The sequence below is a fragment of the Coregonus lavaretus genome (genome assembly GCF_964263955.1).
Source record: "Coregonus lavaretus genome assembly, chromosome: 34".
Taxonomy (NCBI): Eukaryota; Metazoa; Chordata; class Actinopteri; order Salmoniformes; family Salmonidae; genus Coregonus; species Coregonus lavaretus.
In genome coordinates, this window is record NC_140021.1 from 35,895,144 (window position 1) to 35,967,232 (window position 72,089).

Sequence of the window (72,089 nt, forward strand, 5' to 3'; positions counted from 1 at the left end):
GCGTTGCTTGTGTTACCCGTCCTGGGGCAGCGAAGGCTGTGATTTTTGCATTTTTCACAAGAGTATCACTGGAAGAGGAGGACTTACGCTTTCTGTGGTTCTCTAGTAAGTCTGTGTACTTTGCCAGTTTGTTGGGGAGAACCCTCTGTGGATGAAAAAAAATCTGTAATTTTCATCATACACGTCAACTATGACAGACAAATTGAGAAATTTGTTTCCAGAAAATCACATTGTAGGATTTTTTATGAATTTATTTGCAAATTATGGTGGAAAATAAGTATTTGGTCACCTACAAACAAGCAAGATTTCTGGCTCTCACAGACCTGTAACTTCTTCTTTAAGAGGCTCCCCTGTCCTCCACTCGTTACCTGTATTAATGGCACCTGTTTGAACTTGTTATCAGTATAAAAGACACCTGTCCACAACCTCAAACAGTCACACTCCAAACTCCACTATGGCCAAGACCAAAGAGCTGTCAAAGGAACCAGAAACAAAATTGTAGACCTGCACCAGGCTGGGAAGACTGAATCTGCAATAGGTAAGCAGCTTGGTTTGAAGAAATCAACTGTGGGAGCAATTATTATGAAATGGAAGACATACAAGACCACTGATAATCTCCCTCGATCTGGGGCTCCACGCAAGATCTCACCCCGTGGGGTCAAACTGATCACAAGAACGGTGAGCAAAAATCCCAGAACCACACGGGGGGACCTAGTGAATGACCTGCAGAGAGCTGGGACCAAAGTAACAAAGCCTACCATCAGTAACACACTACGCCGCCGGGGACTCAAATCCTGCAGTGCCAGACGTGTCCCCCTGCTTAAGCCAGTACATGTCCAGGCCCGTCTGAAGTTTGCTAGAGTGCATTTGGATGATCCAGAAGAGGATTGGGAGAATGTCATATGGTCAGATGAAACCAAAATATAACTTTTTGGTAAAAACTCAACTTGTCGTGTTTGGAGGACAAAGAATGCTGAGTTGTATCCAAAGAACACCATACCTACTGTGAAGCACGGGGGTGGAAACATCATGCTTTGGGGCTGTTTTTCTGCAAAGGGACCAGGACGACTGATCCGTGTAAAGGAAATAATGAATGGGGCCATGTATCGTGAGATTTTGAGTGAAAACCTCCTTCCATCAGCAAGGGCATTGAAGATGAAACGTGGCTGGGTCATTCAGCATGACAATGATCCCAAACACACCGCCCGGGCAACGAAGGAGTGGCTTCGTAAGAATCATTTCAAGGTCCTGGAGTGGCCTAGCCAGTCTCCAGATCTCAACCCCATAGAAAATCTTTGGAGGGAGTTGAAAGTCCGTGTTGCCCAGCGACAGCCCCAAAATATCACTGCTCTGGAGGAGATCTGCATGGAGGAATGGGCCAAAATACCAGCAACAGTGTGTGAAAACCTTGTGAAGACTTACAGAAAATGTTTGACCTGTGTCATTGCCAACAAAGGGTATATAACAAAGTATTGAGAAACTTTTGTTATTGACCAAATACTTATTTTCCACCATCATTTGCAAATAAATTTATTAAAAATCATACAATGTGATTTTCTAGAGAAAAAAAATCTCATTTTGTCTGTCATAGTTGACGTGTATCTATGATGAAAATTACAGGCCTCTCTCATCTTTTTAAGTGGGAGAACTTGCACAATTGGTGGCTGACTAAATACTTTTTTTCCCCACTGTATATTACTTTGGTCATTTTTCCTTTAACCCATTAATGTTGTAGGTGCGCCTTTTTTCAACAGTTCCCAATAGAAATCTGTACGGCACCTGCTGCTATTTCAACCTCTAAATGGCCGCCTATGAAAAGCCAAGTGACATTTACTCCTGATGTACCGACTGACCTGTTGCAACCTCTACAACCACTGTGCTTATTATTTGACCCTGCTGGTCTTCTATGAACGTTTGAACATCTTGGAGAGAAATGTGCCCTTAATGGCCACGTACTGTTGTAATCTCCACCCGGCACAGGCAGAAGGGCACTGGGCACCCCTCAGAGCCTGGTTGTTCTCTAGGTTTGTGCCTTTCTAGGCAGTTTTTCCTAGCCACCGCGTTTCTACATCTGCATCGCTTGCCGTTTGGGGTTTTAGGCTGGGTTTCTGCATAGCACTTTGTGACATCTGTTGATGTAAAAAGGGCTTTATAGATCCACTTCATTGATTGATTGATTGATGGTAGAATTGTCAAAATACCAGTGGTAAAAGGTGTGTACCTTGATGAAACCTCAAAATGGTACGTACAACGGATTCAAAAATGGACATTTCAAACCGCAACTGTATGGGAACAAAATGGACATTACATTTTACAATGACATCCTTCATTAAAAACACCTATTTGGTATCTCTTGTATACAAAAACACAATGGAAAATACAGTGGCAGTGACCCTTTAAAACACACCTTGCAGAATAAACGTGTCTTCCTTACCCTCTAACCTCTTTAGCCTAGATGACCGCCACGGGCCCATCGGGGACGGGGTCCCAGACCGCAATGTGCTCGAGCCCCGCCTCTCGGTGACCATCCCCCGGTAGGCAGAGGTTGGTCCCAGCACAGATTCTGTGCCCCAGGCGGCTTCACCAACAACAAGCGGGCCTGTGGTAGAGGACACCGTTCCTGACCTGCTACCAGAAAAAATGAAGGGAGAGAAGAGTTCCAAAAGGCACCTCAGCGTTTAACTACGAAGGTGTTACAAACTAACCCTGACATTCAGTCTATGACAATTGTCCTCTGGCCTGTCATTCTGCTTAAGACAGTCATTTGTTCTTGAGGCCTGTCATCTTGACATTGAGCTTTGAGCAGTCCAGCTCCACAAACACTTTCTTGAATGCCTTGAACGTGTACTCCGGCTTTTGGGGGTGGCTGAGATTCAGAGCATACAGTGAGGGGAAAAAGTATTTGATCCCCTGCTGACTTTGTACGTTTGCCCACTGACAAAGACATGATCAGTCTATAATTGTAATGGTAGGTTTATTTGAACAGTGAGAGACAGAATAACAACAAAACAATCCAGAAAAACGCATGTCAAAAATGTTATAAATTCATTTGCATTTTAATGAGGGAAATAAGTATCTTGTCCCTGACATCCTTGGAGAGGTCTTTGGTCTTGGCCACGGCGGAGAGTATGGAATCTGATTGATTGATTGCTTCTGTGGACCGGTGTCTTTTATACAGGTAACACGCTGAGATTAGGAGCATTCCCTTTATGAGTGTGCTCCTAATCTCAGCTCGTTACCTGTATAAAAGACACCTGGGAGCCAGACATCTTTCTGATTGAGAGGGGGTCAAATACTTATTTCCCTCATTAAAATGCTAATCAATTTATAACATTTTGGACATGCGTTTTTTTCTGGAAGTTTTTGCTGTTATTCTGTCTTTCACTGTTCAAATAAACCTACCATTCAAATTATAGACTGATCATTTCTTTGTCAGTGGGCAAACGTACAGAATCAGCAGGGGATCAAATACTGTTTTCCCCTCACTGTATGTCATGCCAAGAAGAATGGCAGAAGCCTTTGCAAAACTCAGACCGGTGATCACTTAAGGATGACGCCTACCTCCTCTGGACCATCACTCGCCACGGCACCCTCCTCGTTGATCGCATAGATTTGCTTTACATGTTGCGCAAGGTCTTGCAGGAAATGACCCCCCTCAGCTTCCTGTAGAATAAATAACACACAAATACAGACATTCTGTCAATGTGGGGAACACATTTTATTCCACCTGGATTACGACATGCCCTTATTTGTTATCAGATTGCAGTGAACATTCTCTCCCTCTCTCACACACGTGATCGAATATCCATGGATGAAAATGCTTTATTGCCCCCACACGGTAGTCTTTAATGAGGCCACCTCCAGTAAAGCTGAACAATAATTCCTCACTGAACTCACATCATGACCCTGATATAGAATAAAATCACTGATCTCATTGGATTCAATCTGTGCATGTGAAATATATGAAATCACAGACCCAAGTATCCTATATTAGCAAAAGGTGTACAATAGCACAGTGGGGCCCGTGGCTTAAATTGCAGCACCGAACATCAGCCAGCTAAATACAAAACAGTGCATTTTTCCTGAGGATACTTTACCATCCAGCATGACCCGCAATCTGTCTGAAAGTACTCCTCCCTTGGAATGGAATAAGGACTTAGGGGTGTCCTGCATAAACCTTGCCTCAAGATGCTTTGCGGTGAGCCTGTGGAATTGTTCATTGATCTGAAAGACAAATACTGAAATATCATCAAGCAAGGCTCATAACAAAGAGGTTTGTCATAGTGAAGACATCATTTGGCATTTTCTTTTTTTGCCTGCCGACTCACCTGAGAGGCTTCTAAACAGAGCAGGCTATCTGTCTCAACACGGTTGATACGCTACTAGCTAGTTCGCGCTAATACAGACAAACCTAAATTAGCTAACGTTAGCTTAGCTTAGAAAGTAACCTAGCTAGCTACCTACTAGCTAAAGGTAGTATGACACAAATAAGGGGACGCGGAAACGTAGCGTGGGACGCCGTATTCTCGGCATATTCAACAGCGTATAAATAATGCATTACCTTCAACAATGTTATCTTGTGATCAAGCCATCAATGTTAGGTGATTTTTGGTGATGTCAAAATGTTAGCAATTAGCAAGTTTGAAATTTCAGTGAAAATACTATTTTCAGCTTTTTGATGAGCGGTTTTGAGAAAAAAAAAACTCACGTATTATCGCCATTCGGGCCCCAGTTGTTGGCCACCTTACTATTCAGTTCCATTACAAGATATATCCGTTCAATTTTGTTCAAGAGACACACGGCCCGCGTACCGGAAGTGTTTGACTAGTTGGCTAGGCTTCCGGTAAAAAATAATGAATTTCCTGTCCAGTTTTCATTGCGTGGCCCGGTGCGCCCTCTTGAGGACGATTAAAAAATGTTCCATCAGCTACAATGTCTCATCATTTGTCTTATAGATTCATCTTATGTTTTGAGAAAGTAGATAACAGTTTAAATCTAAAATATGAGTATTAATAATTTACATCAAATAAACCTTTATTTTCAGTGATGTGCATTGACATAAACAATGAAAACACTTGGAGTTTGTTGCAGAGATGCACTTGGAAAGTAAAGGAAGAACTACACAAGAGTGGTTCCATATATATATATAGCATTTTAGACTTATTTTTTTGTACAAATAAATAATTTCTTATGAACACAAACAATTAAATCTCGACCTCCATCCTTATATTGTCACAAAAATCACAATAATATTCCAGCTCCACCGCTACCTCTTGATCCCACTGCACACACCTGCAGTGGAACCAGTGCTGGCAGAAGTCACAGCACAACCATGGCACCTCGGATCTACACTCCTGAGAGGAGCTTGCAGGCGGATCACGCTCCCCGCAGCGAGCACAGCAGGTGGTCTTCTTTTATACCAAATAATAGATGGATTAATATGGTTTTACAAAATGTAGAAGTTCTTCAGCAACAATAGTAATTGATACAACTGAGAGAGAGAGAGAGAGAAAAACAGATGAAGTACCTGAGAGCGGTGCCATGGGTGGCGTGACCGACGTGACCGGTGGAGCTTTTCTCTTCCTTTTCTGTGCTGCAGTTTGAGAAAAAGTACTGTTAGACAGAGCATGTTTCATGAAAACCCTTTTCCACTTTTTTACACCAACACCTCTGGAGGAAGCCGCAGAGGTTTTGGAGGAGGTGGAGATGACTTGAGGGCTGGTGCTATGCACTGTAGATATGTAAAGAGATATTCTGTTGTTTACATTGCTGTTGTATAAAACAGATAACAAACAGTCATTTTTATGTAATTTAACACGCGTTTACCTGTGGAGGTGGCGGTATTCAAATTGCAGGGGGCCAGGGACACCAGATGAGGCCGCTACGGTGGTGTGACCAGGGGAGTCTGAGGAGGCAGTTGGTCCAGAGGAGGCCGTGTTGGTGGTGACAGACAGGGTGGGTGGTGTGCATCGCGGTGGCGGTGGACAAAACCGCCGACGATGGCTTGGAGGAGCCGGTGTTTGTAACGGTGGGGTTGAGGGGCCGACGACGGTGTGGCCGGGAGAGTAGGCACGTGGCCTTCTGCAGCTGGGGACTCCGGCGGCTCCTACAGGTGTTGCACACCGGGAGGCACTGGCAGTGGTGATACAGCTGTCAGGAGTGGTTCCGGCAGGGGGTCCCGCAGAGGCGATGGCGCCAATGGTCTCATCCACGGCAGGCCTCTCCTGTGCCCTCTGTGTTCTGAGGGCTGCCCGACGCTCTTTCTCCTCTGTCTCGGCCCTCTCCTTCTCACCCCTCTCCTGCCACCGGCGCGTGTATTCCTCCCCGGTGAGGCACGTGGCGACCACAGCGACTCTTCTGTATCGGTCCATCCGATACTTCAGGACAGTAAGGATGTGCGCCAGGTCCTTCGCTATCAGCCCACCCTCTATTAGGGGGTGCTCTTCTAGAGCTAGGCCTGGGACTGGGACTGGAGAAGGGGCTGAGGGTCCTCCTGTGGTCGCTGGGGAGGAGGCGCTGACAGATGGCACAGTGCTGCTGGTTCCAGGAGAGACGGTGGTGGGACACAGTAGGGACAGAGACAACATTAAACGGGACCCTTCAATGGCTGAAGGGTCAAAAAGGGAAGAGGCCACACTTATTAAACCCTTCCACCACATAGCGCATGTCCTTGCATCGCTGGTACGAGTAGCGGAATACTCTGGCAAATTCTGATTTGTTTACCATGTAGGAGTGGTCAAAATGGCTAAGGTCTCCAGCTACCTTGGAGAACTCAGCCTTTAAAGGGCCAAAGTATGCCACGTCCAGCGGCTGCAGGACACGGGTGCAGTGTGGTGGAAGACAAAGAAGTAGAACCCCTTCCCTTAGTGCCGCCGCGAGCACCTCCGGGTCCATGTGGCTATTGTGCCCATCGAAGAGGAGAAGGAGAGGGCGCTCCTTCACTGCATGCTTAATGAAGTGCAGAAACCACTTCCTGAACATGGTCCCCGTCAATGTAGCCACCGCTAGCCAAGGCTTGGGGGGGGGGGGGCATCCAAGTGTGTAGTGGCCACCGGGGAAACACTTGGGGTAGATGATAAAGGGGGAGGGGGGAGGATTGGGGGGGGGACATCCTCCCCAGCTGCGTTGACGCAGGCCAGCACTGTGATGTGCTCCTTGGTCCCAGGAGCCTGCTGGTACACGTGTTTTGCGGGCCGGGGAGCAAGCACTTTGTGCCTGCTCTGGTCGCTACGAAACCCAGACTCATCGCAGTTATAGATTTGTCTGGGTTTCTCCCTCAACCCACTCTCCTTCAAGTGCTTCTCATAAGAAGCGAAGAAGGTGTCCATCGTCAGACGCGTGCCACACTCAGCACTCCCCCTGTCCTGGGTGTCCGGCCTCCTCACGCGCAGGTTCTCGTGGCTCCTCCTGAACATTTCCCACCACCGCTTCCCCAGTGGTGGGATTGTTTCCCCTGGGTGCCGAAACCTACAATAGAATAGAATACATATAAGTGTCCATCCAGGATGAAAATGTTTGTTTTGGCATCACCATACACATCCACATTTACATCACACACATTGAGAACAGTCAGTCCACCAGTCTACATACATAAATACAGAGAACACCAAATACCTGCATATTTTGTCGGCGTATTTCATCAGCCTCTGTCTGGTGAAGGGGATCCCATGGCCGACGCAGTAGATACAGTACTGCACCAGAGAATTTTCATCCTCTGGTGCAAGCAACGTGGGCGGTCCATTGCGACAACCACGGGTCACCAGGCCGCTCAGCCTGTCCGCCAGGGTCTGCCGAGGTACACCACGCACCTTGGTAGATAAGAAAACCAAACTGTTACTAGCAGATAAACATCACATACACACGGTACTCTCCTAATAACAAAATAAGCCTAACCTTGGCAGCCTGGGGGATAGCCATCCCTGCCCAGCAGTCCTCCATGGCACGGAACACGTCCACTGCTTCCTCTTGACTTTCTCCACGCTGTGGTGTTAATACATGTACCTAAATAACTTGGCATACTATACACATTTTGGAAAGATATCTGAATATGTATACACATTTACATTTCACAGCCAAGGCATTGAAAGGTGATGAACGTTTACACAATAACTAAAAGTGTACCCAAGTTTTTTGTGTGATGTTATCTGTAATGACAATTAGTGTCCCAATGAGTTTAATATTGATGGATACATTGTACAATTTGACTAAATACTACCTCGATGTAGCTGTTGTAAGACGAAACATACCCAACAGTGATAGGTGTCAAACAGTTCACGGGTCAAAGTTCCAAATACATTTTTGCAGATTGTGCAAAACGCCTCCGTCTGATACGATAAAGCTTGACCACATTCCGCTGTTTTCGTGATATGTATTATCTAACGCTTTAAATGTTTTCCCTTTTTGCTGTCTTAGCACTTCTATCAACATTTAGCAACTAAGCTAGTAACATTAGAAAATCCGTTAGCTATTTTTCAGAGGTAAACAGATGGATATTACATGATGTGTGGTCTGTCGCGCAGTCGAATTTTAGAATACGCAGCGTGTTCCACTAAATGTGTACATATAACTTATTTGAAAACGCTCAAAACCTGCCTTCACTTTCTCAAATTGCACTGAAAATGGGTGGTCAGCTAGCTAGAAGGGTGTCGTTAGAAGCAAAACGTACCGTTGAATTTAAACGTTGACCTCGCAGCGATTTAGTCATCCTACCGCTAGAGAGTGTCAGAGGTTTGGGGAAAATTAGCTACAAGTTAGCTAGCTAGTCTAGGCTAGGCTACGTTAGCTAGTAACACATGACCAAACGAGAGCTCGCTAACCATCGGTCACATACGACCCAACAAATGTGCAGACAAAACATGTCATCCAAAAAACTGTCATGCAGAGGCCCAAACTTTACAGTGGAGCACGGAGGCCATCTTGTGGTTAAATGTGGGTACTGCACCTCATGGTGATTCCCTTTCAGCATTTGCTCTTTAGGCCAGCGTTTCCCAAACGCGGTCCTGGGGTCCCCAAGGGGTGCGCGTTTTGCGTTTTGCCCTAGCACTCCACAACTGATTCTAATACTCCAGCTTGATGATGATGAGTTTATTATTTGAATCAGCTGTGTAGTGCTAGGGCAAAAACTCCCAAAACGTGGCCCGAGTTTGGGAAACCCTGCTTTAGGCTAATACTAGCCTATTAGGATGACTTGGTTCGATCGCTTTAATGGCAACTGCTGAACTCTGGTTTTCACTAATTACTTGTCCCAGGTCACCATTATGAATCCAATAGCAAAACAAATGTTTCAAAATTGCTCAATAGTGAAAAAAGGCCAGGAAACGATGGGTTCTCAGCAATATTTCACCAACAACCAATCACTATTCACGCATAGACATTAGGATCATCAACAAATATTCCTAAGTCATACTACAAAAGGGTTGTAACGAAATGGATTTGTCTGTTCAATACAAGTTCAACGTCAAAGAAAAAGTGCATCACCACAACAAACGTGTCTTTAGATACACTGTAAAAAATGACTTTGTGGAATGTACTCAAGCTATTACAGTCAACAAAAGCACACGTCATATTGTTGAGTAGATCTTTTTGCTTGTTTTTATGAGTAGATAAGCTTGAGTAAGTTGAGTTGATGTGGTCCAATACATTGAGTAAAGATGATAGAGACGTAAAAATGATTATATTACGTTGATTCGACTCAAATAGACATTGTGTTATTTTACCTGAATGATTCATCCTATTATGTATTTAGACCAACTTACTTTGGATTCAGTCAATCACATCCCTTAAGAGAAAAGGTATCCGGACACCGGGAATCCATTTATTTAAACATCAACGGTTTGCAAAACATCTGTTATTATGAGTTGACAAATTACTGAATTGCTATCAACACTGCAGGTAAATCCTGATTGCTGCAGGTAGGCAACACCGTAGAAATAGGAACTACAACACTAACAACAAGTGACATTTACTCCTGATGTACTGACTGACCTGTTGCAACCTCTACAACCACTGTGCTTATTATTTGACCCTGCTGGTCATCTATGAACGTTTGAACATCTTGGAGAAAAATGTGCCCTTAATGGCCACGTATACTGTTATAATCTCCACCCGGCACAGGCAGAAGGGCACTGGCCACCCCTCAGAGCCTGGTTGTTATCTAGGTTTGTGCCTTTCTAAGGAGTTTTTCCTAGCCACCGCGTTTCTTACATCTGCATCGCTTGCCGTTTGGGGTTTTAGGCCGGGTTTCTGTATAGCACTTTGTGACATCTGTTGATGTAAAAAGGGCTTTATAGATCCACTTAATTGATTGATGGTAGAATTGTCAAAATACCAGTGGTAAAAGGTGTGTGACCTTGATGAAACCTCAAAATGATACAACGGATTCCAAAAAGGAAATTTCAAACCGCAACTGTACGGGAACAAAATGGACATTACATTTCACAATGACATCCTTCATTAAAAACACCTCTTTTGTATCTTTCGTATACAAAAACGCAATGGAAAATACAGTGGCAGTGACCCTTTAAAACACACCTTGCAGAATAAACGTGTCTTCCTTACCCTCTAACTTCTTTAGCCTAGATGACCGCCACGGGCCCATCGGGGACGGGGTCCCAGACCGCAATGTGCTCGAGTCCCGCCTCTCGGTGACCATCCCCCGGTAGGCAGAGATTGGTCCCAGCACAGATTCTGTGGGCCAGGCGGCTTCACCAACAACAAGCGGGCCTGCGGTAGAGGACACCGTTCCTGACCTGCTACCAGAGAAAATGAAGGGAGAGAAGAGTTCCAAAAGGCACCTCAGCGTTTAACTACATTTACATTTACATTTTAGTCATTTAGCAGACGCTCTTATCCAGAGCGACTTACAGTTAGTGAATATATATATATATTTTTTTATACTGGCCCCCCGTGGGAATCGAACCCGCAACCCTGGCGTTGCAAACGCCATGCTCTATCAACTGAGCTACATCCCTGCCGGCCATTCCCTCCCCTACCCTGGACGACGCTGGGCCAATTGTGCGCCGCCCATGAGTCTCCTGGTCGCGGCCGGCTGCGACAGAGCCTGGATTCGAACCAGGATCTCTAGTGACACAGTTAGCACTGCGATGCAGTGCCTTAGACCACTGCGCCACTCAGGAGTTAGAGACATGGAGACAGAGAGGTGTAGTAAAGAGACAGAGAGGTGCAGTAAAGAGACATGGAGACAGAGAGCTGCAGTAAAGAGACATGGAGACAGAGAGGTGTAGGAAAGAGACATGGAGACAGAGAGGTGTAGTAAAGACACAGAGAGGTGCAGTAAAGAGACATGGAGACAGAGAGGTGTAGGAAAGAGACATGGAGACAGAGAGGTGTAGTAAAGAGACATGGAGACAGAGGTTTAGTAAAGAGACATGGAGCCAGAGAGGTGCAGTAAAGAGACAGAGAGGTGCAGTAAAGAGACATGGAGACAGAGAGGTGCAGTAAAGAGACATGTAGACAGAGAGGTGCAGTAAAGAGACATGGAGCCAGAGAGGTGCAGTAAAGAGACATGTAGACAGAGAGGTGCAGTAAAGAGACATGGAGACAGAGAGGTGCAGTAAAGAGACATGGAGCCAGAGGTGCAGTAAAGAGACATGTAGACAGAGAGGTGCAGTAAAGAGACATGGAGCCAGAGAGGTGCAGTAAAGAGACAGAGAGGTGCAGTAAAGAGACATGGAGACAGAGAGGTGCAGTAAAGAGACATGGAGACAGAGAGGTGTAGGAAAGAGACATGGAGACAGAGAGGTGTAGTAAAGAGACATGAGACAGAGAGGTGCAGTAAAGAGACATGGAGACAGAGAGGTGCAGTAAAGAGACAGAGGTGCAGTAAAGAGACATGGAGACAGAGAGGTGTAGGGAAGAGACATGGAGACAGAGAGGTGCAGTAAAGAGACATGGAGACAGAGAGGTGCAGTAAAGAGACAGAGGTGCAGTAAAGAGACATGGAGACAGAGAGGTGTAGGGAAGAGACATGGAGACAGAGAGGTGTAGGAAAGAGACATGGAGACAGAGAGGTGTAGGAAAGAGACATGGAGACAGAGAGGTGTAGGAAAGAGACATGGAGACAGAGAGGTGTAGTAAAGAGACAGAGAGGTGCAGTAAAGAGACATGGAGACAGAGGTGCAGTAAAGAGACATGGAGACGGAGAGGTGCAGTAAAGAGACATGGAGACGGAGAGGTGCAGTAAAGAGACATGAGACGGAGAGGTGCAGTAAAGAGACATGGAGACGGAGAGGTGCAGTAAAGAGACATGGAGACAGAGAGGTGCAGTAAAGAGACATGGAGACAGAGAGGTGCAGTAAAGAGACATGGAGACAGAGAGGTGCAGTAAAGAGACATGGAGACAGAGAGGTGTAGTAAAGAGACAGAGAGGTGCAGTAAAGAGACATGGAGACAGAGGTGCAGTATGGAGACATGGAGACAGAGAGGTGCAGTAAAGACACAGAGAGGTGCAGTAAAGAGACATGGAGACAGAGAGGTGCAGTAAAGAGACAGAGAGGTGCAGTAAAGAGACATGGAGACAGAGAGGTGCAGTAAAGAGACATGGAGACAGAGAGGTGCAGTAACGAGACATGGAGACAGAGAGGTGTAGTAAAGAGACATGGAGACAGAGAGGTGCAGTAAAGAGACATGGAGACAGAGAGGTGTAGGAAAGAGACATGGAGACAGAGAGGTGCAGTAAAGAGACAGAGAGGTGCAGTAAAGAGACATGGAGACAGAGGTGCAGTATGGAGACATGGAGACAGAGAGGTGCAGTAAAGAGACATGGAGACAGAGAGGTGCAGTAAAGAGACAGAGAGGTGCAGTAAAGAGACATGGAGACAGAGAGGTGCAGTAAAGAGACATGGAGACAGAGAGGTGCAGTAAAGAGACATGGAGACAGAGAGGTGTAGTAAAGGGACAGAGAGGTGCAGTAAAGAGACATGGAGACAGAGAGGTGCAGTAAAGAGACATGGAGACAGAGAGGTGTAGTAAAGAGACATGAGACAGAGCGGTACAGTAAAGAGACATGGAGACAGAGAGGTGCAGTAAAGAGACAGAGGTGCAGTAAAGAGACATGGAGACAGAGAGGTGCAGTAAAGAGACATGGAGACAGAGAGGTGTAGGGAAGAGACATGGAGACAGAGAGGTGCAGTAAAGAGACATGGAGACAGAGAGGTGTAGGAAAGAGACATGGAGACAGAGAGGTGTAGTAAAGAGACAGAGAGGTGCAGTAAAGAGACATGGAGACAGAGAGGTGCAGTAAAGAGACATGGAGACAGAGAGGTGTAGGAAAGAGACATGGAGACAGAGAGGTGCAGGAAAGAGACATGGAGACAGAGAGGTGTAGGAAAGAGACATGGAGACAGAGAGGTGTAGGAAAGAGACATGGAGACAGAGAGATGTAGGAAAGAGACATGGAGACAGAGGTGCAGTATGGAGACAGAGAGGTGCAGTAAAGAGACATGGAGACAGAGAGGTGCAGTAAAGAGACATGGAGACGGAGAGGTGCAGTAAAGAGACATGGAGACGGAGAGGTGCAGTAAAGAGACATGGAGACGGAGAGGTGCAGTAAAGAGACATGGAGACAGAGAGGTGCAGTAACGAGACATGGAGACAGAGGTGCAGTAACGAGACATGGAGACAGAGAGGTGCAGTAAAGAGACATGGAGACAGAGAGGTGTAGTAAAGAGACAGAGAGGTGCAGTAAAGAGACATGGAGACAGAGAGGTGCAGTAAAGAGACATGGAGACAGAGAGGTGCAGTAAAGAGACCGAGAGGTGCAGTAAAGAGACATGGAGACAGAGAGGTGCAGTAACGAGACATGGAGACAGAGAGGTGTAGTAAAGAGACATGGAGACAGAGAGGTGCAGTAAAGAGACATGGAGACAGAGAGGTGTAGGAAAGAGACATGGAGACAGAGAGGTGTAGTAAAGAGACAGAGAGGTGCAGTAAAGAGACATGGAGACAGAGGTGCAGTATGGAGACATGGAGACAGAGAGGTGCAGTAAAGAGACATGGAGACAGAGAGGTGCAGTAAAGAGACATGGAGACAGAGAGGTGCAGTAAAGAGACATGGAGACAGAGAGGTGTAGTAAAGAGACAGAGAGGTGCAGTAAAGAGACATGGAGACAGAGAGGTGCAGTAAAGAGACATGGAGACAGAGAGGTGTAGGAAAGAGACATGGAGACAGAGAGGTGCAGTAAAGAGACAGAGAGGTGCAGTAAAGAGACATGGAGACAGAGAGGTGCAGTAAAGAGACAGAGAGGTGCAGTAAAGAGACATGGAGACAGAGAGGTGCAGTAACGAGACATGGAGACAGAGAGGTGCAGTAACGAGACATGGAGACAGAGAGGTGTAGTAAAGAGACATGGAGACAGAGAGGTGTAGTAAAGAGAGAGAGACAGAGGTGCAGTATGGAGACATGGAGACAGAGAGGTGCAGTAAAGAGACATGGAGGCAGAGAGGTGCAGTAAAGAGACAGAGAGGTGCAGTAAAGAGACATGGAGACAGAGAGGTGCAGTAAAGAGACATGGAGACAGAGAGGTGCAGTAAAGAGACATGGAGACAGAGAGGTGTAGTAAAGAGACATGGAGCCAGAGAGGTGTAGTAAAGAGACATGGAGACTGAGATGTGCAGTAAAGAGACATGGAGACTGAGATGTGCAGTAAAGAAACATGGAGACAGAGAGGTGCAGTAAAGAGACATGGAGACAGAGAGGTGCAGTAAAGAGACATGGAGACAGAGAGGTGTAGTAAAGAGACATGGAGACAGAGAGGTGTAGGAAAGACACATGGAGACAGAGAGGTGCAGTAAAGAGACAGAGAGGTGCAGTAAAGAGACATGGAGACAGAGAGGTGCAGTAAAGAGACATGGAGACAGAGAGGTGCAGTAAAGAGACATGGAGACAGAGAGGTGCAGTAACGAGACATGGAGACAGAGAGGTGTAGTAAAGAGACATGGAGACAGAGAGGTGCAGTAAAGAGACATGGAGACAGAGAGGTGTAGGAAAGAGACATGGAGACAGAGAGGTGCAGTAAAGAGACAGAGAGGTGCAGTAAAGAGACATGGAGACAGAGGTGCAGTATGGAGACATGGAGACAGAGAGGTGCAGTAAAGAGACATGGAGACAGAGAGGGGCAGTAAAGAGACAGAGAGGTGCAGTAAAGAGACATGGAGACAGAGAGGTGCAGTAAAGAGACATGGAGACAGAGAGGTGTAGTAAAGGGACAGAGAGGTGCAGTAAAGAGACATAGAGACAGAGAGGTGCAGTAAAGAGACATGGAGACAGAGAGGTGTAGTAAAGAGACATGAGACAGAGCGGTGCAGTAAAGAGACATGGAGACAGAGGTGCAGTAAAGAGACAGAGGTGCAGTAAAGAGACATGGAGACAGAGAGGTGTAGGGAAGAGACATGGAGACAGAGAGGTGCAGTAAAGAGACATGGAGACAGAGAGGTGTAGGAAAGAGACATGGAGACAGAGAGGTGTAGTAAAGAGACAGAGAGGTGCAGTAAAGAGACATGGAGACAGAGAGGTGCAGTAAAGAGACATGGAGACAGAGAGGTGTAGGAAAGAGACATGGAGACAGAGAGGTGCAGGAAAGAGACATGGAGACAGAGAGGTGTAGGAAAGAGACATGGAGACAGAGAGGTGTAGGAAAGAGACATGGAGACAGAGAGATGTAGGAAAGAGACATGGAGACAGAGGTGCAGTATGGAGACATGGAGACAGAGAGGTGCAGTAAAGAGACATTGAGACAGAGAGGTGCAGTAAAGAGACATGGAGACGGAGAGGTGCAGTAAAGAGACATGGAGACGGAGAGGTGCAGTAAAGAGACATGGAGACAGAGGTGCAGTAAAGAGACATGGAGACAGAGAGGTGCAGTAAAGAGACATGGAGACAGAGAGGTGTAGGAAAGAGACATGGAGACAGAGAGGTGCAGTAAAGAGACATGGAGACAGAGAGGTGCAGTAAAGAGACAGAGAGGTGCAGTAAAGAGACATGGAGACAGAGAGGTGCAGTAAAGAGACATGGAGACTGAGATGTGCAGTAAAGAGACATGGAGACTGAGATGTGCAGTAAAGAAACATGGAGACAGAGAGGTGCAGTAAAGAGACATGGAGACAGAGAGGTGCAGTAAAGAGACATGGAGACAGAGAGGTGTAGTAAAGAGACATGGAGACAGAGAGGTGTAGGAAAGACACATGGAGACAGAGAGGTGCAGTAAAGAGACAGAGAGGTGCAGTAAAGAGACATGGAGACAGAGAGGTGCAGTAAAGAGACAGAGAGGTGCAGTAAAGAGACATGGAGACAGAGAGGTGCAGTAAAGAGACATGGAGACAGAGAGGTGCAGTAACGAGACATGGAGACAGAGAGGTGTAGTAAAGAGACATGGAGACAGAGAGGTGCAGTAAAGAGACATGGAGACAGAGAGGTGTAGGAAAGAGACATGGAGACAGAGAGGTGCAGTAAAGAGACAGAGAGGTGCAGTAAAGAGACATGGAGACAGAGGTGCAGTATGGAGACATGGAGACAGAGAGGTGCAGTAAAGAGACATGGAGACAGAGAGGGGCATGAAAGAGACAGAGAGGTGCAGTAAAGAGACATGGAGACAGAGAGGTGCAGTAAAGAGACATGGAGACAGAGAGGTGTAGTAAAGGGACAGAGAGGTGCAGTAAAGAGACATGGAGACAGAGAGGTGCAGTAAAGAGACATGGAGACAGAGAGGTGTAGTAAAGAGACATGAGACAGAGCGGTGCAGTAAAGAGACATGGAGACAGAGGTGCAGTAAAGAGACAGAGGTGCAGTAAAGAGACATGGAGACAGAGAGGTGTAGGGAAGAGACATGGAGACAGAGAGGTGCAGTAAAGAGACATGGAGACAGAGAGGTGTAGGAAAGAGACATGGAGACAGAGAGGTGCAGTAAAGAGACATGGAGACAGAGAGGTGCAGTAAAGAGACATGGAGACAGAGAGGTGTAGGAAAGAGACATGGAGACAGAGAGGTGCAGGAAAGAGACATGGAGACAGAGAGGTGTAGGAAAGAGACATGGAGACAGAGAGGTGTAGGAAAGAGACATGGAGACAGAGGTGCAGTATGGAGACATGGAGACAGAGAGGTGCAGTAAAGAGACATTGAGACAGAGAGGTGCAGTAAAGAGACATGGAGACGGAGAGGTGCAGTAAAGAGACATGGAGACGGAGAGGTGCAGTAAAGAGACATGGAGACAGAGGTGCAGTAAAGAGACATGGAGACAGAGAGGTGCAGTAAAGAGACATGGAGACAGAGAGGTGTAGGAAAGAGACATGGAGACAGAGAGGTGCAGTAAAGAGACATGGAGACAGAGAGGTGCAGTAAAGAGACAGAGAGGTGCAGTAAAGAGACATGGAGACAGAGAGGTGCAGTAACGAGACATGGAGACAGAGAGGTGTAGTAAAGAGACATGGAGACAGAGAGGTGCAGTAAAGAGACATGGAGACAGAGAGGTGTAGGAAAGAGACATGGAGACAGAGAGGTGTAGTAAAGAGACAGAGAGGTGCAGTAAAGAGACATGGAGACAGAGGTGCAGTATGGAGACATGGAGACAGAGAGGTGCAGTAAAGAGACATGGAGACAGAGAGGTGCAGTAAAGAGACATGGAGACAGAGAGGTGCAGTAAAGAGACATGGAGACAGAGAGGTGTAGTAAAGAGACAGAGAGGTGCAGTAAAGAGACATGGAGACAGAGAGGTGCAGTAAAGAGACATGGAGACAGAGAGGTGCAGTAAAGAGACATGGAGACAGAGAGGTGCAGTAAAGAGACATGGAGACAGAGAGGTGTAGTAAAGAGACAGAGAGGTGCAGTAAAGAGACATGGAGACAGAGAGGTGTAGGAAAGAGACATGGAGACAGAGAGGTGCAGTAAAGAGACAGAGAGGTGCAGTAAAGAGACATGGAGACAGAGAGGTGCAGTAAAGAGACAGAGAGGTGCAGTAAAGAGACATGGAGACAGAGAGGTGCAGTAACGAGACATGGAGACAGAGAGGTGCAGTAACGAGACATGGAGACAGAGAGGTGTAGTAAAGAGACATGGAGACAGAGAGGTGCAGTAAAGAGACATGGAGACAGAGAGGTGTAGTAAAGAGACAGAGAGACAGAGGTGCAGTATGGAGACATGGAGACAGAGAGGTGCAGTAAAGAGACATGGAGGCAGAGAGGTGCAGTATAGAGACAGAGAGGTGCAGTAAAGAGACATGGAGACAGAGAGGTGCAGTAAAGAGACATGGAGACAGAGAGGTGCAGTAAAGAGACATGGAGACAGAGAGGTGTAGTAAAGAGACATGGAGCCAGAGAGGTGTAGTAAAGAGACATGGAGACTGAGATGTGCAGTAAAGAGACATGGAGACTGAGATGTGCAGTAAAGAAACATGGAGACAGAGAGGTGCAGTAAAGAGACATGGAGACAGAGAGGTGCAGTAAAGAGACATGGAGACAGAGAGGTGTAGTAAAGAGACATGGAGACAGAGAGGTGCAGTAAAGAGACATGGAGACAGAGAGGTGCAGTAAAGAGACAGAGAGGTGCAGTAAAGAGACATGGAGTCAGAGAGGTGTAGTAAAGAGACATGGAGACAGAGAGGTGCAGTAAAGAGACATGGAGACAGAGAGGTGCAGTAAAGCGACATGGAGACAGAGAGGTGCAGTAAAGCGACATGGAGACAGAGAGGTGCAGTAAAGAGACATGGAGACAGAGAGGTGTAGTAAAGAGACAGAGAGGTGCAGTAAAGAGACATGGAGACAGAGAGCTGCAGTAAAGAGACATGGAGACAGAGAGGTGTAGGAAAGTGACATGGAGACAGAGAGGTATAGTAAAGAAACATGGAGACAGAGGTGTAGTAAAGAGACAGAGAGGTGCAGTAAAGAGACATGGAGACAGAGAGCTGCAGTAAAGAGACAGAGAGGTGCAGTAAAGAGACATGGAGTCAGAGAGGTGTAGTAAAGAGACATGGAGACAGAGAGGTGCAGTAAAGAGACATGGAGACAGAGAGGTGCAGTAAAGCGACATGGAGACAGAGAGGTGCAGTAAAGCGACATGGAGACAGAGAGGTGCAGTAAAGAGACATGGAGACAGAGAGGTGTAGTAAAGAGACAGAGAGGTGCAGTAAAGAGACATGGAGACAGAGAGCTGCAGTAAAGAGACATGGAGACAGAGAGGTGTAGGAAAGTGACATGGAGACAGAGAGGTATAGTAAAGAAACATGGAGACAGAGGTGTAGTAAAGAGACAGAGAGGTGCAGTAAAGAGACATGGAGACAGAGAGCTGCAGTAAAGAGACAGAGAGGTGCAGTAAAGAGACATGGAGACAGAGAGGTGTAGGAAAGAGACATGGAGACAGAGGTGTAGTAAAGAGACATGGAGACAGAGAGGTGTAGTAAAGAGACAGAGAGGTGCAGTAAAGAGACATGGAGACAGAGAGCTGCAGTAAAGAGACATGGAGACAGAGAGGTGTAGTAAAGAGACAGAAGGTGCAGTAAAGAGACATGGAGACAGAGAGGTGTAGGAAAGAGACATGGAGACAGAGGTGTAGTAAAGAGACATGGAGACAGAGGTTTAGTAAAGAGACATGGAGACAGAGAGGTGCAGTAAAGAGACAGAGAGGTGCAGTAAAGAGACATGGAGACAGAGAGGTGCGGTAAATAGACATGGAGACAGAGAGGTGCAGTAAAGAGATATGGAGACAGAGAGGTGCAGTAAAGAGACATGGAGACAGAGAGGTGTAGTAAATAGACATGGAGACTGAGAGGTGCAGTAAAGAGATATGGAGACAGAGAGGTGCAGTAAAGAGACATGGAGACAGAGAGGTGTAGGAAAGAGACATGGAGACAGAGGTGTAGTAAAGAGACATGGAGACAGAGAGGTGTAATAAAGAGACAGAGAGGTGTAGTAAATAGACATGGAGACAGAGAGGTGCAGTAAAGGGACATGGAGACAGAGAGGTGCAGTAAAGAGACATGGAGACAGAGAGGTGCAGTAAAGAGACATGGAGACAGAGAGGTGTAGGAAAGAGACATGGAGACAGAGAGGTGTAGTAAAGAGACAGAGAGGTGCAGTAAAGAGACATGGAGACAGAGGTGCAGTATGGAGACATGGAGAAAGAGAGGTGCAGTAAAGAGACAGAGAGGTGCAGTAAAGAGACAGAGAGGTGTAGTAAAGAGACAGAGAGGTGTAGTAAAGAGACAGAGAGGTGCAGTAAAGAGACATGGAGACAGAGAGGTGCAGTAAAGAGACATGGAGCCAGAGAGGTGCAGTAAAGAGACATGGAGACAGAGAGGTGCAGTAAAGAGACATGGAGACAGAGATGTGCAGTAAAGAGACATGGAGACAGAGATGTGCAGTAAAGAGACATGGAGACAGAGATGTGCAGTAAAGAGACATGGAGACAGAGAGGTGCAGTAAAGAGACATGGAGACAGAGAGGTGTAGTAAAGAGACATGGAGACAGAGAGGTGCAGTAAAGAGACATGGAGACAGAGAGGTGCAGTAAAGAGACATGGAGCCAGAGAGGTGCAGTAAAGAGACATGGAGTCAGAGAGGTGTAGTAAAGAGACATGGAGACAGAGAGGTGCAGTAAAGAGACAGAGAGGTGCAGTAAAGAGACATGGAGACAGAGAGGTGCAGTAACGAGACATGGAGACAGAGAGGTGTAGTAAAGAGACATGGAGACAGAGAGGTGCAGTAAAGAGACATGGAGACAGAGAGGTGTAGGAAAGAGACATGGAGACAGAGAGGTGCAGTAAAGAGACATGGAGACAGAGAGGTGTAGTAAAGAGACAGAGAGGTGCAGTAAAGAGACATGGAGACAGAGAGGTGCAGTAAAGAGACATGGAGACAGAGATGTGCAGTAAAGAGACATGGAGACAGAGATGTGCAGTAAAGAGACATGGAGACAGAGATGTGCAGTAAAGAGACATGGAGACAGAGAGGTGCAGTAAAGAGACATGGAGACAGAGAGGTGTAGTAAAGAGACATGGAGACAGAGAGGTGCAGTAAAGAGACATGGAGACAGAGAGGTGCAGTAAAGAGACATGGAGCCAGAGAGGTGCAGTAAAGAGACATGGAGTCAGAGAGGTGTAGTAAAGAGACATGGAGACAGAGAGGTGCAGTAAAGAGACAGAGAGGTGCAGTAAAGAGACATGGAGACAGAGAGGTGCAGTAACGAGACATGGAGACAGAGAGGTGTAGTAAAGAGACATGGAGACAGAGAGGTGCAGTAAAGAGACATGGAGACAGAGAGGTGTAGGAAAGAGACATGGAGACAGAGAGGTGCAGTAAAGAGACATGGAGACAGAGAGGTGTAGTAAAGAGAGAGAGGTGCAGTAAAGAGACATGGAGACAGAGAGGTGCAGTAAAGAGACATGGAGACAGAGAGGTGTAGGAAAGAGACATGGAGACAGAGAGGTGCAGTAAAGAGACATGGAGACAGAGAGGTGCAGTAAAGAGACAGAGAGGTGCAGTAAAGAGACATGGAGACAGAGAGGTGCAGTAACGAGACATGGAGACAGAGAGGTGTAGTAAAGAGACATGGAGACAGAGAGGTGCAGTAAAGAGACATGGAGACAGAGGTGTAGGAAAGAGACATGGAGACAGAGAGGTGTAGTAAAGAGACAGAGAGGTGCAGTAAAGAGACATGGAGACAGAGGTGCAGTATGGAGACATGGAGACAGAGAGGTGCAGTAAAGAGACATGGAGACAGAGAGGTGCAGTAAAGAGACATGGAGACAGAGAGGTGCAGTAAAGAGACATGTAGACAGAGAGGTGTAGTAAAGAGACAGAGAGGTGCAGTAAAGAGACATGGAGACAGAGAGGTGCAGTAAAGAGACATGGAGACAGAGAGGTGTAGGAAAGAGACATGGAGACAGAGAGGTGCAGTAAAGAGACAGGGAGGTGCAGTAAAGAGACATGGAGAAAGAGAGGTGCAGTAAAGAGACAGAGAGGTGCAGTAAAGAGACATGGAGACAGAGAGGTGCAGTAACGAGACATGGAGACAGAGAGGTGCAGTAACGAGACATGGAGACAGAGAGGTGTAGTAAAGAGACATGGAGACAGAGAGGTGCAGTAAAGAGACATGGAGACAGAGAGGTGTAGTAAAGAGACAGAGAGACAGAGGTGCAGTATGGAGACATGGAGACAGAGAGGTGCAGTAAAGAGACATGGAGGCAGAGAGGTGCAGTAAAGAGACAGAGAGGTGCAGTAAAGAGACATGGAGACAGAGAGGTGCAGTAAAGAGACATGGAGACAGAGAGGTGCAGTAAAGAGATATGGAGACAGAGAGGTGTAGTAAAGAGACATGGAGCCAGAGAGGTGTAGTAAAGAGACATGGAGACTGAGATGTGCAGTAAAGAGACATGGAGACAGAGATGTGCAGTAAAGAAACATGGAGACAGAGAGGTGCAGTAAAGAGACATGGGGACAGAGAGGTGCAGTAAAGAGACATGGAGACAGAGAGGTGTAGTAAAGAGACATGGAGACAGAGAGGTGCAGTAAAGAGACATGGAGACAGAGAGGTGCAGTAAAGAGACATGGAGACAGAGAGGTGCAGTAAAGAGACATGGAGTCAGAGAGGTGTAGTAAAGAGACATGGAGACAGAGAGGTGCAGTAAAGCGACATGGAGACAGAGAGGTGCAGTAAAGCGACATGGAGACAGAGAGGTGCAGTAAAGCGACATGGAGACAGAGAGGTGCAGTAAAGAGACATGGAGACAGAGAGGTGTAGTAAAGAGACAGAGAGGTGCAGTAAAGAGACATGGAGACAGAGAGCTGCAGTAAAGAGACATGGAGACAGAGAGGTGTAGGAAAGTGACATGGAGACAGAGAGGTATAGTAAAGAAACATGGAGACAGAGGTGTAGTAAAGAGACAGAGAGGTGCAGTAAAGAGACATGGAGACAGAGAGCTGCAGTAAAGAGACAGAGAGGTGCAGTAAAGAGACATGGAGACAGAGAGGTGTAGGAAAGAGACATGGAGACAGAGGTGTAGTAAAGAGACATGGAGACAGAGAGGTGTAGTAAAGAGACAGAGAGGTGCAGTAAAGAGACATGGAGACAGAGAGGTGCAGTAAAGAGACATGGAGACAGAGAGGTGTAGTAAAGAGACAGAGAGGTGCAGTAAAGAGACATGGAGACAGAGAGCTGCAGTAAAGAGACATGGAGACAGAGGTGTAGTAAAGAGACATGGAGACAGAGGTTTAGTAAAGAGACATGGAGACAGAGAGGTGCAGTAAAGAGACAGAGAGGTGCAGTAAAGAGACATGGAGACAGAGAGGTGCGGTAAATAGACATGGAGACAGAGAGGTGCAGTAAAGAGATATGGAGACAGAGAGGTGCAGTAAAGAGACATGGAGACAGAGAGGTGTAGTAAATAGACATGGAGACTGAGAGGTGCAGTAAAGAGATATGGAGACAGAGAGGTGCAGTAAAGAGACATGGAGACAGAGAGGTGCAGGAAAGAGACATGGAGACAGAGAGGTGTAGGAAAGAGACATGGAGACAGAGAGGTGTAGTAAAGAGACATGGAGACAGAGAGGTGTAATAAAGAGACAGAGAGGTGTAGTAAATAGACATGGAGACAGAGAGGTGCAGTAAAGAGACATGGAGACAGAGAGGTGTAGGAAAGACACATGGAGACAGAGAGGTGTAGTAAAGAGACAGAGAGGTGCAGTAAAGAGACATGGAGACAGAGGTGCAGTATGGAGACATGGAGAAAGAGAGGTGCAGTAAAGAGACATGGAGAAAGAGAGGTGCAGTAAAGAGACAGAGAGGTGCAGTAAAGAGACAGAGAGGTGTAGTAAAGAGACAGAGAGGTGCAGTAAAGAGACATGGAGCCAGAGAGGTGCAGTAAAGAGACATGGAGCCAGAGAGGTGCAGTAAAGCGACATGGAGCCAGAGAGGTGCAGTAAAGCGACATGGAGACAGAGATGTGCAGTAAAGAGACATGGAGACAGAGATGTGCAGTAAAGAGACATGGAGACAGAGATGTGCAGTAAAGAGACATGGAGACAGAGAGGTGCAGTAAAGAGACATAGAGACAGAGAGGTGTAGTAAAGAGACATGGAGACAGAGAGGTGCAGTAAAGAGACATGGAGACAGAGAGGTGCAGTAAAGAGACATGGAGCCAGAGAGGTGCAGTAAAGAGACATGGAGTCAGAGAGGTGTAGTAAAGAGACATGGAGACAGAGAGGTGCAGTAAAGCGACATGGAGACAGAGAGGTGTAGGAAAGAGACATGGAGACAGAGAGGTGCAGTAAAGAGACATGGAGACAGAGAGGTGCAGTAAAGAGACAGAGAGGTGTAGTAAAGAGACATGGAGACAGAGAGGTGCAGTAAAGAGACATGGAGACAGAGAGGTGTAGGAAAGAGACATGGAGACAGAGAGGTGCAGTAAAGAGACATGGAGACAGAGAGGTGCAGTAAAGAGACAGAGAGGTGCAGTAAAGAGACATGGAGACAGAGAGGTGCAGTAAAGAGACATGGAGACAGAGAGGTGCAGTATGGAGACATGGAGACAGAGAGGTGCAGTAAAGAGACAGAGAGGTGCAGTAAAGAGACATGGAGACAGAGAGGTGCAGTAAAGAGACATGGAGACAGAGAGGTGTAGGAAAGAGACATGGAGACAGAGAGGTGCAGTAAAGAGACATGGAGACAGAGAGGTGCAGTAAAGAGACAGAGAGGTGCAGTAAAGAGACATGGAGACAGAGAGGTGCAGTAAAGAGACAGAGAGGTGCAGTAAAGAGACATGGAGACAGAGAGGTGCAGTAAAGAGACATGGAGACAGAGAGGTGCAGTAACGAGACATGGAGACAGAGAGGTGTAGTAAAGAGACATGGAGACAGAGAGGTGCAGTAAAGAGACATGGAGACAGAGAGGTGTAGTAAAGAGACAGAGAGGTGCAGTAAAGAGACATGGAGACAGAGGTGCAGTATGGAGACATGGAGACAGAGAGGTGCAGTAAAGAGACATGGAGACAGAGAGGTGCAGTAAAGCGACATGGAGACAGAGAGGTGCAGTAAAGCGACATGGAGACAGAGAGGTGCAGTAAAGAGACATGGAGACAGAGAGGTGTAGCAAAGAGACAGAGAGGTGCAGTAAAGAGACATGGAGACAGAGAGCTGCAGTAAAGAGACATGGAGACAGAGAGGTGTAGGAAAGTGACATGGAGACAGAGAGGTATAGTAAAGAGACATGGAGACAGAGGTGTAGTAAAGAGACATGAGACAGAGGTTTAGTAAAGAGACATGGAGACAGAGAGGTGCAGTAAAGAGACAGAGAGGTGCAGTAAAGAGACATGGAGACAGAGAGGTGTAGGAAAGAGACAGAGAGGTGCAGTAAAGAGACATGGAGACAGAGAGGTGCAGTAAAGAGACATGGAGACAGAGAGGTGTAGGAAAGAGACATGGAGACAGAGAGGTGCAGTAAAGAGACATGGAGACAGAGAGGTGCAGTAAAGAGACAGAGAGGTGCAGTAAAGAGACATGGAGACAGAGAGGTGCAGTAACGAGACATGGAGACAGAGAGGTGTAGTAAAGAGACATGGAGACAGAGAGGTGCAGTAAAGAGACATGGAGACAGAGAGGTGTAGGAAAGAGACATGGAGACAGAGAGGTGTAGTAAAGAGACAGAGAGGTGCAGTAAAGAGACATGGAGACAGAGGTGCAGTATGGAGACATGGAGACAGAGAGGTGCAGTAAAGAGACATGAAGACAGAGAGGTGCAGTAAAGAGACATGGAGACAGAGAGGTGCAGTAAAGAGACATGGAGACAGAGAGGTGCAGTAAAGAGACATGGAGACAGAGAGGTGTAGGAAATAGACATGGAGACAGAGAGGTGCAGTAAAGAGACAGGGAGGTGCAGTAAAGAGACATGGAGACAGAGAGGTCAGTAAAGAGACAGAGAGGTGCAGTAAAGAGACATGGAGACAGAGAGGTGCAGTAACGAGACTTGGAGACAGAGAGGTGCAGTAACGAGACATGGAGACAGAGAGGTGTAGTAAAGAGACATGGAGACAGAGAGGTGCAGTAAAGAGACATGGAGACAGAGAGGTGTAGTAAAGAGACAGAGAGACAGAGGTGCAGTATGGAGACATGGAGACAGAGAGGTGCAGTAAAGAGACATGGAGTCAGAGAGGTGTAGTAAAGAGACATGGAGACAGAGAGGTGCAGTAAAGAGACAGAGAGGTGCAGTAAAGAGACATGGAGACAGAGAGGTGCAGTAAAGAGACATGGAGCCAGAGAGGTGTAGTAAAGAGACATGGAGACTGAGATGTGCAGTAAAGAGACATGGAGACAGAGATGTGCAGTAAAGAAACATGGAGACAGAGAGGTGCAGTAAAGAGACATGGAGACAGAGAGGTGCAGTAAAGAGACATGGAGACAGAGAGGTGTAGTAAAGACACATGGAGACAGAGAGGTGCAGTAAAGAGACATGGAGACAGAGAGGTGCAGTAAAGAGACATGGAGACAGAGAGGTGCAGTAAAGCGACAAGGAGACAGAGAGGTGCAGTAAAGAGACATGGAGACAGAGAGGTGTAGTAAAGAGACAGAGAGGTGCAGTAAAGAGACATGGAGACAGAGAGCTGCAGTAAAGAGACATGGAGACAGAGAGGTGTAGGAAAGTGACATGGAGACAGAGAGGTATAGTAAAGAAACATGGAGACAGAGGTGTAGTAAAGAGACAGAGAGGTGCAGTAAAGAGACATGGAGACAGAGAGCTGCAGTAAAGAGACAGAGAGGTGCAGTAAAGAGACATGGAGACAGAGAGGTGTAGGAAAGAGACATGGAGACAGAGGTGTAGTAAAGAGACATGGAGACAGAGAGGTGTAGTAAAGAGACAGAGAGGTGCAGTAAAGAGACATGGAGACAGAGAGCTGCAGTAAAGAGACATGGAGACAGAGAGGTGTAGTAAAGAGACAGAGAGGTGCAGTAAAGAGACATGGAGACAGAGAGCTGCAGTAAAGAGACATGGAGATAGAGAGGTGTAGGAAAGTGACATGGAGACAGAGAGGTGTAGTAAAGAGACATGGAGACAGAGAGGTGTAGGAAAGAGACATGGAGACAGAGGTGTAGTAAAGAGACATGGAGACAGAGGTTTAGTAAAGAGACATGGAGACAGAGAGGTGCAGTAAAGAGACAGAGAGGTGCAGTAAAGAGACATGGAGACAGAGAGGTGCGGTAAATAGACATGGAGACAGAGAGGTGCAGTAAAGAGATATGGAGACAGAGAGGTGCAGTAAAGAGACATGGAGACAGAGAGGTGTAGTAAATAGACATGGAGACTGAGAGGTGCAGTAAAGAGATATGGAGACAGAGAGGTGCAGTAAAGAGACATGGAGACAGAGAGGTGTAGGAAAGAGACATGGAGACAGAGAGGTGTAGGAAAGAGACATGGAGACAGAGAGGTGTAGTAAAGAGACAGAGAGGTGCAGTAAAGAGACATGGAGACAGAGGTGCAGTATGGAGACATGGAGACAGAGAGGTGCAGTAAAGAGACATGGAGAAAGAGAGGTGCAGTAAAGAGACAGAGAGGTGCAGTAAAGAGACAGAGAGGTGTAGTAAAGAGACAGAGAGGTGTAGTAAAGAGACAGAGAGGTGCAGTAAAGAGACATGGAGACAGAGAGGTGCAGTAAAGAGACATGGAGCCAGAGAGGTGCAGTAAAGCGACATGGAGACAGAGAGGTGCAGTAAAGAGACATGGAGACAGAGATGTGCAGTAAAGAGACATGGAGACAGAGATGTGCAGTAAAGAGACATGGAGACAGAGATGTGCAGTAAAGAGACATGGAGACAGAGAGGTGCAGTAAAGAGACATAGAGACAGAGAGGTGTAGTAAAGAGACATGGAGACAGAGAGGTGCAGTAAAGAGACATGGAGCCAGAGAGGTGCAGTAAAGAGACATGGAGCCAGAGAGGTGCAGTAAAGAGACATGGAGTCAGAGAGGTGTAGTAAAGAGACATGGAGACAGAGAGGTGCAGTAAAGCGACATGGAGACAGAGAGGTGTAGGAAAGAGACATGGAGACAGAGAGGTGCAGTAAAGAGACATGGAGACAGAGAGGTGCAGTAAAGAGACAGAGAGGTGCAGTAAAGAGACATGGAGACAGAGAGGTGCAGTAACGAGACATGGAGACAGAGAGGTGTAGTAAAGAGACATGGAGACAGAGAGGTGCAGTAAAGAGACATGGAGACAGAGAGGTGTAGGAAAGAGACATGGAGACAGAGAGGTGCAGTAAAGAGACATGGAGACAGAGAGGTGCAGTAAAGAGACAGAGAGGTGCAGTAAAGAGACATGGAGACAGAGAGGTGCAGTAAAGAGACAGAGAGGTGCAGTAAAGAGACATGGAGACAGAGAGGTGCAGTAAAGAGACATGGAGACAGAGAGGTGCAGTAAAGAGACAGAGAGGTGCAGTAAAGAGACATGGAGACAGAGAGGTGCAGTAAAGAGACATGGAGACAGAGAGGTGTAGGAAAGAGACATGGAGACAGAGGTGCAGTAAAGAGACATGGAGACAGAGAGGTGCAGTAAAGAGACAGAGAGGTGCAGTAAAGAAACATGGAGACAGAGAGGTGCAGTAAAGAGACAGAGAGGTGCAGTAAAGAGACATGGAGACAGAGAGGTGCAGTAAAGAGACATGGAGACAGAGAGGTGCAGTAAAGAGACATGGAGACAGAGAGGTGCAGTAACGAGACATGGAGACAGAGAGGTGTAGTAAAGAGACATGGAGACAGAGAGGTGCAGTAAAGAGACATGGAGACAGAGAGGTGTAGTAAAGAGACAGAGAGGTGCAGTAAAGAGACATGGAGACAGAGGTGCAGTATGGAGACATGGAGACAGAGAGGTGCAGTAAAGAGACATGGAGACAGAGAGGTGCAGTAAAGCGACATGGAGACAGAGAGGTGCAGTAAAGAGACATGGAGACAGAGAGGTGCAGTAAAGAGACATGGAGACAGAGAGGTGTAGCAAAGAGACAGAGAGGTGCAGTAAAGAGACATGGAGACAGAGAGCTGCAGTAAAGAGACATGGAGACAGAGAGGTGTAGTAAAGAGACAGAGAGGTGCAGTAAAGAGACATGGAGACAGAGAGCTGCAGTAAAGAGACATGGAGATAGAGAGGTGTAGGAAAGTGACATGGAGACAGAGAGGTGTAGTAAAGAGACATGGAGACAGAGAGGTGTAGGAAAGAGACATGGAGACAGAGGTGTAGTAAAGAGACATGGAGACAGAGGTTTAGTAAAGAGACATGGAGACAGAGAGGTGCAGTAAAGAGACAGAGAGGTGCAGTAAAGAGACATGGAGACAGAGAGGTGCGGTAAATAGACATGGAGACAGAGAGGTGCAGTAAAGAGATATGGAGACAGAGAGGTGCAGTAAAGAGACATGGAGACAGAGAGGTGTAGTAAATAGACATGGAGACAGAGAGGTGTAGTAAATAGACATGGAGACTGAGAGGTGCAGTAAAGAGATATGGAGACAGAGAGGTGCAGTAAAGAGACATGGAGACAGAGAGGTGTAGGAAAGAGACATGGAGACAGAGAGGTGTAGGAAAGAGACATGGAGACAGAGAGGTGTAGTAAAGAGACAGAGAGGTGCAGTAAAGAGACATGGAGACAGAGGTGCAGTATGGAGACATGGAGACAGAGAGGTGCAGTAAAGAGACATGGAGAAAGAGAGGTGCAGTAAAGAGACAGAGAGGTGCAGTAAAGAGACAGAGAGGTGTAGTAAAGAGACAGAGAGGTGTAGTAAAGAGACAGAGAGGTGCAGTAAAGAGACATGGAGACAGAGAGGTGCAGTAAAGAGACATGGAGCCAGAGAGGTGCAGTAAAGCGACATGGAGACAGAGAGGTGCAGTAAAGAGACATGGAGACAGAGATGTGCAGTAAAGAGACATGGAGACAGAGATGTGCAGTAAAGAGACATGGAGACAGAGAGGTGCAGTAAAGAGACAGAGAGGTGCAGTAAAGAAACATGGAGACAGAGAGGTGCAGTAAAGAGACAGAGAGGTGCAGTAAAGAGACATGGAGACAGAGAGGTGCAGTAAAGAGACATGGAGACAGAGAGGTGCAGTAAAGAGACATGGAGACAGAGAGGTGCAGTAACGAGACATGGAGACAGAGAGGTGTAGTAAAGAGACATGGAGACAGAGAGGTGCAGTAAAGAGACATGGAGACAGAGAGGTGTAGTAAAGAGACAGAGAGGTGCAGTAAAGAGACATGGAGACAGAGGTGCAGTATGGAGACATGGAGACAGAGAGGTGCAGTAAAGAGACATGGAGACAGAGAGGTGCAGTAAAGCGACATGGAGACAGAGAGGTGCAGTAAAGCGACATGGAGACAGAGAGGTGCAGTAAAGAGACATGGAGACAGAGAGGTGTAGCAAAGAGACAGAGAGGTGCAGTAAAGAGACATGGAGACAGAGAGCTGCAGTAAAGAGACATGGAGACAGAGAGGTGTAGTAAAGAGACAGAGAGGTGCAGTAAAGAGACATGGAGACAGAGGTGCAGTATGGAGACATGGAGACAGAGAGGTGCAGTAAAGAGACATGGAGACAGAGAGGTGCAGTAAAGCGACATGGAGACAGAGAGGTGCAGTAAAGCGACATGGAGACAGAGAGGTGCAGTAAAGAGACATGGAGACAGAGAGGTGTAGCAAAGAGACAGAGAGGTGCAGTAAAGAGACATGGAGACAGAGAGCTGCAGTAAAGAGACATGGAGACAGAGAGGTGTAGTAAAGAGACAGAGAGGTGCAGTAAAGAGACATGGAGACAGAGAGCTGCAGTAAAGAGACATGGAGATAGAGAGCTGTAGGAAAGTGACATGGAGACAGAGAGGTGTAGTAAAGAGACATGGAGACAGAGAGGTGTAGGAAAGAGACATGGAGACAGAGGTGTAGTAAAGAGACATGGAGACAGAGGTTTAGTAAAGAGACATGGAGACAGAGAGGTGCAGTAAAGAGACAGAGAGGTGCAGTAAAGAGACATGGAGACAGAGAGGTGCGGTAAATAGACATGGAGACAGAGAGGTGCAGTAAAGAGATATGGAGACAGAGAGGTGCAGTAAAGAGACATGGAGACAGAGAGGTGTAGTAAATAGACATGGAGACTGAGAGGTGCAGTAAAGAGATATGGAGACAGAGAGGTGCAGTAAAGAGACATGGAGACAGAGAGGTGTAGGAAAGAGACATGGAGACAGAGAGGTGTAGGAAAGAGACATGGAGACAGAGAGGTGTAGTAAAGAGACAGAGAGGTGCAGTAAAGAGACATGGAGACAGAGGTGCAGTATGGAGACATGGAGACAGAGAGGTGCAGTAAAGAGACATGGAGAAAGAGAGGTGCAGTAAAGAGACAGAGGTGCAGTAAAGAGACAGAGAGGTGTAGTAAAGAGACAGAGAGGTGTAGTAAAGAGACAGAGAGGTGCAGTAAAGAGACATGGAGACAGAGAGGTGCAGTAAAGAGACATGGAGCCAGAGAGGTGCAGTAAAGCGACATGGAGACAGAGAGGTGCAGTAAAGAGACATGGAGACAGAGATGTGCAGTAAAGAGACATGGAGACAGAGATGTGCAGTAAAGAGACATGGAGACAGAGATGTGCAGTAAAGAGACATGGAGACAGAGAGGTGCAGTAAAGAGACATAGAGACAGAGAGGTGTAGTAAAGAGACATGGAGACAGAGAGGTGCAGTAAAGAGACATGGAGCCAGAGAGGTGCAGTAAAGAGACATGGAGCCAGAGAGGTGCAGTAAAGAGACATGGAGTCAGAGAGGTGTAGTAAAGAGACATGGAGACAGAGAGGTGCAGTAAAGCGACATGGAGACAGAGAGGTGTAGGAAAGAGACATGGAGTCAGAGAGGTGCAGTAAAGAGACATGGAGACAGAGAGGTGCAGTAAAGAGACAGAGAGGTGCAGTAAAGAGACATGGAGACAGAGAGGTGCAGTAACGAGACATGGAGACAGAGAGGTGTAGTAAAGAGACATGGAGACAGAGAGGTGCAGTAAAGAGACATGGAGACAGAGAGGTGTAGGAAAGAGACATGGAGACAGAGGTGCAGTAAAGAGACATGGAGACAGAGAGGTGCAGTAAAGAGACAGAGAGGTGCAGTAAAGAGACATGGAGACAGAGAGGTGCAGTAAAGAGACAGAGAGGTGCAGTAAAGAGACATGGAGACAGAGAGGTGCAGTAAAGAGACATGGAGACAGAGAGGTGCAGTAAAGAGACAGAGAGGTGCAGTAAAGAGACATGGAGACAGAGAGGTGCAGTAAAGAGACATGGAGACAGAGAGGTGTAGGAAAGAGACATGGAGACAGAGAGGTGCAGTAAAGAGACATGGAGACAGAGAGGTGCAGTAAAGAGACAGAGAGGTGCAGTAAAGAAACATGGAGACAGAGAGGTGCAGTAAAGAGACAGAGAGGTGCAGTAAAGAGACATGGAGACAGAGAGGTGCAGTAAAGAGACATGGAGACAGAGAGGTGCAGTAAAGAGACATGGAGACAGAGAGGTGCAGTAACGAGACATGGAGACAGAGAGGTGTAGTAAAGAGACATGGAGACAGAGAGGTGCAGTAAAGAGACATGGAGACAGAGAGGTGTAGTAAAGAGACAGAGAGGTGCAGTAAAGAGACATGGAGACAGAGGTGCAGTATGGAGACATGGAGACAGAGAGGTGCAGTAAAGAGACATGGAGACAGAGAGGTGCAGTAAAGCGACATGGAGACAGAGAGGTGCAGTAAAGCGACATGGAGACAGAGAGGTGCAGTAAAGAGACATGGAGACAGAGAGGTGTAGCAAAGAGACAGAGAGGTGCAGTAAAGAGACATGGAGACAGAGAGCTGCAGTAAAGAGACATGGAGACAGAGAGGTGTAGGAAAGTGACATGGAGACAGAGAGGTATAGTAAAGAGACATGGAGACAGAGGTGTAGTAAAGAGACATGAGACAGAGGTTTAGTAAAGAGACATGGAGACAGAGAGGTGCAGTAAAGAGACAGAGAGGTGCAGTAAAGAGACATGGAGACAGAGAGGTGTAGGAAAGAGACATGGAGACAGAGGTGTAGTAAAGAGACATGGAGACAGAGAGCTGCAGTAAAGAGACATGGAGACAGAGAGGTGTAGTAAAGAGACAGAGAGCTGCAGTAAAGAGACATGGAGACAGAGAGGTGTAGGAAAGTGACATGGAGACAGAGAGGTGTAGTAAAGAGACAGAGAGGTGCAGTAAAGAGACATGGAGACAGAGAGGTGTAGGAAAGAGACATGGAGACAGAGGTGTAGTAAAGAGACATGGAGACAGAGGTTTAGTAAAGAGACATGGAGACAGAGAGGTGCAGTAAAGAGACAGAGAGGTGCAGTAAAGCGACATGGAGACAGAGAGGTGCAGTAAAGCGACATGGAGACAGAGAGGTGCAGTAAAGAGACATGGAGACAGAGAGGTGTAGTAAAGAGACAGAGAGGTGCAGTAAAGAGACATGGAGACAGAGAGCTGCAGTAAAGAGACATGGAGACAGAGAGGTGTAGGAAAGTGACATGGAGACAGAGAGGTATAGTAAAGAAACATGGAGACAGAGGTGTAGTAAAGAGACAGAGAGGTGCAGTAAAGAGACATGGAGACAGAGAGCTGCAGTAAAGAGACAGAGAGGTGCAGTAAAGAGACATGGAGACAGAGAGGTGTAGGAAAGAGACATGGAGACAGAGAGGTGTAGGAAAGTGACATGGAGACAGAGAGGTATAGTAAAGAAACATGGAGACAGAGGTGTAGTAAAGAGACAGAGAGGTGCAGTAAAGAGACATGGAGACAGAGAGCTGCAGTAAAGAGACAGAGAGGTGCAGTAAAGAGACATGGAGACAGAGAGGTGTAGGAAAGAGACATGGAGACAGAGGTGTAGTAAAGAGACATGGAGACAGAGAGGTGTAGTAAAGAGACAGAGAGGTGCAGTAAAGAGACATGGAGACAGAGAGCTGCAGTAAAGAGACATGGAGACAGAGAGGTGTAGTAAAGAGACAGAGAGGTGCAGTAAAGAGACATGGAGACAGAGAGCTGCAGTAAAGAGACATGGAGATAGAGAGGTGTAGGAAAGTGACATGGAGACAGAGAGGTGTAGTAAAGAGACATGGAGACAGAGAGGTGTAGGAAAGAGACATGGAGACAGAGGTGTAGTAAAGAGACATGGAGACAGAGGTTTAGTAAAGAGACATGGAGACAGAGAGGTGCAGTAAAGAGACAGAGAGGTGCAGTAAAGAGACATGGAGACAGAGAGGTGCGGTAAATAGACATGGAGACAGAGAGGTGCAGTAAAGAGATATGGAGACAGAGAGGTGCAGTAAAGAGACATGGAGACAGAGAGGTGTAGTAAATAGACATGGAGACTGAGAGGTGCAGTAAAGAGATATGGAGACAGAGAGGTGCAGTAAAGAGACATGGAGACAGAGAGGTGTAGGAAAGAGACATGGAGACAGAGAGGTGTAGGAAAGAGACATGGAGACAGAGAGGTGTAGTAAAGAGACAGAGAGGTGCAGTAAAGAGACATGGAGACAGAGGTGCAGTATGGAGACATGGAGACAGAGAGGTGCAGTAAAGAGACATGGAGAAAGAGAGGTGCAGTAAAGAGACAGAGAGGTGCAGTAAAGAGACAGAGAGGTGTAGTAAAGAGACAGAGAGGTGTAGTAAAGAGACAGAGAGGTGCAGTAAAGAGACATGGAGACAGAGAGGTGCAGTAAAGAGACATGGAGCCAGAGAGGTGCAGTAAAGCGACATGGAGACAGAGAGGTGCAGTAAAGAGACATGGAGACAGAGATGTGCAGTAAAGAGACATGGAGACAGAGATGTGCAGTAAAGAGACATGGAGACAGAGATGTGCAGTAAAGAGACATGGAGACAGAGATGTGCAGTAAAGAGACATGGAGACAGAGAGGTGCAGTAAAGAGACATGGAGACAGAGAGGTGCAGTAAAGAGACAGAGAGGTGCAGTAAAGAGACATGGAGACAGAGAGGTGCAGTAAAGAGACAGAGAGGTGCAGTAAAGAGACATGGAGACAGAGAGGTGCAGTAAAGAGACATGGAGACAGAGAGGTGCAGTAAAGAGACAGAGAGGTGCAGTAAAGAGACATGGAGACAGAGAGGTGCAGTAAAGAGACAGAGAGGTGCAGTAAAGAGACATGGAGACAGAGAGGTGTAGTAAAGAGACATGGAGACAGAGAGGTGCAGTAAAGAGACATGGAGACAGAGAGGTGTAGGAAAGAGACATGGAGACAGAGAGGTGCAGTAAAGAGACATGGAGACAGAGAGGTGCAGTAAAGAGACAGAGAGGTGCAGTAAAGAGACATGGAGACAGAGAGGTGCAGTAAAGAGACAGAGAGGTGCAGTAAAGAGACATGGAGACAGAGAGGTGCAGTAAAGAGACATGGAGACAGAGAGGTGCAGTAAAGAGACAGAGAGGTGCAGTAAAGAGACATGGAGACAGAGAGGTGCAGTAAAGAGACATGGAGACAGAGAGGTGTAGGAAAGAGACATGGAGACAGAGAGGTGCAGTAAAGAGACATGGAGACAGAGAGGTGCAGTAAAGAGACAGAGAGGTGCAGTAAAGAAACATGGAGACAGAGAGGTGCAGTAAAGAGACAGAGAGGTGCAGTAAAGAGACATGGAGACAGAGAGGTGCATTAAAGAGACATGGAGACAGAGAGGTGCAGTAAAGAGACATGGAGACAGAGAGGTGCAGTAACGAGACATGGAGACAGAGAGGTGTAGTAAAGAGACATGGAGACAGAGAGGTGCAGTAAAGAGACATGGAGACAGAGAGGTGTAGTAAAGAGACAGAGAGGTGCAGTAAAGAGACATGGAGACAGAGGTGCAGTATGGAGACATGGAGACAGAGAGGTGCAGTAAAGAGACATGGAGACAGAGAGGTGCAGTAAAGCGACATGGAGACAGAGAGGTGCAGTAAAGCGACATGGAGACAGAGAGGTGCAGTAAAGAGACATGGAGACAGAGAGGTGTAGCAAAGAGACAGAGAGGTGCAGTAAAGAGACATGGAGACAGAGAGCTGCAGTAAAGAGACATGGAGACAGAGAGGTGTAGGAAAGTGACATGGAGACAGAGAGGTATAGTAAAGAGACATGGAGACAGAGGTGTAGTAAAGAGACATGAGACAGAGGTTTAGTAAAGAGACATGGAGACAGAGAGGTGCAGTAAAGAGACAGAGAGGTGCAGTAAAGAGACATGGAGACAGAGAGGTGTAGGAAAGAGACATGGAGACAGAGGTGTAGTAAAGAGACATGGAGACAGAGAGCTGCAGTAAAGAGACATGGAGACAGAGAGGTGTAGTAAAGAGACAGAGAGCTGCAGTAAAGAGACATGGAGACAGAGAGGTGTAGGAAAGTGACATGGAGACAGAGAGGTGTAGTAAAGAGACAGAGAGGTGCAGTAAAGAGACATGGAGACAGAGAGGTGTAGGAAAGAGACATGGAGACAGAGGTGTAGTAAAGAGACATGGAGACAGAGGTTTAGTAAAGAGACATGGAGACAGAGAGGTGCAGTAAAGAGACAGAGAGGTGCAGTAAAGCGACATGGAGACAGAGAGTTGCAGTAAAGCGACATGGAGACAGAGAGGTGCAGTAAAGAGACATGGAGACAGAGAGGTGTAGTAAAGAGACAGAGAGGTGCAGTAAAGAGACATGGAGACAGAGAGCTGCAGTAAAGAGACATGGAGACAGAGAGGTGTAGGAAAGTGACATGGAGACAGAGAGGTATAGTAAAGAAACATGGAGACAGAGGTGTAGTAAAGAGACAGAGAGGTGCAGTAAAGAGACATGGAGACAGAGAGCTGCAGTAAAGAGACAGAGAGGTGCAGTAAAGAGACATGGAGACAGAGAGGTGTAGGAAAGAGACATGGAGACAGAGGTGTAGTAAAGAGACATGGAGACAGAGAGGTGTAGTAAAGAGACAGAGAGGTGCAGTAAAGAGACATGGAGACAGAGAGCTGCAGTAAAGAGACATGGAGACAGAGAGGTGTAGTAAAGAGACAGAGAGGTGCAGTAAAGAGACATGGAGACAGAGAGCTGCAGTAAAGAGACATGGAGATAGAGAGGTGTAGGAAAGTGACATGGAGACAGAGAGGTGTAGTAAAGAGACATGGAGACAGAGAGGTGTAGGAAAGAGACATGGAGACAGAGGTGTAGTAAAGAGACATGGAGACAGAGGTTTAGTAAAGAGACATGGAGACAGAGAGGTGCAGTAAAGAGACAGAGAGGTGCAGTAAAGAGACATGGAGACAGAGAGGTGCGGTAAATAGACATGGAGACAGAGAGGTGCAGTAAAGAGATATGGAGACAGAGAGGTGCAGTAAAGAGACATGGAGACAGAGAGGTGTAGTAAATAGACATGGAGACTGAGAGGTGCAGTAAAGAGATATGGAGACAGAGAGGTGCAGTAAAGAGACATGGAGACAGAGAGGTGTAGGAAAGAGACATGGAGACAGAGAGGTGTAGGAAAGAGACATGGAGACAGAGAGGTGTAGTAAAGAGACAGAGAGGTGCAGTAAAGAGACATGGAGACAGAGGTGCAGTATGGAGACATGGAGACAGAGAGGTGCAGTAAAGAGACATGGAGAAAGAGAGGTGCAGTAAAGAGACAGAGAGGTGCAGTAAAGAGACATGGAGACAGAGAGGTGCAGTAAAGAGACATGGAGACAGAGAGGTGTAGTAAAGAGACAGAGAGGTGCAGTAAAGAGACATGGAGACAGAGAGGTGTAGGAAAGAGACATGGAGACAGAGAGGTGTAGTAAAGAGACAGAGAGGTGCAGTAAAGAGACATGGAGACAGAGGTGCAGTATGGAGACATGGAGACAGAGAGGTGCAGTAAAGAGACATGGAGAAAGAGAGGTGCAGTAAAGAGACAGAGAGGTGCAGTAAAGAGACAGAGAGGTGTAGTAAAGAGACAGAGAGGTGTAGTAAAGAGACAGAGAGGTGCAGTAAAGAGACATGGAGACAGAGAGGTGCAGTAAAGAGACATGGAGCCAGAGAGGTGCAGTAAAGCGACATGGAGACAGAGAGGTGCAGTAAAGAGACATGGAGACAGAGATGTGCAGTAAAGAGACATGGAGACAGAGATGTGCAGTAAAGAGACATGGAGACAGAGATGTGCAGTAAAGAGACATGGAGACAGAGAGGTGCAGTAAAGAGACATAGAGACAGAGAGGTGTAGTAAAGAGACATGGAGACAGAGAGGTGCAGTAAAGAGACATGGAGCCAGAGAGGTGCAGTAAAGAGACATGGAGCCAGAGAGGTGCAGTAAAGAGACATGGAGTCAGAGAGGTGTAGTAAAGAGACATGGAGACAGAGAGGTGCAGTAAAGCGACATGGAGACAGAGAGGTGTAGGAAAGAGACATGGAGACAGAGAGGTGCAGTAAAGAGACATGGAGACAGAGAGGTGCAGTAAAGAGACAGAGAGGTGCAGTAAAGAGACATGGAGACAGAGAGGTGCAGTAACGAGACATGGAGACAGAGAGGTGTAGTAAAGAGACATGGAGACAGAGAGGTGCAGTAAAGAGACATGGAGACAGAGAGGTGTAGGAAAGAGACATGGAGACAGAGAGGTGCAGTAAAGAGACATGGAGACAGAGAGGTGCAGTAAAGAGACAGAGAGGTGCAGTAAAGAGACATGGAGACAGAGAGGTGCAGTAAAGAGACAGAGAGGTGCAGTAAAGAGACATGGAGACAGAGAGGTGCAGTAAAGAGACATGGAGACAGAGAGGTGCAGTAAAGAGACAGAGAGGTGCAGTAAAGAGACATGGAGACAGAGAGGTGCAGTAAAGAGACATGGAGACAGAGAGGTGTAGGAAAGAGACATGGAGACAGAGAGGTGCAGTAAAGAGACATGGAGACAGAGAGGTGCAGTAAAGAGACAGAGAGGTGCAGTAAAGAAACATGGAGACAGAGAGGTGCAGTAAAGAGACAGAGAGGTGCAGTAAAGAGACATGGAGACAGAGAGGTGCAGTAAAGAGACATGGAGACAGAGAGGTGCAGTAAAGAGACATGGAGACAGAGAGGTGCAGTAACGAGACATGGAGACAGAGAGGTGTAGTAAAGAGACATGGAGACAGAGAGGTGCAGTAAAGAGACATGGAGACAGAGAGGTGTAGTAAAGAGACAGAGAGGTGCAGTAAAGAGACATGGAGACAGAGGTGCAGTATGGAGACATGGAGACAGAGAGGTGCAGTAAAGAGACATGGAGACAGAGAGGTGCAGTAAAGCGACATGGAGACAGAGAGGTGCAGTAAAGCGACATGGAGACAGAGAGGTGCAGTAAAGAGACATGGAGACAGAGAGGTGTAGCAAAGAGACAGAGAGGTGCAGTAAAGAGACATGGAGACAGAGAGCTGCAGTAAAGAGACATGGAGACAGAGAGGTGTAGGAAAGTGACATGGAGACAGAGAGGTATAGTAAAGAGACATGGAGACAGAGGTGTAGTAAAGAGACATGAGACAGAGGTTTAGTAAAGAGACATGGAGACAGAGAGGTGCAGTAAAGAGACAGAGAGGTGCAGTAAAGAGACATGGAGACAGAGAGGTGTAGGAAAGAGACATGGAGACAGAGGTGTAGTAAAGAGACATGGAGACAGAGAGCTGCAGTAAAGAGACATGGAGACAGAGAGGTGTAGTAAAGAGACAGAGAGCTGCAGTAAAGAGACATGGAGACAGAGAGGTGTAGGAAAGTGACATGGAGACAGAGAGGTGTAGTAAAGAGACAGAGAGGTGCAGTAAAGAGACATGGAGACAGAGAGGTGTAGGAAAGAGACATGGAGACAGAGGTGTAGTAAAGAGACATGGAGACAGAGGTTTAGTAAAGAGACATGGAGACAGAGAGGTGCAGTAAAGAGACAGAGAGGTGCAGTAAAGCGACATGGAGACAGAGAGGTGCAGTAAAGCGACATGGAGACAGAGAGGTGCAGTAAAGAGACATGGAGACAGAGAGGTGTAGTAAAGAGACAGAGAGGTGCAGTAAAGAGACATGGAGACAGAGAGCTGCAGTAAAGAGACAGAGAGGTGCAGTAAAGAGACATGGAGACAGAGAGGTGTAGGAAAGAGACATGGAGACAGAGGTGTAGTAAAGAGACATGGAGACAGAGAGGTGTAGTAAAGAGACAGAGAGGTGCAGTAAAGAGACATGGAGACAGAGAGCTGCAGTAAAGAGACATGGAGACAGAGAGGTGTAGTAAAGAGACAGAGAGGTGCAGTAAAGAGACATGGAGACAGAGAGCTGCAGTAAAGAGACATGGAGATAGAGAGGTGTAGGAAAGTGACATGGAGACAGAGAGGTGTAGTAAAGAGACATGGAGACAGAGAGGTGTAGGAAAGAGACATGGAGACAGAGGTGTAGTAAAGAGACATGGAGACAGAGGTTTAGTAAAGAGACATGGAGACAGAGAGGTGCAGTAAAGAGACAGAGAGGTGCAGTAAAGAGACATGGAGACAGAGAGGTGCGGTAAATAGACATGGAGACAGAGAGGTGCAGTAAAGAGATATGGAGACAGAGAGGTGCAGTAAAGAGACATGGAGACAGAGAGGTGTAGTAAATAGACATGGAGACTGAGAGGTGCAGTAAAGAGATATGGAGACAGAGAGGTGCAGTAAAGAGACATGGAGACAGAGAGGTGTAGGAAAGAGACATGGAGACAGAGAGGTGTAGGAAAGAGACATGGAGACAGAGAGGTGTAGTAAAGAGACAGAGAGGTGCAGTAAAGAGACATGGAGACAGAGGTGCAGTATGGAGACATGGAGACAGAGAGGTGCAGTAAAGAGACATGGAGAAAGAGAGGTGCAGTAAAGAGACAGAGAGGTGCAGTAAAGAGACATGGAGACAGAGAGGTGCAGTAAAGAGACATGGAGACAGAGAGGTGTAGTAAAGAGACAGAGAGGTGCAGTAAAGAGACATGGAGACAGAGAGGTGTAGGAAAGAGACATGGAGACAGAGAGGTGTAGTAAAGAGACAGAGAGGTGCAGTAAAGAGACATGGAGACAGAGGTGCAGTATGGAGACATGGAGACAGAGAGGTGCAGTAAAGAGACATGGAGAAAGAGAGGTGCAGTAAAGAGACAGAGAGGTGCAGTAAAGAGACAGAGAGGTGTAGTAAAGAGACAGAGAGGTGTAGTAAAGAGACAGAGAGGTGCAGTAAAGAGACATGGAGACAGAGAGGTGCAGTAAAGAGACATGGAGCCAGAGAGGTGCAGTAAAGCGACATGGAGACAGAGAGGTGCAGTAAAGAGACATGGAGACAGAGATGTGCAGTAAAGAGACATGGAGACAGAGATGTGCAGTAAAGAGACATGGAGACAGAGATGTGCAGTAAAGAGACATGGAGACAGAGAGGTGCAGTAAAGAGACATAGAGACAGAGAGGTGTAGTAAAGAGACATGGAGACAGAGAGGTGCAGTAAAGAGACATGGAGCCAGAGAGGTGCAGTAAAGAGACATGGAGCCAGAGAGGTGCAGTAAAGAGACATGGAGTCAGAGAGGTGTAGTAAAGAGACATGGAGACAGAGAGGTGCAGTAAAGCGACATGGAGACAGAGAGGTGTAGGAAAGAGACATGGAGACAGAGAGGTGCAGTAAAGAGACATGGAGACAGAGAGGTGCAGTAAAGAGACAGAGAGGTGCAGTAAAGAGACATGGAGACAGAGAGGTGCAGTAACGAGACATGGAGACAGAGAGGTGTAGTAAAGAGACATGGAGACAGAGAGGTGCAGTAAAGAGACATGGAGACAGAGAGGTGTAGGAAAGAGACATGGAGACAGAGAGGTGCAGTAAAGAGACATGGAGACAGAGAGGTGCAGTAAAGAGACAGAGAGGTGCAGTAAAGAGACATGGAGACAGAGAGGTGCAGTAAAGAGACAGAGAGGTGCAGTAAAGAGACATGGAGACAGAGAGGTGCAGTAAAGAGACATGGAGACAGAGAGGTGCAGTAAAGAGACAGAGAGGTGCAGTAAAGAGACATGGAGACAGAGAGGTGCAGTAAAGAGACATGGAGACAGAGAGGTGTAGGAAAGAGACATGGAGACAGAGAGGTGCAGTAAAGAGACATGGAGACAGAGAGGTGCAGTAAAGAGACAGAGAGGTGCAGTAAAGAGACATGGAGACAGAGAGGTGCAGTAAAGAGACAGAGAGGTGCAGTAAAGAGACATGGAGACAGAGAGGTGCAGTAAAGAGACATGGAGACAGAGAGGTGCAGTAAAGAGACATGGAGACAGAGAGGTGCAGTAACGAGACATGGAGACAGAGAGGTGTAGTAAAGAGACATGGAGACAGAGAGGTGCAGTAAAGAGACATGGAGACAGAGAGGTGTAGTAAAGAGACAGAGAGGTGCAGTAAAGAGACATGGAGACAGAGGTGCAGTATGGAGACATGGAGACAGAGAGGTGCAGTAAAGAGACATGGAGACAGAGAGGTGCAGTAAAGCGACATGGAGACAGAGAGGTGCAGTAAAGAGACATGGAGACAGAGAGGTGTAGCAAAGAGACAGAGAGGTGCAGTAAAGAGACATGGAGACAGAGAGCTGCAGTAAAGAGACATGGAGACAGAGAGGTGTAGGAAAGTGACATGGAGACAGAGAGGTATAGTAAAGAGACATGGAGACAGAGGTGTAGTAAAGAGACATGAGACAGAGGTTTAGTAAAGAGACATGGAGACAGAGAGGTGCAGTAAAGAGACATGGAGACAGAGAGGTGTAGGAAAGAGACATGGAGACAGAGGTGTAGTAAAGAGACATGGAGACAGAGAGCTGCAGTAAAGAGACATGGAGACAGAGAGGTGTAGTAAAGAGACAGAGAGCTGCAGTAAAGAGACATGGAGACAGAGAGGTGTAGGAAAGTGACATGGAGACAGAGAGGTGTAGTAAAGAGACAGAGAGGTGCAGTAAAGAGACATGGAGACAGAGAGGTGTAGGAAAGAGACATGGAGACAGAGGTGTAGTAAAGAGACATGGAGACAGAGGTTTAGTAAAGAGACATGGAGACAGAGAGGTGCAGTAAAGAGACAGAGAGGTGCAGTAAAGAGACATGGAGACAGAGAGGTGTGGTAAAGAGACATGGAGCCAGAGGTGCAGTAAAGAGACATTGAGACAGAGAGGTGTAGGAAAGAGACAGAGAGGTGCAGTAAAGAGACATGGAGACAGAGAGGTGCAGTAAAGAGACATGGAGACAGAGAGGTGTAGGAAAGAGACATGGAGACAGAGGTGTAGTAAAGAGACATGAGACAGAGAGGTGCAGTAAAGAGACATGGAGACAGAGAGGTGTAGGGAAGAGACATGGAGACAGAGAGGTGCAGTAAAGAGACATGGAGACAGAGAGGTGTAGGAAAGAGACATGGAGACAGAGAGGTGCAGTAAAGAGACATGGAGACAGAGAGGTGTAGGAAAGAGACATGGAGACAGAGAGGTGTAGGAAAGAGACATGGAGACAGAGAGGTGTAGTAAAGAGACAGAGAGGTGCAGTAAAGAGACATGGAGACAGAGAGGTGCAGTAAAGAGACATGGAGACAGAGAGGTGCAGTAAAGAGACATGGAGACAGAGAGGTGCAGTAAAGAGACATGGAGACAGAGAGGTGCAGTAAAGAGACATGGAGAGGTGCAGTAAAGAGACATGGAGAGGTGCAGTAAAGAGACATGGAGACGGAGAGGTGCAGTAAAGAGACATGGAGACGGAGAGGTGCAGTAAAGAGACATGGAGACGGAGAGGTGCAGTAAAGAGACATGGAGACGGAGAGGTGCAGTAAAGAGACATGGAGACAGAGAGGTGCAGTAAAGAGACATTGAGACAGAGAGGTGTAGGAAAGAGACATGGAGACAGAGAGGTGTAGTAAAGAGACATGGAGACAGAGAGGTGTAATAAAGAGACAGAGAGGTGTAGTAAATAGACATGGAGACAGAGAGGTGCAGTAAAGAGACATGGAGACAGAGAGGTGCAGTAAAGAGACATGGAGACAGAGAGGTGTAGGAAAGAGACATGGACACAGAGAGGTTTAGTAAAGAGACATGGAGACAGAGAGGTGGAGTAAAGAGACAGAGAGGTGCAGTAAAGAGACATGGAGCCAGAGGTGCAGTAAAGAGACATGGAGACAGAGGGGTGCAGTAAAGAGACATGGAGACAGAGAGGTGCAGTAAAGAGACATGGAGACAGAGAGGTGCAGTAAAGAGACATGGAGACAGAGAGGTGCAGTAAAGAGACATGAGACAGAGAGGTGTAGTAAAGAGACAGAGAGGTGCAGTAAAGAGACATGGAGACAGAGAGGTGCAGTAAAGAGACATGGAGACAGAGAGGTGTAGGAAAGAGACATGGAGACAGAGGTGTAGTAAAGAGACATGAGACAGAGAGGTGCAGTAAAGAGACATGGAGACAGAGAGGTGTAGGGAAGAGACATGGAGACAGAGAGGTGCAGTAAAGAGACATGGAGACAGAGAGGTGTAGGAAAGAGACATGGAGACAGAGAGGTGCAGTAAAGAGACATGGAGACAGAGAGGTGTAGGAAAGAGACATGGAGACAGAGAGGTGTAGGAAAGAGACATGGAGACAGAGAGGTGTAGTAAAGAGACAGAGAGGTGCAGTAAAGAGACATGGAGACAGAGAGGTGCAGTAAAGAGACATGGAGACAGAGAGGTGCAGTAAAGAGACATGGAGACAGAGAGGTGCAGTAAAGAGACATGGAGAGGTGCAGTAAAGAGACATGGAGACGGAGAGGTGCAGTAAAGAGACATGGAGACGGAGAGGTGCAGTAAAGAGACATGGAGACGGAGAGGTGCAGTAAAGAGACATGGAGACGGAGAGGTGCAGTAAAGAGACATGGAGACAGAGAGGTGCAGTAAAGAGACATGGAGACAGAGAGGTGCAGTAAAGAGACATGGAGACAGAGAGGTGCAGTAAAGAGACATGGAGACAGAGAGGTGCAGTAAAGAGACATGGAGACAGAGATGCAGTAAAGAGACATGGAGACAGAGAGGTGCAGTAAAGAGACATGGAGACAGAGAGGTGCAGTAAAGAGACATGGAGACAGAGAGGTGTAGGAAAGAGACATGGAGACAGAGAGGTGCAGTAAAGAGACATGGAGACAGAGAGGTGCAGTAAAGAGACATGGAGACAGAGAGGTGCAGTAAAGAGACATGGAGACAGAGAGGTGTAGGAAATAGACATGGAGACAGAGAGGTGTAGTAAAGAGACAGAGAGGTGCAGTAAAGAGACATGGAGACAGAGAGGTGCAGTAACGAGACATGGAGACAGAGGTGTAGTAAAGAGACATGGAGACAGAGAGGTGCAGTAAAGAGACATGGAGACAGAGAGGTGCAGTAAAGAAACATGGAGACAGAGAGGTGCAGTAAAGAGACATGGAGACAGAGAGGTGTAGTATGGAGACAGAGAGGTGCAGTAAAGAGACATGGAGACAGAGAGGTGTAGTATGGAGACAGAGAGGTGCAGTAAAGAGACATGGAGACAGAGAGGTGCAGTAAAGAGACATGGAGACAGAGAGGTGTAGGAAATAGACATGGAGACAGAGAGGTGTAGTAAAGAGACAGAGAGGTGCAGTAAAGAGACATGGAGACAGAGGTGCAGTATGGAGACATGGAGACAGAGAGGTGCAGTAAAGAGACATGGAGACAGAGAGGTGCAGTAAAGAGAGAGAGGTGCAGTAAAGAGACATGGAGACAGAGAGGTGTAGTAAAGAGACAGAGAGGTGCAGTAAAGAGACATGGAGACAGAGAGGTGCAGTAAAGAGACATGGAGACAGAGAGGTGTAGGAAAGAGACATGGAGACAGAGAGGTGCAGTAAAGAGACATGGAGACAGAGAGGTGCAGTAAAGAGACATGGAGACAGAGAGGTGCAGTAAATAGACATGGAGACAGAGAGGTGCAGTAAAGAGACATGGAGACAGAGAGGTGCAGTAAATAGACATGGAGACAGAGAGGTGTAGTAAAGAGACAGAGAGGTGCAGTAAAGAGACATGGAGACAGAGAGGTGTAGGAAAGAGACATGGAGAAAGAGAGGAGGTGTAACCGTGACATTCAGTCTATGACAATTGTCCTCTGGCCTGTCATTCTGCTTAAGACAGTAATTTGTTCTTGAGGCCTGTCATCTTGACTGTGTGCTTTGAGCAGTCCAGCTCCACAAACACTTTCTGGAATGTCTTGAACGTGTACTCCGCCTTTTAGGGGTGGCTGAGATTCAGAGCATATGTCACGCCAAGAAGAATTGCAGAAGCCTTTGCAAAACTCCGACCGGTGATCACTTACGGATGACGCCTACCTCCTCTGGACCATCACTCGCCACGGCACCCTCCTCGTTGATCGCATACATTTCCTTTACATGTTGCGCAAGGTCTCGCAGGAAATGACCCCCCTCAGCTTCCTGTAAAATAAATAACACAAAAATACAGACATTCTGTCAATGTGGGGGACACAGTTTATTCCACCTGGATTACGACATGCCCTTATTCGTTATCAGATTGCAGTGAACATTCTCTCCCTCTCACACACACACACACACACACACACACACACACACACACACACACACACACACACACACACACACACGTGATGGAATATTCATGGCTGAAAATGCTTTATTGGCCCCACATGGTAGTCTTTAATGAGGCCACCTCCAGTAAAGCTGAACAATATTTCCTCACTGAACTCACATCATGACCCTGATATAGAATAAAATCATTGATCTCATAGGATTCAATCTGTGCATGTGAAATCTATGAAATCACCGATCCAAGTATCCTATATTAGCAAAAGGTTGATCACTTCCTGTCTTTTGGCGTGCAAATGTCTAGCTAGCTAGCTAGTCTAGGCTACGTTAGCTAGTAACACATGGCCAAACGAGAGCTCGCTAACCATCGGTCACATACGACCCAACAAATGCGCAGACAAAACATGTAATCAAAAAACTGTCATTAAAATAATGTGCATTTGTCCAGCATAGATTTGACTTGCAAAAGCGGCTGATTTTTGAGCATCATTTCCTGTATTTATGTTAAATTATTTGGAATACATTCACCACACTAAATCATGTTCACACGCACAAACAAATAATTTACTTCAAGATTTAAAGTTTAAGAGAGTGAGTACTCAATTGGACGACATTTCATTGTTACATACCTCTTCTCAGCTCAATTTATTACCAGACTTCTTGAGGTAGTGACGTTTTTGTATTTCGCAGCAATAGTATCTCTTCTTCTGTCACTAACTTCGGGGTGCAGCGCATATGGTTCAGTGGCGCTCATCAGCGCCATCTACCGTCGGGGAGTTTGAAAAAGGAACATTTTGCTCTACTTACCGTGAAGTAAAATCATAATAGTCATCATCTTAATAGTAGTACATTACAGTATATATTTGAGTAAAATAGTACAATTTAAAGGGAGTATGTCAGGGTCAATTACTGACAAATGAGAACACACTAATCCTCAGGGGTCATTTTGGGACAAAACGCACCACTTTGTGAAGGTTTTGTTTTGATTGAAGAGCAAGAAAAGTATTAATTGGTTCCACTTCTTTCCCTTCTAAATGCGTTTGCCTAAGGAAAGCCAGTATGCACATATCTAAATGTTATAAAACATTTTATATTTTTTTTTGCCACTCAGAACACAGACATTTACCTTAAGGGGAGTTACCCTCATTTTAGACTTCCCAACCATACATTTTCATGACAGTGTTCCTAATCTGTAGTAGGCAAAGCAGTTGAAAATCGGTAGGTTAACACCAAACCGTGAAGTGATTATGAATTCAGAGCAGTCGGATTAGGTCATAGTCAAATACATTTGAACAAATGAACAACAATATCACATGGAAAGTGATGTGAGCATTGCATTGTGGAAAGCAATGACTTTACAAGAACATGTATTGCAATGCGAAGCATGTATTTCTAGATTAAACACTGATTCAGTGTGGTGAACAAGTACCTGTATTATTTGGTGTGCTCTACTTGAACATGTGCTTAGAGTTTTGAAACCACTGCCTATATGATGAGCTGTTGTATTTATTTTTTTACCACATACTTATGAAAATTGCACCGGTTGAGAGATGATGGCTCTCTGAGCCTACGGTAAAGAGTACTTCTGATCCAGTTGGTGGTGCTAAGATCCCTCCCTATATTACTTGAATGATGAGTTGACTTATTCCTTATAGCTCGCTCTCTGCCAATAAGGCGGGCCAGCTGGATGTCCTAGGACACGATGGTCACCCTCTTTGCGTGGATGGCACACAGTTTGGTGTCCTCGAACAGACCGACCAGGTAAGTCTCGCTAGCCTCCTGCAGGGCCATCACGGCGGAGCTCTGGAAGCGCAGGTCGGCGATTTTTCTCCACAGGCGCTGGAAGGGCACAATGCGGACGAGCATCTCAGTGGCCGACGGATCTCTCTGAGACACGGTGCCGGGCCTATAACTGGGAGGCGCTCCTGCGCGCAGACTTGGCGTTGAGCTGCTTCCTGTAGGCTTTGTCAAGGGTGGATTTGCAGTCGGAGTATAGCCTCGAAATGCCCATGTGAAATGTATAAAGACGGCAGTGGCATCTGCTGATTGGACACCATCTCCCCACCACCCCGATTGGCCCATTGCGGAGGACTCCTCTGTCGGTTACTGGAAGGGATGCTTTGCTTCTTATTTTTAGGACCGCGCGCCCAACACAATACACTGGGCGCCCAAAACAATAGTCCACTAAGCGCGTGCGTACAATAGCACACTGCTGGCCCTTTGCGCGCAATAATAGTCGTCAAAGTCAAGAGTGAAATCTTGTGTTATATTTTAATGCTAGCCTGTTATGGCAAACGAGGCCAATGGTACACTGCCTGCACACAACTACACACTGCGCGCCGGCAAAAGCACACTGTGCGCGCGCAACAGCACACTGACGGCCCTTTATGCGGAATATTAGTCTCCAAAGTCCAGAGTGAAATCTTGTGTTCTAATCTAATGCTTGCCTGCTATGGCAAACGAGGCCTAGTAGGTGTTATTGTTCATTCATGGCCTCATATGGGAACATGATATAGTGCCATGTATGTAAGTAATAGTCGACATAATTGTGTATACACCCACTCAATTGGTTGGCTCTTAAAATAGCCTTTGGAGGTTGAGTTGTCAAGTTGAAGCCGCAGTAGCGAATTTACTTGGCTTTGAAGGTCTTCTTGGGGAGTAGGTAATGGGGGCTTCTTGTTTGCACGGGCAATGTCTCCGGCCAACTCCAGGATCTCAGCAGTCAGGCACTCGAGCACGGCAGCCAGGTAGACTGGTGCGACAGCGCCCAAACGCTCGGCATAGTTGCCTTTGCGCATCAGCCTGGGCATCTCTTAATCCATCTTGATTTAAATGTTAATGTAAAATTTGTTCCCAACATTGAAAAATGTCTGTGTTTGTGTGTAATTGTTTTTCCCAGCAAGATGAAGGGGGTGATGTCCTGCAGGACCTAGCACAACATGTAAGGAAAATCGTTGTGTACTAACCTGGGATATTTACGTTAAGGATTATGTTTACCAATCGATGACAGTATTGACTCAATACGGGGTTTGCTTTCCGCTATCCGTCGCCGTTTAAATGTCTGACATATAACCGTGCTCGAAAAAACCACAGGTAGCATAATGTATTTCATCAGATTTCGTGCGTTTCTGTGTGAAAAGACACAAATTTATGTGCTACTTAATTCGTGCGAAAAGACAGCAATTTAACACACAACAACCATAAACGGATAGCCTATTTTTCTTTATTTTCTTTATTATGGCTAATTAAACGTTATGAATAAACAGAAATGTTGTCTTTATTTAATAATGTTTCAAACATTGTAGTTGTATGCCTATGTACTGTTTGAGATTTTCTGAACATCATTTGTGAGAAAATACACACATTTACGTGCAACTTAATTCGTGGGAAAAATTGTTTTATTAATGCTAACGCTGTTTTCTATGCTTGATTTCGATTAATACTTTGGGATACTGGTGCACTTTTGGTCAGAAAGCCCCCTTTTCCGTGTAGGCAACAGTACACGATTTTCTTCATAATGCATTTCATATTTCGTAGAGTCTAAATTACACAATTTTCTTCATTATTCATTTAATACATGTTAAAGAGGTTAATGTAAAAATAATGAAATATGTTGGCTTTCACTTATGGCACTTCCAAGGCCTTTCTATTGTGGTTATGTCAATCATATTATATACTTAGGCTATTGTAACGCGTTCAACCAGTTAGCAAGTCAGAAATGTCAGTTTCTTGGTACCGACTAGCACTTGAATGCTGTATTATGCCAACTTCACATTCTCGTGGAAAATGGGAAGTTGTAACTCCCACATGATTGTGTTCAAGTGGTTTTGAAGTCGGAACAATTCTTAAACCAATAAGATTGGCAACAACATTTTCACTATTTCTCACTTGTAATTCCTACTTGGAGGGTCATTCAAGTGAAACTTCCCAGTCGGAACTAGGTATTTCCGATAACTATGATAGCACCCTGAACACGACATTAATATGTGTGATCGACAACAGTAGGGTCTGGGTCCCGGCGTGTCCAGTCCCCATACCCATTCCATAGGAGTGAGTGTCAGTAGTCTACTATATGTCCGTGCTATGTGAAGTAAGTATGGTGATTATTATTAAGGTTCTGGTCGTCTGAGATACCAACAAGTAAGGCTATACAACATACAATATCAATAAATATATATTTTCTCCTATTAGTGTATTTGAGTTTGTTCTGTCGTTTCTGGATGATTTAATTGAAATTGCAACCAACTTTCTATGGCTTGTTTTAGATATAGTGATATTTGAGAGATTATTTCATTTCAAATAACTGAAAGTGAGAGGTTGTAATTTGAATAAAGGGGGGAAATGCCATTACTGAACATGTGGTTATTAGAACAAAAGATTTTACTCTTGACTTTGATGAATATTATCGCGCGGCAGTGTCCTAATGCCTGCGCGCAGTGGACTATTGTCATCGTTCGCCATAGCAGGCTGACATTAGATTAGAACATAAGATTTCACTCTTGACTTCAGCGACTATTACTGCGCATAAAGGGCCGGCAGTGTACTTTTGCGCGCACATTGTGCTTTTGCCTGCGCGCAGTGTGCAGTTGCATCGGGCAGTGTACTATTGGCCTCGTTTGCCATAGCAGGCTAGCATTAAATTATAACACAATATTTCACTCTTGACCTCAGCGACTATTATTGCGCATAAAGGGCAGGCAGTGTACTTTTGCGCGCACATTGTGCTTTTGCCTGCGCGCAGTGTGCATTTGCATCCGCGCAGTGTACTATTGGCCTCGTTTGCCATAGCAGGCTAGCATTAAATTATAACACAAGATTTCACTCCTGACTATGGCGACTATTATTGCCTGTAAAGGCCAGCAGTGATCTATTGTTTTGGGCGCGCAGTGTATTATTGCGGGCGCACGCAAAGTGTATTGTTTTTTGGCGTACAGTGTGTTTTATGGGCGCGCAGTGTATTGTTTTGGGTGCGCAGTGTACTGTTTTGGGTGCGCGGTCAAAAAAAAAGAGAAGCAAAGCATCCCTTCCGATAGCCGACAGAGGAGGCCTCCGTAACGGGCCAATCGGGGTGGTGGGGAGATGGTGTCCAATCAGCAGATGCCACTGCCGGCTTTATACATTTCACATGGGCATTTCGAGGCTATACTCCGACTGTCTAAGAATGAAGCTAGCGCCATGGCCAGAACCAAGCAAACCGCTCGCAAATCCAACCGTGGCAAAGCCTACAGGATGCAGCTCGCCGCCAAGGCTGCGCGCAGGAGAGCCTCCCCGTTACAGGCCTGGCACCGTGTCTCAGAGAGATCCGTCGTTACCAAAGCTCCACTGAGATGCTCATCCGCAATGTGCCCTTCCAGCGCCTGGGGAGAAAAATCGCCCTGTTCTTCAAGACCGACCTGCGCTTCCAGAGCTCCGCCGTGATGGCCCTGCAGGAGGCCAGCGAGGCTTACCTGGTCGGTCTGTTTGAGGACATCAAACTGTGTGCCATCCACGCAAAGAGGGTGCATATCGTGCCCTAGGACATCGAGCTGGCCCGCCTTATTTGCAGAGAGCGCGCGTAAATTATGAAGTGATCTCCAAAATCCCACCTCAATATTTCCATCAAAAAGGCATAATTGATCTATTTATACGTGGTCCTCTGTAGCTCAATTGGTAGAGCATGGCGCTTGTAACGCCAGGGTAGTGGGTTCCATCCCTGGGACCACCCATACGTAGACATGTATGCGCACATGACTGTAAATCGCTTTGGATAAAAGCGTCTGCTAAATGGCATATTATTATTATATACGCGCACGACTTCATTTCCAACCACTTCGCCGGGAAAGAGCGACGCTACCGGCTACGGAAGAGACACCAACGGCCGGGTGAGTCCATTCAAAGCTACGTGGCTAATCTACGGGACACTTCAGGACGAGATCATCAGGGATCAGTTGATAGAGGGGACGTTATGTGAAAAGACATGGGAGAAACTGCTTTTGGAATCGGATAATTTACAACTAGATGGAGCTATTAAAATAGCACTCCATGTTGAAGCGACGTTGGAATGCTCTTCAATGCTAACAGACAGCTCTGCAGCATACACTCGGCCCCCAGCCATTCTCACACAGCAGCTTCAGCCCGAGAAGGCGCACTACAACGATCACGCGCTGCGCACGCCCTCCCACGTCGATAGCTGCATGGACACAGACACCGGCATGCCCGTGCAGCAGGCACACAGACAAACCAACAGAAGTAGCTGTGGCAACTGTGGGGCTAGCTCTCACAATTCAAGGGCTTCAAACTGCCCAGCCCGTGGGAAAATATGCAAGAACTGTTCAAAATACAATCACTTTGCGAAAGTGAGTGTGTCGTTCGGCCCCTGCTACTAGCTCTAAGTTGTCGATCATCCAAGTGTCAGACTGGGTCCGAGCCCGACGGCCTCAGCAGTACAACAAAATGCCCTCATTCTGGTCGGACCCCTTGCAGGTCAGTCGACAACTGGGGCCCGCCATATTTCATGATGAGCAATGGATCACGCTGGCACGCCAGCCGCCTCAGAAAAGTCCCTGCCCCTCGAGGAACACAAAGGCACACAAAACAGACATGCAGGCCAGAGACGCCACCGGATGGACCTCCTCCACCACTACCACCCGAGCCCCAGCCTCTGTGGGCTCCCCAAGGGCCAGATCCACAAGCGGTGGCGGATGAAGAAAGGCCTATGCGGGCACGAACTCGCCCTGCTTATCTGGGGGACTACTTAACCTCTTTTCATTCTTAGGCTCCGTTAGGTGTCTTAGTCAACCTCCAGGTTAATGGACTGAACTGGCTAGTTTGGAGAGTCCATCCGTTTAAGGGTTAATGTTTATTTCTTACAGGTATCACTCTAGGTTCTTGCCCTATGGACATTTTATATATGGTACCAGTCCCTGGTTTTGGAAAGGGGGGGAAATGTTATGTATGGTACGACGTGCTGTACGTCGTACTGTACGTTGTTATGGTTTACGATAGTGTGCTGCTTTACGGATGAATGGGTTGTCAGAATGTGTGGCACATGTCATTAAACGACAGAGTGATGTACAATGTGAAACTGTGCAGATGTCCGTTCTTCTACAGCTAGGCTAGATATAACAAATATGAATCAAGTAAAAGTAGTCATCCAAATAATTACTTGAGTAAGAGTAAAAAAGTACTTGGTGAAAAAACTACTCAAGTACTGAGTAACTGTTGAGTTACTTGAGTTTATTTTTTAACACAAGGCAACAATCAGACAGACAAAAATACAAAATAATCATCTTTAGGCAAATTATAGTTCATCCAACAATAAATAAATTAAAATGAATTACAAAATAGCTTAAATTAAAATAATTCCGGTAAATTCAAGTACTTATCAAATAAAATAATAATAATAAAAAAATAAGCACAAGTAACACACATTTCCAAACCTTTATACTTTTTTTTACCAGGCAGAACTAGAATGAGGCAGCCCATAAACTCTCATAAACTGTGTATGTGTGTGTCTCCACAGTGACAGAACAACAGAAGGAAACACAAACATTTCATACCAGGTATGCTGAACAGAAAACTGCACACCAGAAGGAAGCGGTCAACATAAAATAATCAATAGGTGTTGATTAGGCCTACTCGGTACCTTTGTATTGCATGGCAAGCAACAGCCCTTTTTCTGTGTGCCTAGAAATTAATACTCTGATCTGTGATTAGGCCACACTGCACATCTCACTGAGCAGAGGAAAAGAGCAGCAATACACATCAACTGAAAAAGCACCAGTCCATGATAGATGGCCAAATAAAACAATATTGCAGGCCTAGTATCCCAGAACACAAATTAAGCTGAATGCATGTTCTCTAAAAGGCATCAGAGGAGAGTGATGTAGTTGTAGATGGGGCATTATGTTTACTTCCAGCTCCAATATCTAACAAGAAAAGTCAGCAAAAAAAAAGTCACACTTGTCCCCACCCCCCCAAGATAAGCAGCATAAAGCATGTATGATGTGTCTTTACAATGGAGTTATACATTAATAGCTCTGTGCTCTCTAGCACAACCATTACACAGTTAAGGGGATTACACGCTTTGCTCAAAAGCAGCTGAGAGAGGAGCAGCTTCCCCCATCTAGACTGCCACAGGCAGACAACAGATTTGGCAATATTCTAACCTTTAGGCTGACACTGGCCCTTTGACTGGTTGACAAAAGTCAACACTCCAGGAACTCTTTGGCACAGTAACATGAAAACCCTTTTATATTGAAGGCCCCACTGGGAGTTTGTGTGTGTGTGTCAAAACATGCAGAAACAAACTATTTCACCAAAGAATCGCTCAGTGATGTCACTATTAAGCTTCAACAGTAGCTGGCTCTCAAGGTTCTTGCTGTGAAGCTGTGATCGTTTAGCAGTGAACAGGAGTCCTGCATGACTGAAAAGTCTCTCACAGGCTGCAGATGCAGGAAGACCTGTGTTGACTTTGAGTGACAGCTTCTTGATGCGAGGAAAGGTGTGGAGTAGATCCATACCTGCAGGGGACAGACATGAAAGGTACCTCTCCAGCTCTCCTACTTGTGATTTTCCCAACTCCATGGATGCAAAGAAGTCGTCTTCATCAGAGAGGCCGCTGTTTGCGCTGGTGACATCATCCAAGTCGGTGTTGAGGTGATTTCTGATGTAGTCAAGGCCTGTGGGTTTTAGGGCAAGATAAATCGTTTTTCAAACGAATTAAGTCTGCACATTATTCTTACCCTTCTACTGTATAGGCTGTCAAGCTGCTGATGTTTGACATTAAAAGCTACCTGAGCTTCTAACTATATTGCCACCCTGTGGTTTGTCACTGACACACTATAATCCTAAATTACAGTAATATTATACAGAGTTATATAGGTCAATGTCTACTGGTTCACATTTGAATTGATAAACAATTATATTTACCAGCATTCAAGATGTTCTCCTCTGTGGTCCAGGATGTTCTGAATCTTGGTAGGAGTATTGCTGCTGCAATCAGCTCAGGCTCTTTCATGACGTCTCCAAAACGTTTCTGAATCCCTTGCTGCAGGGCGTGAACAAGAGGTGTACACATTTTGCAAGTTGACTCCAACCTCTTCAGCTTGTCCCGCAACTGGTAAGGTGTTGGCAGCAGGAGGCCCATATGCACAGATGATTCCCCTTGGAGGATATTAAGGACCATGGCAACAGGCTTCATCACAGCAGCATACTCGACCAAAAACCCAATTTCAGCTGGATTGAACCTATAAAAGATATAACGATAAAACAATTACTTATAGCTATTTCTGGTACAATGTGTTTATTATGCATTGTACATGTTAAATGCACAAATAAATAAAAATAAAATAAATTAGTTAAATTATTTCATTCAAGTCATCCACAATTGTCACACCACCATGCAAAGAAAACTTAGTTACTTGAGACAAGTGGAATCACCCATTAATCAGCAAGGCTTATTTATTTATATTATTCTTTTAAAACAAAATATACATTTTGTCAACTTACATCTTTATCTTTAATGCTGTGCAGACATTGCGAATTGCTTGTTCTCCTTGCTCTCGGTGAATGCGCACAATCCTTTCTACAGCGAGGAACAGGGAGCTCCAGCGTGTCTGATTGGGTCGGAGAAACAGCAGCTTGCATTCACGTTCCACTGTTTACATTTACATTTACATTTTAGTCATTTAGCAGACGCTCTTATCCAGAGCGACTTACAGGAGCAATTAGGGTTAAGTGCCTTGCTCAAGGGCACATTTACGTCATTTAGCAGACGCTCTTATCCAGAGCGACTACAAATTGATGCATTCACCCTATAGCCAATGTGATAACCACTTTACAATTATATATATATATATTTTTGTTTTTCATTTGTTTTTATTTGTTATTTTTTTAATTTTAAATTTCTTTAATTTATTTATTTATTTTTTTATTTTTTTGGGGGGGGGGGTACTTACTTTATCCTATCCCAGGTGTTCCTTAAAGAGGTGGGGTTTCAAATGTCTCCGGAAGGTGGTGAGTGACTCCGCTGTCCTGGCGTTGTGAGGGAGCTTGTTCCACCATTGGGGTGCCAGAGCAGCGAACAGCTTTGACTGGGCTGAGCGGGAACTATGCTTCCGCAGAGGAAGGGGAGCCAGCAGGCCAGAGGTGGATGAAGGCAATGCCCTCGCCTGGGTGTAGGGACTGATCAGAGCCTGAAGGTACGGAGGTGCCGTTCCCCTCACTGCTCCATAGGCAAGCACCATGGTCTTGTAACGGATGCGAGCTTCAACTGGAAGCCAGTGGAGTGTGCGGAGGAGGGGGGTGACGTGAGAGAAGATTGAACACCAGACGGGCTGCGGCATTCTGGATGAGTTGTAGGGGTTTAATGGCACAGGCAGGGAGCCCAGCCAACAGCGAGTTGCAGTAATCCAGACGGGAGATGACAAGTGCCTGGATTAGGACCTGTGCCGCTTCCTGTGTAAGGCAGGGTCGTACTCTCCGAATGTTGTAGAGCATGAACCTGCAGGATCGGGTCACCGCCTTGATGTTGGCGGAGAACGACAGGGTGTTGTCCAGGGTCACGCCAAGGCTCTTCGCACTCTGGGAGGAGGACACAACGGAGTTGTCAACCGTGATGGCGAGATCATGGAACGGGCAGTCCTTCCCCGGGAGGAAGAGCAGCTCCGTCTTGCCAGGGTTCAGCTTGAGGTGGTGATCCGTCATCCATACTGATATGTCGGCCAGACATGCAGAGATGCGATTCGCCACCTGGTTATCAGAAGGGGGAAAGGAGAAGATTAGTTGTGTATCGTCAGCGTAGCAATGATAGGAGAGGCCATGTGAGGATATGACAGAGCCAAGTGACTTGGTGTATAGGGAGAAAAGGAGAGGGCCTAGAACTGAGCCCTGGGGGACACCAGTGGTGAGAGCACGTGGTGCGGAGACAGCTTCTCGCCACGCCACTTGGTAGGAGCGACCGGTCAGGTAGGACGCAATCCAGGAGTGAGCCGCGCCGGAGATGCCCAGCTCGGAGAGGGTGGAGAGGAGGATCTGATGGTTCACTGTATCAAAGGCAGCAGACAGGTCTAGAAGGACAAGAGCAGAGGAGAGAGAGTTAGCTTTAGCAGTGCGGAGAGCCTCCGTGACACAGAGAAGAGCAGTCTCAGTTGAATGACCAGTCCTGAAACCTGACTGGTTTGGATCAAGAAGGTCATTCTGAGAGAGATAGCAAGAGAGTTGACTAAAGACGGCACGCTCAATAGTTTTGGAAAGAAAAGAAAGAAGGGATACTGGTCTGTAGTTGTTGACATCAGTGGGATCGAGTGTTGGTTTTTTGAGAAGGGGTGCAACTCTCGCTCTCTTGAAGACGGAAGGGACATGGCCAGCGGTCAAGGATGAGTTGATCAGCGAGGTGAGGTAGGGGAGAAGGTCACCGGAGATGGTCTGGAGAAGAGAGGAGGGGATGGGGTCAAGCGGGCAGGTTGTTGGGCGGCCTGCAGTCACTAGTCGCAAGATTATATCTGGAGAGAGAGGGGGGAAAGAAGTCAAAGCATAGGGTAGGGCAGTGTGAGCAGGACCAGCAGTGTCATTAGACTTAACAAACGAGGATCGGATGTCGTCAACCTTCTTTTCAAAGTGGTTGACAAAGTCATCCACAGAGAGGGAGGGGGGGGGGGGATTCAGCAGTGAGGAGAATGTGGCAAAGAGCTTCCTAGGGTTAGAGGCAGATGCTTGGAATTTAGAGTGGTAGAAAGTGGCCTTAGCAGCAGAAACAGATGAAGAAAATGTAGAGAGGAGGGAGTGAAAAGATGCCAGGTCGGCAGGGAGTTTAGTTTTCTTCCATTTCCGCTCAGCTGCCCGGAGCTCTGTTCTGTGAGCTCGCAATGAGTCATCAAGCCACAGAGCTGGAGGGGAGGACCGAGCCGGCCGGGAGGATATGGGACACAGGGAGTCAAAGGATGCAGAAAGGGAGGAGAGGAGGGTTGAGGAGGCAGAATCAGGAGATTGGAGGGAGAAGGATTGAGCAGAGGGAAGAGATGATAGGATGGAAGAGGAGAGAGTAGTGGGAGAGAGAGAGCGAAGGTTGCGGCGGCGCGTTACCATCTGTGTAGGGGCAGAGTGAGTAGTGTTGGAGGAGAGCGAGAGAAAAAAGGATACAAAGTAGTGGTCGGAGACATGGAGGGGAGTTGCAGTGAGATTAGTAGAAGAGCAACATCTAGTAAAGATGAAGTCAAGCGTATTGCCTGCCTTGTGAGTGGGGGGGGATGGTGAGAGGGTGAGGTCAAAAGAGGAGAGGAGTGGAAAGAAGGTGGCAGAGAGAAATGAGTCAAATGTAGACGTGGGGAGGTTGAAATCCCCCAAAACTGTGAAGGGTGAGCCATCCTCAGGAAAGGAACTTATCAAGGCGTCAAGCTCATTGATGAACTCTCCAAGGGAACCTGGAGGGCGATAGATGACAAGGATATTAAGCTTAAATGGGCTAGTGACTGTGACAGCGTGGAATTCAAATGAGGAGATAGACACATGGGTTAGGGGAAAAATTGAGAATGACCACTTGGGAGAGATGAGGATTCCTGTGCCACCACCCCTCTGACCAGATGCTCTCGGGGTATGCGAGAACACATGGTCAGACGAGGAGAGAGCAGTAGGAGTAGCAGTGTTTTCAGTGGTAATCCATGTTTCCGTCAGTGCCAGGAAGTCGAGGGACTGGAGGGTAGCATAGGCTGGGATGAAGTCAGCCTTGTTGGCGGCAGAACGGCAGTTCCAGAGGCTGCCTGAGACCTGGAACTCCAGGTGTGTGGTGCGTGCAGGGACCACCAGGTTAGAGAGGCAGCAGCCACGCGGTGTGAGGCGTTTGTGTAGCCTGTGCGGAGAGGAGAGAACAGGGATAGGCAGAGGCAGAGGCATAGTTGACAGGCTGCAGCAGATGGCTACAATAATGCAGAGGAGATCGGAATAAAATGAACTAAACATCAGGGAAAGGAGAGAGCAGGCCTCCCTCACCAAAATATATATATATATATATATATATACAACTCTCCCAACTTCCACCTCAGAAACTATAATTGTTTCACTGAACCATCCGAGTAAAACTCTCACAACTTCCACTTTAGAAATTAGAATTGTTGTAAACTACAGCAGACTGTTATCAGACTGGTTGACCTGCTGGTTTTATTCCAAAGAGCATGACACTTTGCAAAATCAGACCGAGACAGCCTCTTGTAGGTTTCGTTTGCAGCTCCTCCTGCAGCAGTGGCATCAACTGTGGATATAAGATTGAGGAGATGGCATGCACACTTTTGGTGCCTTGGAAGTTGGTACTCAAGGCCTGTGTTGTCATCCAGAATAGCAGACACATCTTGACACTCCACCTCTGACTCACTCTGATCTTCTGTTGCATCATCAAGGGTGGAGTCACTCTTCTTGTACATTGATGGCTTCCTCCTTTTTCTCCTCACCATATAATCAAAAGGCCTTCAGGAAGTTTGAGCCACTGTCTGTTGTCGCCATGGTCAATTTTTCCCTGATGTGGTACTCAGAATGTATTTCCTCTAATGCAGCAGCACGGACATCAAACGTGTGCGAGCCTTTGACAGGTCTACAAGCCAATGCAGCGGAGTGCCTCTCCAGTGAGGTGTTGTCTATCCAGTGACAGGTGACACCTAAGTAGCTACGTTGTCTGGCAGACCAGCAGTCTGTTGTGGTAGCAACATAGTTCACAGCACTCAGCTTTTTGATGATTATGCTCTTCTTGTGTTTTGCAGCTTCTTGTATTCTTGTGCATAACGTTTTCCTTGTCATTACTGTTTGAGGTTGCAAGGTTTCTATCAAAGTCTTGAAGGATGGCGTCTCAACCACAGAAAATGGTTGGTTGGCCTCACATACAAAATTTAGCACCAGCTTGTCAAGCGTTGCTTGTGTTACCCGTCCTGGGGCAGCGAAGGCTGTGATTTTTGCATTTTTCACAAGAGTATCACTGGAAGAGGAGGACTTACGCTTTCTGTGGTTCTCTAGTAAGTCTGTGTACTTTGCCAGTTTGTTGGGGAGAACCCTCTGTGGATAAAAAAAAAACTGTAATTTTCATCATACATGTCAACTATGACAGACAAATTGAGAATTTTGTTTGCAGAAAATCACATTGTAGGATTTTTTATGAATTTATTTGCAAATGATGGTGGGAAATAAGTATTTGGTCACCTACAAACAAGCAAGATTTCTGGCTCTCACAGACCTGTGACTTCTTCTTTAAGAGGCTCCCCTGTCCTCCACTCGTTACCTGTATTAATGGCACCTGTTTGAACTTGTTATCAGTATAAAAGTCACCTGTCCACAACCTCAAACAGTCACACTCCAAACTCCACTATGGCCAAGACCAAAGAGCTGTCAAAGGAACCAGAAACAAAATTGTAGACCTGCACCAGGCTGGGAAGACTGAATCTGCAATAGGTAAGCAGCTTGGTTTGAAGAAATCAACTGTGGGAGCAATTATTATGAAATGGAAGACATACAAGACCACTGATAATCTCCCTCGATCTGGGGCTCCACACAAGATCTCACCCCGTGGGGTCAAACTGATCACAAGAACGGTGAGCAAAAATCCCAGAACCACACGGGGGGACCTAGTGAATGACCTGCAGAGAGTTGGGACCAAAGTAACAAAGCCTACCATCAGTAACACACTACGCCGCCGGGGACTCAAATCCTGCAGTGCAAGACGTTTCCCCCTGCTTAAGCCAGTACATGTCCAGGCCCGTCTGAAGTTTGCTAGAGTGCATTTGGATGATCCAGAAGAGGATTGGGAGAATGTCATATGGTCAGATGAAACCAAAATATAACTTTTTGGTAAAAACTCAACTTGTAGTGTTTGGAGGACAAAGAATGCTGAGTTGCATCCAAAGAACACCATACCTATTGTGAAGCATGGGGGTGGAAACATCATGCTTTGGGGCTGTTTTTCTGCAAAGGGACCAGGACGACAGATCCGTGTAAAGGAAAGAATGAATGGGGCCATGTATTGTGAGATTTTGAGTGAAAACCTCCTTCCATCAGCAAGGGCATTGAAGATGAAACGTGGCTGGGTCTTTCAGCATGACAATGATCCCAAACACACCGCCCGGGCAACAAAGGAGTGGCTTCGTAAGAAGCATTTCAAGGTCCTGGAGTGGCCTAGCCAGTCTCCAGATCTCAACCCCATAGAAAATCTTTGGAGGGAGTTGAAAGTCCGTGTTGCCCAGCGACAGCCCCAAAACATCACTGCTCTAGAGGAGATCTGCATGGAGGAATGGGCCAAAATACCAGCAACAGTGTGTGAAAACCTTGTGAAGACTTACAGAAAACATTTGACCTGTGTCATTGCCAACAGAGGGTATATAACAAAGTATTGAGTAACTTTTGTTATTGACCAAATACTTATTTTCCACCATAATTTGCAAATAAATTCATGAAAAATCCTACAATGTGATTTTCTGGATTTTTTTTCTTCTCATTTTCTCTGTCATAGTTGACCTATGATGAAAATTACAGGCCTCTCATCTTTTTAAGTGGGAGAACTTGCACAGTTGGTGGCTGACTAAATACTTTTTTCCCCCACTGTGTGTATGTATATATATATATATATATATATATATATATATACACACACACACACACACACAGTATCTCACAAAAGTGAGTACACCCCTCACATTTTTGTAAATATTTGAGTATATCTTTTCATGCGATATCACTGAAGAAATGACACTTTGCTACAATGTAAAGTATTGAGTGTACAGCTTGTATAACAGTGTAAATTTGCTGTCCCCTCAAAATAACACAACACACAGCCATTAATGTCTAAATCGCTGGCAACAAAAGTGAGTACACCCCTAAGTGAAAATGTCCAAATTGGGCCCAAAGTGTCAATATTTTGTGTGGCCACCATCATTTTCCAGCACTGCCTTAACCCTCTTGGGCATGGAGTTCACCAGAGCTTCACAGGTTGCCACTGGAGTCCTCTTCCACTCCGCCATGACGACATCACGGAGCTGGTGGATGTTAGAGACCTTGGTTCCCTCAATGAACTGTAGCTCCCCAGTGCCGGCAGCACTCATGCAGCCCCAGACCATGACACTCCCACCACCATGTTTGACTGTAGGCAAGACACTTGTCTTTGTATTCCTCACCTGGTTGCCGCCACACACGCTTGACACTATCTGAACCAAATAAATTTATCTTGGTCTCATCAGACCACAGGACATGGTTCCAGTAATCCATGTCCTTAGTCTGCTTGTCTTCAGCAAACTGTTTGCGGTCTTTCTTGTGCATCATCTTTAGAAGAGGCTTCCTTCTGGGACGACAGCCATGCAGACCAATTTGGTGCAGTGTATGGTCTGAGCACTGACAGGCTGACCCCCGACCCCTTCAACCGCTGCAGCAATGCTGGCAGCACTCATACGTCTATTTCCCAAAGACAACCTCTGGATATGACGCTGAGCACGTTCACTCAACTTCTTTGGTCGACCATGGTGAGGCCTGTTCTGAGTGGAACCTGTCCTGTTAAACCGCTGTATGGTCTTGGCCACCGTGCTGCAGCTCAGTTTCAGGGTCTTGGCAATCTTCTTATAGCCCAGGCCATCTTTATGTAGAGCAACAATTCTTTTTTTCAGATCCTCAGAGTTCTTTGCCATGAGGTGCCATGTTGAACTTCCAGTGACCAGTATGAGGGAGTGTGAGAGCGATGACACCAAATTTTAACACACCTGCTCCCCATTCACACCTGAGACCTTGTAACACTAACGAGTGAACATTTTCACTTAGGGGTGTACTCACTTTTGTTGCCAGCGGTTTAGACATTAATGGCTGTGTGTTGAGTTATTTTGAGGGGACAGCAAATGTACACTGTTATTCAAGCTGTCCATTCACTACTCTACAATGTAGCAAAGTGTCATTTCTTCAGTGTTGTCACATGAAAAGATATACTCCAAACTGCTACAGACCTATATCCATCCTGCCCTGCCTTTCGAAAGTATTCGAAAGCCAAGTTAACAAACAGATCATCGACCATTTCGAATACCACCGTACCTTCTCCGCTATGCAATCCGGTTTCCGAGCTGGTCACGGGTGCACTTCAGCCACGCTCAAGGTCCTAAACGATATTATAACCGCGATTGATAATAGACAGTACTGTGCAGCCGTCTTCATCGACCTGGCCAAGGCTTTCGACTCTGTCAACCACCGCATTCTTATTGGCAGACTAAATAGCCTTGGTTTCTCAAATGACTGCCTCGCCTGGTTCACCAACTACTTCTCAGATATAGTTCAGTGTGTCAAATCGGAGGGCTTGTTGTCTGGACCTATGGCAGTCTCTATGGGGGTGCCACAGGCTTCAATTCTTGGGCCGACACTTTTCTCCGTGTATATCAATGATGTCGCTCTTGCTGCTGGTGACTCTCAGATCCACCTATACGCAGACGACACCATTTTGTATACATCTGGCCCTTCATTGGACACTGTGTTAACAAACCTCCAAACGAGCTTCAATGCCATACAACAATCCTTCAGTAGCCTTCAACTGCTCTTAAACACTAGTAAAACTAAATGCATGCTTTTCAATCGAACGCTGCTAGCACCCGCCCACCCGACTAGAATCACCACTCTCGACGGGTCTGACCTAGAGTATGTGGACAACTACAAATATCTAGGTGTCTGGTTAGACTGTAAACTCAACTTCCAGACTCACATAAAGAATCTCCAATCCAAAGTTAAATCTAGAATCGGCTTCCTATTTCGCAACAAAGCCTCCTTCACTCATGCTGCCAAACATGCCCTCGTAAAACTGACTATCCTACCGATCCTTGACTTCGGCGATGTCATTTACAAAATAGCCTCCAACACTCTACTCAGCAAATTGGATGTAGTCTATCACAGTGCCATCCGTTTTGTCTCCAAAGCCCCATACACTACCCACCACTGTGACCTGTACGCTCTTGTTGGCTGGTCCTCACTACATGTTCGTCGTCAAACCCACTGGCTCCAGGCCATCTATAAATCACTGCTAGGCAAATCCCCGCCTTATCTTAGCTCATTGGTCACCATAGCAGCACCCACCCGTAGTCTGCGCTCCAGCAGGTATATCTCACTGGTCATTCCCAAAGCCAACACCTCCTTTGGCCGCCATTCCTTCCAGTTCTCTGCTGCCAATGACTGGAACGAATTGCAAAAATCTCTGAAGCTGGAGACTCTTATCTCCCTCAATAACTTTAAGCATCAGTTGTCAGAGCACCTTACCGATCACTGCACCTGTACACAGCCCATCTGAAATTAGCCCACCCAACTACCTCATCCCTATATTGTTATTTATTTTGCTCTTTTGCACCCCAGTATCTCTATTTGCACATAATCTCTTGCACATCTAGCATTCCAGTGTTGATACTATTGTAATTATTCTGCACTATAGCCTATTTATTGCCTTACCTCCATAACTTGCTACATTTGCACACACTGTATATATATTTTCTGTTGTATTTCTGACTTTATGTTTTTTTTACCCCATATGTAACTCTGTGTTGTTTTTATTGCACTACTTTGCTTTATCTTGGCCAGGTCGCAGTTGTAAATGAGAACCTGTTCTCAACTGGCTTACCTGGTTAAATAAAGGTGAAAAAAAAAAAAAAAAAAAAAAAAAAGAAATCAAATATTTACAAAAATGTGAGGGGTGTACTCACTTTAGTGAGATACTGTATATATGTGTATATGTTTGGGAGGGAACAGCTATGTGTTTGATATTTTCTAAGAAGTGATATGTGTCCCTAAAATAACTGGGGTGCTTAGTGGAGAGGGGGTTGATATAATTAAGATGTTGTAGGACTCACTGTTGCAGTCAGAAACCATTTCTCTTCCGGGGGGAACCTCAACGGGTACTATCCAGGTGTCTGGTTCTTTGTGTATACACCCACTCAATTGGTTGGCACTTAAAATAGCCTTTGGGGGTTGAGTAGTCAAGTTGAAGCCGCAGTAGCGAATTTACTTGGCTTTGACGGCATTCTCGGTCTTCTTGGGGAGTAGCACCGCCCGGATGTTGGGTCCTCGTCGTTACGGAAGGCCAGCTGCAGGTGACAGGGGATGATGTGAGTTTTGGTGTTAGCTTCACACGCTAACGGCGAAGCAAACGGCGGAGCTAACAGCTAATACCGGAGCAAACAGCGAATCAAACGGGCCTGGAGGCCATTTGTGGTCGAGGCGAGAAGGGATACAGCTACGTCCGTGTTTGGTTGTATTTGGAAGGGACTAGTTCGCTTCATGTGGACTCTTCATTTGGACTGGACTGACTGACTCGACATGTAGGCGGGGCTCGGGAGCTTCAGAGCTAAGGGCAGGGCTACAGATTAGGTGTCCCTAAAGAACCGCTTGTCTAACAGTAGTTCCGCATTACATTAATTAATTTGCACTCAAGTTTTATTTATTTTTATACTGTGTATTCTCCGTGTAAATTCATGTACCGTACCGAGACGCCCGTACCATTTCGGTTCAATACAAATACATGTACTGTTCCACCCCTACATCCAACTGTAATCAAAATTGCCATAGTTTCAGTAAATGTGATTAGTATATGTTCTCCCTTTCATTTTTTAAAGGATGATATGGATGAGCCAGACCTGTGGGATGCATCAGTGGTCCTCCTTACAACAGTCAGTGATGATGCCACAAGCCCAGTTCACTACCACCCAGTGAGAGTCTCTGTCGTCCTAGAGGGTGATGTGGTTGTCAATCTCCCCAGGCTTGCTGATGCCTTCCTGGTAATGTTCGGCCTGATTTATGCACTACATCTCAGCTATCCCAAGGGACTGACAAACACTTTTGAGTTCACACAGAAAATCTTACTTGGTCTTGATGACTCTAAACTGTCACCCAAGCTGCAGAATCTTAAAAATGAGCTGATGTTGTATGTGTAACTGAAGATCCAAAAAGGAGTGGTGGATTCTGATGGCTCACTCTGTTAGAGCATAGTCCATAATGAGAATATGTCATGTCAGGTCCATGTTGAATACTGTTCAACTGTTTATGTTAAAGCTGCTGCTCTACTCAACGGGTTTTCAGCCAAATGGCACAAAGTACACAGTGTCTTTGTACGTTTTAATGTACATTTAATTGTTGTTAAACTGAAATTCAGGGTTGAATTAAGTGTTTATATATGGAGGATATTTTTATTCATAATTCAAATTGAAAGGCCAAAGGGAAAACGAAGCGAGATCAAATTAAAAATATTATTATTTTACTACACTACTAGGAAAAATCATGCCATAATTAAATTTAAAAAGTCAAATTTAAAATGCAAAGCTTCAACTGTCAGCTGGAAGTCGTTTCAGACCCTCCCACCAGCAGTTGGGCCATGCCTCCTCATTTAAATTGACACCTGTCACTTCTAAATGAAAAGCTTAAATCAAAATGTAAAAGGTGAATCTGAAAATGTCAATGTCAAATGTAAAACGTAAAATTCAAAAGATAAAATGTCGAATTGAAAATTATAAAGGGGAAAGGCTAAAATAAAAAAATTATATTTTAGATTTTAATTGAAGTATTTCCATTTTAAGCTTTTACATCATACATTTAATTATGGCATGATTTTTCCTAGTAGCGTAGTAAAATAATACTATTAATTTGATCTTGCTTCTTTTTTTCTTTGGACTTTCAATTTGAATTATGAATAAATATATCCTCCATATTTATACACTATGGCATTTTGTTTTTAAAAGGTGTACTATATAGCTTTGGGAAGTACATTTTTATCAGAAAGGAAAGCTCTTCATTGATACATTTTCATAAATAAATAAACTGTCCTCAAAGTTTCAGGCTACTTTACTTTAAAGTAGCCACCTTTCTAGTTGGAAACAGTGTTATAGGGACTTTATTTTCTTCTGAGGATGGGATGTTTATTCAGTTATGGAAATGGTTAAATACTTTTTATTGTCTTATTAATATTGTTAATTTTGCTTTTCGAGTTTGAATTAATTTTCTAAAACTATACAGTGCACCCTGAAGTTGCTAGATTTGAACCAGATAGCCAAAGGAAGGCTAAACACTGCCTTTGTACATGTTAATGTACCGTTTTGAAATTTTAGCAGTTTTAGTTGTGAAGAATTTACAAGCAATTTGTTTATACATTGCTGCACTGCAAGTTTACAACCAGATGGCCAAAAGCGTGGCTTTGTAATTGTTTATTTAAATCTCTTTTTAATTCTTAATTATTTTTATTACTATTATTGTTATATTACTATTATTATTAAATAGATTGTTTCATTTTGTGCTAAAAGGCACAGGTGTGGGCAAATAATATTTCTAAACAAATGTTTGGTCACCACCCAAGACTTGCTGATGCCCTCCTGGTAATGTTGTATTAACAGTTTATAAGCTATTTGTGATATAATGATATTTTTTTAATGTAATTTTTGCTTTTGTGAGTTTGAATATGTTCTACTATTACATAGTTCATCTTAAAGTATAAACAAAATGCCCAGAAGTAGACTTGTTAATTCTTATTTTTTATTAATGTTTTTTTATTTCATATTTTTTTCCTAAAAGACTGGGCAAGAAAAGTTTATACTAAACATCTGAATAGATGATGTTTTTTTGTTTGACCTTTAAGTCAAGAGTACTTATTATTTTTAAGGCAATCAGTTGCCACAAATATTTTAAGTTTGGTAAATGATTTTGAGTTGTAACAAGTCTATGGTTTTGAGTTATGGGTAATCAGAAGATTGATTGAAAAAACGAATAAATGTTAAGTTAACTCAGGATATTTATGTTTCATTTTCATGCTTGAAATTATTAAGTTCTCTTGAGATATTGCAATGAGAAAGATGAATAAATATTCTGAGTAGCATAAACTGAAAATGTTTGAGTTGGCTTAATCAGTACATTTAATTATAATTAAAAATTACATTTAACATGAACTCCAAATATATAAGCAATGATATACTCAAATGTTTGAGTTTATGAACTCAAAAAAACAGTGGCAACGGATTGCCTCACTTTCTTAAAGTTCTGCTTACTTATTCGGGTTTACAGTGATATGTCTGTGCTATGTGCAGGCAGCTAGTATAATTATTGTTTGTGAAGTAAGTATGGTGATTATTATTAAGGTTCTGGTCGTCTGAGATACCAACAAGTAGGCTATACAATATCAAGACATATGTATTTTTCTATTAGTGTATTTGAGTTTGTTCTGTCGTTTCTGGATGATTAAATTGAAATTGCATCCAACTTTATATGGCTTGTTTTAGATATAGTGATATTTGAGAATTGATTTCATTTCAAATAACTGAAAGTGAGAGGTTGTAATCTGAATAAAGGGGGGAAATGCCATTTATTGAACGTGGTGAGACAGTCTTACACATTTCTAGAGAACCAGTTCGGATTTAAGTATAACTTTTGTATGACTGAAGCTTTTAGTGGTAGGTCCAAGCTTAAAATATTTAATCAATTCTGTCCTCTCTATTGATATTCATTTTATAAATAGGCCCGTTTAATTTTGTCTGGCTTGCTGTTCCAAAACAAATGGAATATTTATTTTTCATATCAATTAAAAAACTGTTCGCTAGGTGTAGGCAAGACCGTAAACTGGGATAATACTATAGAGTTAATCAGTGTAATGTGAGGCTTCTTGTTTGCACGGGCAATGTCTCCGGCCAACTCCAGGATCTCAGCAGTCAGGCACTCGAGCACGGCAGCCAGGTAGACTGGTGCGACAGCGCCCACACGCTCGGCATAGTTGCCTTTGCGCATCAGCCTGGGCATCTCGTAATCCATCTTGATTTAAATGTTCATGTAAAATGTGTTCCCAACATTGAAAGAATGTCTGTGTTTGTGTGTGATTTTTTTATTCCAGGAAGATGAAGGGGGTGATGTCCTGCAGGACCTAGCAAAACATGCAAGGAAAATCGTTGTGTACTAACCTGGGATATTTACGTTAAGGATTATGTTTACCAATAGATGACAGTATTGACTCAATACGGGGTTTGCTTTCCGCTATCCGTAGCCGTTCAAATGTCTGACATATAACCGTGCTCGAGAAAGCCACAGGTAGCGTAATGTATTTCAGCAGATTTCGTGCGTTTCTGTGTGAAAAGACACGAATTTATGTGCTACTTAATTCGTGCGAAAACACACCAATTTAACCAGTAAGCTACACACAACAACCATAAACGGATAGCCTATTTTTCTTTATTATAGTTGTGAATATACAGAAATGTTGTCTTTATTTAATAATGTTTCAAACATTGTAGTTGTATGCCTATGTACTGTTTGAGATTTTCTGAACATAATTTGTGAGAAAATACACACATTTACGTGGGAAAAATTGTTTTATTACATTTTAGTCATTTAGCAGATGCTCTTATCCAGAGCGACTTACAGGAGCATTTAGGATTAAGTGCCTTGCTTAAGGGCACATCGACAGATTTTTCACCTAGTCGGCCCGGGGACTAGAACCAGCGACCTTTCGGTTACTGGCACAACGCTCTTACCCACTAACCTACCTGCCACCCTTATTAATGTTAACGCTGTTTTCTATGCTTGATTTCGATTAATACTTTGGGATACTGGTGCACTTTTGGTCAGAAAGGCCCCTTTTCCGTGTAGGCAACAGTACACGATTTACTTCATAATGCATTTCATATTTCGTAGAGTCTAAATTACACAATTTTCTTCATTATTCATTTAATACATGTTAAAGAGGTTAATGTAAAAATAATGAAATATGTCGGCTTTCACTTATGGCACTTCCAAGGCCTTTCTATTGTGGTTATGTCAATCATATTATATACTTAGGCTATTGTAACGCGTTCAACCAGTTAGCAAGTCAGAAATGTCCGTTTCCTAGTACCGACTAGCACTTGAATGCTGTATTATGCCAACTTCACATTCTCGTGGAAAATGGGAAGTTGTAACTCCCACATGATTGTGTTCAAGTGGTTTTGAAGTCGGAACAATTCTTAAACCAATAAGATTGGCAACAACATTTTCACTATTTCTCACTTGTAATTCCTACTTGGAGGGTCATTCAAGTGAAACTTCCCAGTCGGAACTAGGTATTTCCGATAACTCTGATAGCACCCTGAACACGACATTAATATGTGTGATCGACAACAGTAGGGTCTGGGTCCCGGCGTGTCCAGTCCCCATACCCATTCCATAGGAGTGAGTGTCAGTAGTCTACTATATGTCCGTGCTATGTGAAGTAAGTATGGTGATTATTATTAAGGTTCTGGTCGTCTGAGATACCAACAAGTAAGGCTATACAACATACAATATCAATAAATATATATTTTCTCCTATTAGTGTATTTGAGTTTGTTCTGTCGTTTCTGGATGATTTAATTGAAATTGCAACCAACTTTCTATGGCTTGTTTTAGATATAGTGATATTTGAGAGATTATTTCATTTCAAATAACTGAAAGTGAGAGGTTGTAATTTGCCATTACTGAACATGTGGTGATTAGAACAAAATATTTCACTCTTGACTTTGGCGAATATTATCGCGCGGCAGTGTCCTAATGCCTGCGCGCAGTGGACTATTGGCCTCGTTTGCCATAGCAGGCTAGCATTAAATTATAACACAAGATTTCACTCTTGACTTCAGCGACTATTATTGCGCATAAAGGGCCGGCAGTGTACTTTTGCGCGCACATTGTGCTTTTGCCTGCGCGCAGTGTGCAGTTGCATCCGCGCAGTGTACTATTGGCCTCGTTTGCCATAGCATGCTAGCATTAAATTATAACACAAGATTTCACTCTTGACTATGGCGACTATTATTGCGTGTAAAGGCCAGCAGTGATCTATTGTTTTGGGCGCGCAGTGTATTATTGCGGGCGCACGCAAAGTGTATTGTTTTTTGGCGTACAGTGTGTTTTATGGGCGCGCAGTGTATTGTTTTGGGTGCGAAGTGTACTGTTTTGGGTGCGCGGTCAAAAAAAAAGAGAAGCAAAGCATCCCTTCCGATAGCCGACAGAGGAGGCCTCCGTAACGGGCCAATCGGGGTGGTGGGGAGATGGTGTCCAATCAGCAGATGCCACTGCCGGCTTTATACATTTCACATGGGCATTTCGAGGCTATACTCCGACTGTCTAAGAAGGAAGCTAGCGCCATGGCCAGAACCAAGCAAACCGCTCGCAAATCCACCCGTGGCAAAGCCTACAGGATGCAGCTCGCCGCCAAGGCTGCGCGCAAAGTCAACATGTAAGGAAAATCGTTGTGTACGAACCTGGGATATTTACGTTAAGGATTATGTTTACCAATCGATGACAGTATTGACTCAATACGGGGTTTGCTTTCCGCTATCCGTCGCCGTTTAAATGTCTGACATATAACCGTGCTCGAGAAAACCACAGGTAGCATAATGTATTTCATCAGATTTCGTGCGTTTCTGTGTGAAAAGACACTAATTTATGTGCTACTTAATTCGTGCGAAAAGACAGCAATTTAACACACAACAACCATAAACGGATAGCCTATTTTTCTTTATTTTCTTTATTATGGCTAATTAAACGTTATGAATATACAGAAATGTTGTCTTTATTTAATAATGTTTCAAACATTGTAGTTGTATGCCTATGTACTGTTTGAGATTTTCTGAACATCATTTGTG

General features: G+C 45.6%; 1 protein-coding gene across 1 annotated transcript; it reads right to left on the reverse strand.

Moving 5' to 3' along the window:
- Window positions 1-1,785: 1,785 nt before the first annotated feature.
- On the reverse strand, window positions 1,786-47,216 carry LOC311109188 (uncharacterized protein). The gene is made up of 10 exons (XM_084152027.1): window positions 47,137-47,216; window positions 46,264-46,378; window positions 10,558-10,748; window positions 7,894-7,980; window positions 7,615-7,808; window positions 5,827-7,467; window positions 5,528-5,593; window positions 4,098-4,224; window positions 3,562-3,663; window positions 1,786-2,628 (listed from the first exon to the last, which is right to left on the reverse strand). The coding sequence occupies exons 6-10, from the start codon at window positions 6,657-6,659 to the stop codon at window positions 2,581-2,583; spliced, it is 1,176 nt and encodes a 391-aa protein (XP_084008153.1). The 5' UTR covers window positions 6,660-7,467; window positions 7,615-7,808; window positions 7,894-7,980; window positions 10,558-10,748; window positions 46,264-46,378; window positions 47,137-47,216; the 3' UTR covers window positions 1,786-2,580.
- Between the last annotated feature and the right edge of the window lie 24,873 nt (window positions 47,217-72,089).

Excerpts from the sequence above, each read along its gene's own strand:
- LOC311109188 (XM_084152027.1), bottom strand. The coding sequence starts at position 6,659 with ATGTGGTGGAAGGGTTTAATAAGTGTGGCCTCTTCCCTTTTTGACCCT. Across the intron at positions 5,594-5,826 it reads GAATACCGCCACCTCCACAG|CACAGAAAAGGAAGAGAAAA; the intron begins GTAAACGCGTGT and ends CTCAAACTGCAG. Across the intron at positions 4,225-5,527 it reads ACCCATGGCACCGCTCTCAG|ATCAATGAACAATTCCACAG; the intron begins GTACTTCATCTG and ends TTTGTCTTTCAG.